Raw genomic sequence first — 72,089 nt, 5'->3', positions numbered from 1 at the left:
AAAAGGTCACATATTGATCAACTGATAAAAAGGTAACCAGCCAGCCGGGCGCTGTGGCACAGTAATCCCAGCAGCTCAGGAGGCCGAAGCAGAAGGATCTCGAGTTCCAAGCCAGCTTCAGCAACTTAGTGAGACCCTGAGCAACTCAGAGAGACCCTGTCTCTAAATAAATATAAAAAAGGCTGGGGATATAGCTCAGTAATAAGCGCCCCTAGGTTCAATCCCCGGTACCAAAAGAAAATAAATATGTAGCCGGAGGATCCCAAGAATTTAACTTTGCATTTTCCTAAGGAGCAGTGTTCAGAATTTGCAAATGTGTTGTTGTACATGCTGTAGAACATAACTACCATGCATAACAAGAAACCGCTGTATTTTGTCTCATGCATGAAATGAAAAGAGAATAGAACCCAGATTATCAATCCTGAAGAAATGAAGAGAGGAGAAAATAGAGAAAGAAATGATACTCTGAGGCTTTATAAGTTATGATGTTAGTGACAGTGAATTAATCTGAACTTTGAGAATCGTCTTTCTTCCTGGTTGCCATTATCTGTAAGTGCTGGGCTCAAGATTGTGGCCCTTGCAGGATTTGGGGAGCCAGTCCTGTCCTCTGGTCTGAGACCTGGAGATGAAGGAAGATAGCATGAAGCTGGCCGTTTCCACACTGGGCTTAGCTCTCCTCTTCCTGACCTCCGACTACCTTTTCTCAACTCTTCAATACCAGAAAGGCTTATCCTGGCTCTGCCAGGAGTTTTTATCCTCAGTCCCCCTGGCTTTAGGTCTCGTTTATCAATAACTCCTTTATATATCAATCAAGCAATGGTTGCTTCTGTCCCCCAACCCCATTGCACTTACTGTATTAGGTGTCTGTTGCTACCTAGCAAATTGCCCTGAACTTAGTTGATTAAAACTATAGCCATCATTTAAAGGTTGAGAGCACCTCATTCAAAAATCCAAAATTCAAAATGCTCCAAAATCTTAAAATTTGAGTACTGATATGACACCACAAATAGAAAATTCCTTACTGTGAAATTCTGTATTATGCATAAAATTATTAAAGTTATTCTATTAAACTACCTTCAGGTTATATGTATAAGGTGTATATAAAGCACAAATGAATTTTTGTGTTTATACTTGGGTCTCATCCCCCAAAATTCTTCTTAGTTAGGTACATAAAAATATTCCAATTTTTAAAAAATCCAAAATCTGAAACAATTCCATTCCCAATCATTTGGGGTAAGGCCTACCCAACCTCTATTTTCTCTCACCATACTTGTGATCAGGTGTTTGAGACAGCTGGGCTGACTCAGGGTCTCCATAGGGCTGCGGTGACCTGGGCTGCAATCTCATTTAAAGGTTTGAGGGGGGCTGGAGGACCCTCCTCCAAGGTGGTTCCCATGGCTGGCAAGCCCATGCTGACTGTTGGCTGACGCCTCAGTTTCTTTCCACATGGGTCTCCCCAGAGAGCTTGAGCATCCTTACAACATGGCATCTCTCTTCCCCAAGGGTGAGCAATCCACTTGAATAGCCCTATTTTATCATGCTAGATGGAGGGGAAACTACAAAGGCTTTTTATGGATCAGCCTCAGACATTCCACACATCAATCTGAGGTCAGCCAATGGATGTGTGAGGGTGTGAACACCAGGTGAGGCTCACTGGGTGCCATCTTGGAAGCTGCCTCCCAAAGAGATACTTGAACTCTCCAACAAACTTTGCAGGGTAGAGACCCATGGTGAAGGTAGCCTCTATTCTGGGGAGCAGGAAACAAAATGGTAAGCATATTTACTCTAATGGAATGTCAATTCTTGTGACATTGGAGAACACAGACAAGAAAATAAATGAAAAGTTATGACGTGAAGTGGGCCAGGGAGTGGGTTGTGGGCCTGAGAAGCTGTGCTCCTATTCACTGTGTTGGCATTCATGCTGGCTACTCCTCTGCAGGAGATGGGATCCCTTCCACTGGATTTATGCATTCTGGATGACTTTGCACCTGCCTTTTGGATCTGTGCCTAATCTACTTATAGTGCCCTTAAAAACAGCAGCTCAGAGTCCATGAGAAATATCATGCTCATGACAGCAGGTGTGAGGCTATGGCTCTCCATCTGTAAAGTTGCTCCCTGACAAGATAGAGCTGCCCAAGTGATATGTCTCAATCTAAATAGGTTTTTAAGTACAAAGGTCAAACAGTCAACTTATTTCTGGAACCGAAGAAATGGACTCCTAATGTCCAGTGAGAAGATTCAGTGGTGTCAGTCGGTTGCAAAACAATACAGGGGGCTTGAAATAAAACACATGGGAGACATGCAGGTGCTTATTAGATATAGAGGGACTCCTCGCCATTCACAAGAATTCATTTCCACAGGTTCAGGGTGGGCTGCTGGTGGGGCTGCTCAGGGCCAGGGCAGACAGAGCCAACCCTGGGAAAACACATAGGATTCCTTTCTAGATCGAACCCCTCACAGTGTGTCATGTGTGGAATGAAGCCTGATTGGCACCCGACTGGCACAAGGGAGTCTTTGTGGGAGGGAATCACTGTCTATGGTTGATCCCAGGCCTCTTATGAGCTGTCCACCATGGTCATGTGGGTGTGTCTTGTCTCTCTTGGACAAGCGCACACGCGTGCGCACACACACACACACACACACTCACACTCACACACACACACCCTCCTTCTAAGTGTCGGGTTTTCTATTCCTTTCTCTTCTGCATCTCACCATGACCTAATCCTTCTCTATTCCACACTTCCACTCATGAGGTACCAATGGTCCTGGGCAACTTCCGTGTTCTCCATTCACTGCTGACATTTATTTATTTATTTATTTATTTGTTCTTTAAGTTAGACATGATAGTAGAGTCTATTTGGACATATTTATATAAACATGGGGTATATCCTATTCTAATTAGGATCCTAGTCTTGTGGATGTACATGTTGCAGAACTTCACTGTGTTGAATTCATATATGAACAAAGGAATGTTATGTCCAGTTCATTCCACTGTGTCTCCTATTCCTATCCCCTCCCTTCCCTTCATTCCCCTTTGTCTAATCCACTGAACTTCTATTCTCCCCCTTTCTTTATTGTGTGTTAGCATCCACATATCAGAGAGAACCTTTGGCTTTTGTTTTTTTGGGGGTTTGGCTTATTTCACTCCAGATCCATCCATTCACCAGTGAATGTCATAAAGTCATTCTTATTTATGGCTGAGTAATATTCCACAACGTATATATAACACATTTTCCTTACCCATTCATCTGTTGAAAGGGCACCCAGGTTGGCTCCATAACTTAGCTATTGTGAGTTGTGCTGCTATACACATTGATGTGGCTGCTTCACTGTAGTGTGCTGACTTTAACTCCTTTGGTGTGTGTGTGTGTGTGTGTGTGTGTGTGTGTGTATACACACACACACACCAAAGGAGTTAAAATTGGGGTGGGATAGCTGGGTCAAATGATGGTTCCAATCTTAATTTTTTGAGGAATCACCATGATTGTACCAATTTGCAGGCCCACCAGCTCATTGCTGCCATTTATTATGGTGGCTTTGGTATATTGCCTTCCCCTTTCACAGGTGAAGATCTGTGACACTAACGTGCCCAGGTCACATGGAGCCGGGATGGGACACCAGCCTTTCCATGTCCCAGCCTCTGCTCTGTGCCCATGACCTTGCCTTCATCTGGGCCAGCAGGCACCACTCCCATGGGACTCCACGTCTTTCCCACCCTCCCCAGCCTCTGCTCGTGAGTGATGATGCTAACAAAGTAGATTAGGGTCGCTTCTCCATCTAATTTGTTGGTGAAAGAGCTAAAACCTAGAAGGCACACTTGAGATCTGTGGTCAGGCCACAACAGCTAATGCAGTGATTTCCAGGTGTGGGTATCTTTGTCCCCAAAGAAGGTTGGGCAATGTCTGGAGATGATTTTTGTTGTCATGACTGGGGAATGGGATTCTATTGGCATCTGGTGGGTAGAGGCCAGGGATATTCCTAAATAACTTGTAAACTCCAGTAAATCACACAGCCCCCTGACACACTCAGAGCCGAGAGTGGCCCAGCCCCAGTGTCAAGAGCAATTGGGTTGAGTGACTCTGCGCTAATTGCAACGAGGGATGCCAAATGAAAATAGACAGAACCAACAGAGGGAGTGGTGAGGTGAATGCAGCTGCCTTACTATGTAAATAAAGGGTGGGGGACATGTTGTGACCACATGTGAAAGGGAAACTTCAACCTCCAGAAGCCCAGTGTAACTTCTGGGCCGCTGGGGCCATCCACGCCTGTGCTGATAGACCACCAGGCACAGACCCTGGAGATGATGGCAGTTAATGTCAAAGTTAGTGGCATTTTTTTGGCACTTTTTTTTGGTACTGGGATTGAACTTAGAGGCACTTTACCACTCAACTATATTCCCAATCCCTCTTTTTAAAAAATATTTTTAGTTATAGATGGACACAATAACTTTGTTTATTTAGTTTTTTTGTTTTTTTAGGTGGTGCTAGGGATTGAACCTAGTGCCTCACGTGTGCTAGGCCAGCACTTTACCACTGAGCCACAACCCCAGGACCCCCGCAGTCCCTTTTTATTTTATTTTCAGACAGGGTCTTGCTAAATTGCTGGGGTTGGCCTCAAACTTGAGATCCTCCTGCCTCAGCCTCTTGAGTGGCTGGGATGACAGGTGTGCACCATTGCACCCAGCTCAGCAGCACTTTTAAGAAAGGTTTTAGCAATAGGATATCATGTGGGCAAAGTCAGGGTGCCGACCGGGACATGGGAGTTTGTGAAATATCAGGTGAAGGAGAATGTGTTGATTTGGAGTAGCCACTGTGGGTGTGCAGACACGGGGAAAGAACTGCGTGTGTGCTTTGTGTCCTGGGGTCACATGGAAGAAGATTGGGGCTGGAGAAGAGTCAGGGAATCAGATGAGGAGGCATTTCCTGCCAGAAGCATCTGGCAGATCCTCATCAGGAAAAGCCAGTTCTTTCCCCCTAAGAAGCTATGAACTCACACAAGAACCAAGTCCCAACCAAGTGGCTGCAGGACAGATACATCTATAAGTTTGGAGCTATTTATCACCAAGGGTCTCTGGATGTGCAGTGACTGGACATTTAGACTGTTATTAGAAAAGCAACATGCATTCATTGTAGAATTCTAAAGAGGAAGGAGCAACATGTTTCTATTGAAGAGTTATTTTGTGGAGAGCTTGCAGACCCTGAAGCATGAGAAAGTCAGTTAAAGTTTTCAGATCTTTGATGCGTACATTTTAGGATAAGAGAAGGCTTACAGGGATGTTATGAAGGAGTAGGTTCTGTGGTTAAGTTAAATATGAGTGGGGAGCAGCCGGATTGGGCACAGGCAGACTCCTGAATCTGGAGCCATCAGGGACCATCTGGACCACCCTCCTTAAGAGCATGATGTCGAACTGAGACCTCAGGTCAGAGAAGGAGAAAGGCAGCCAGGATACAGGTCCATGGCTGGACACGGACAGACTTGACCCATGAAGACAGGCAACGAGGCTATGTGGCTGGACAGGGGAGCAAGCTGAACCTGGAGGTCTCAGGCCAAGGCAAGGAGAACCTTGTAGGAGAAGAGAGTTTGGAATGTGGCATGAGAGGAGAGAGGTCACCTTGCCTGTGAGTAGGGAACAGACAACCAGGAGCACAGGATCAAAAGCAAGGACCAGAGCAGATGCCTTCACCTGAAAGATGGGCGGCTGCTGCTTCTCGGGCAGCCTGGGGAGATGGTGGGAGGCAGAAGTCCCGGGGATGTATTCTCAAGGAAAACTGCTGAGAGAGCCCAGGAGACCAGCTCATCTGGCCTCTTAGAATCCTCGGCTTCTTGGCTGATGGGTGGACCTCAGTGCCCACGTGAGCTGCTGCCTCTTTGGGAGGGGAGCCTGCCCCAGCATTGCCCGATGCTTCTGGTAGGAGCAGGTTCTTTTCTGACCTGAGATGTGCAGAATGGAGGAAAGGGAAGACGCCTGCCAGTCTCTAGGTCTCACCCTGACCAACCAGTTGTAGTTGGTATCATTTCCTAAGTGAGGAGACTGAGGGAGTGATATATTTGGTGAGGTTATAGGCATGAGGAATTGAAAGCCCCTTCTTGGGTCTCGAAAGATTGAATTGCCTCTTAGATATCCAAGCGATGATAGGTAAGCCAACATACAGGTCAGGAGCTCAGTGGAGAGAGATGGGTATCCATTAATCCACCAGTATTTCCTGACCACCCACCATGTACTAGGAGCTGTTAGGACCATGGAGACCTGGCAGTGGACAGAGGCTTCCCTATTCTAACCTTCTAGAGCTGGCCCTCTGTAGGGGGGGAAGAAGATAGACTCAAATGTGACAATCAATGAGGATGTGTTAAAGGGCTGTCACCTTACGGAGATTTGCTATAGGGAAAAATTAAGTAGAGGAGGGAGAGATTCGACCCAGGGAAGCATGGACAGTTATTCCACGTTAAAAATCATTTTTCTATTCCTAAGGGCACATTTAACCTGCATCATGAAAAGGCCCCAATAGAGCAAGGAATTCTGTTTTTAAGGGGCTCACCTGGCACCTGAAAACCATTTCTGCTGAAGAGCTACCTGCACAGGTGTGTGCTGAGGTGTATGGTCTGGTAGGCTGAGGGGCACAGGTATTGGAGGGCCTTGCTGGGGATCATGTGATGTTACCCCCCTGTCCAGTTGTAACGAAAGGTCTTTTTTGTTTCTCAATTTTCTGCTGTTAAAAAAAAAAAAAAACTGGTCATACACATGGAGAAAAATAACGGGCAATGTTGAATTAACAAAAAATACAGAGTGCACTCTAAGTAGCACTGAGAAAATGATCCCCAGGGGAAGTGAACTTGAACTCTGGACTTTCACTGCAAACAGAGGAGAAGGGGTCGGGGAGGTGGTGAGCAGAGTGTGTAAGCATCAGTGACTGGGACCATGGTAGATTTCGTGGGCACGCAGGAAGAAGGCTCATGGCATGTGTGTGGCTGGCTCCCCCTGTCTCAGGACCCAGGCTTGGTGAGAAGGTGGAGCTCCTTGAATCTGCCATAGTGGCTGAGAGTGAGCATGGAAAACAGAGCTGAGAACAGCAGTCTGGCTGTGAGGTTGGGGTGGCTGGTGGCTGGAATGGAGTGACCATCTTGAAGCTCGGGAAAGCGGAGGGTGGAGACCAGGACAGAGTGGGGGGGCCAGCCCTGAGAAGGCAGGAGTGCCGCCATTGCTGCTCTATCGCCGATTCTGTTTGTGCCTTAAGTTTAATAGTCCAGGGATGCCGTCAGCAGTTCCTATAGTGAACAGCTCTCCTGGCCAAGCACCCACCACACAGGACAAGGTCACTCTTCCTTCAGATCACCACCTGGTCACCTCAGAAGGAAGAGGGCCTCTAGGCCAGGATGGGGCTAGTATTGAGCACAGCAGGCTCTTTTTCTCCCCAGGGAAACCAGAGGTGGCCTTCTGCTCAGGAAGGAGGTGGAAATGCAGCATCGGGGTGGAGGTTCCCAGAGTCTGGGAGGGTGGGGCAGGGGCAGGGGTCCCCAGGGACAGGATTACAGTTAGACAGAAGGTTCTACTGCACAGAAGGAGGACTGCTGTCGTTTCCATCTGGAATGTCCCTCAAAGGCTCATGTGTTGAAGACTTCCATCTCATCTGGTGCCACTGTTGGGAGGAGATGGAAACTTCAGGAAGCGGAACTTAGTTGGAGGAAGTGGGGGTCTCTCTCCTTGCTGGCCACCATGGAGCAGCAACCTTTTCTCCACCACGCACATCCACCACAGTGTGCCGCCTCTTTGTAGGCCCATAGTGACAGGGTCAGGTGACCAGGGACTGACACCTCCAAACAAGAAGCCGAAATAAACCTTTCCTCCTCCAGGTTTATTTTCTCAGGTATTGTTGTCACAGCAACAAAAAGCTTATAAACACAGTGACTGTCAACAGCATGTTGTAGATTTTAAAATAAGGGGGTTTTGAAAGTTTTCACCACAAACATATGATAACTGACGTGGATACGCCGATTACCTGGATCTGATCAGTGCACATTTTATACATGTATCAAAACATCACACCATGCCCCGTATATTATTAGAAATGAAATAAACAAAACCAAAATGAGCTATAAAGGACTTGTACCTCAGAGGGCCTCTAGAGGACCCCAAGACCTTGTGACAACCTGCTCTGTCTTCTGTCGATGCACTTGAACCTGAGATTCAGGCCACATCACCAGCAGAGCTGTAGCTATTACTAAGAAACCAGTGAACTTTCAAAGAAAATGAGGTTCTGATTTATATCGATCAAAAGATGGTTGTTAGCATTTCATTTAAAATATTGTTCCTTTAAAAAGTTATTTAGTTGGAGCTCTTAGTGGATTAAAGCTACCTGAGGAGGAACATGGGGACCTGGAGGGGGTATGAGCAGTCAGGGACAGTTACACAGCAAGGGGCATAAGAGGTACTTCTGTGAGGATGGGTGAGAGTGGTCAGGGGTGTGGGGGAGGCCCCAGGGGGCGTGAAGTGGGCCCAGGAAAGGGGGGGTGTCCGTGGCAGCCCTGGTGAGGTCCAGAGAGCCGAGGATGGGATGCCCGGAGTAAGCCTCATGGCAGGGGCACAGGCAGCCTGGAGGGCGCACAGTCTGTGCGCACAGGAGGGAGGCCATGGGAGGAAGTGTACGGTCAGGGTGCGTGGGGTCAGAGGTGAAGGTCAGCAGCTGCAGGTGAAGCCTGTCGTGGTGCAGGGTGAGGACCATGCACACAGCCCTTGGGAGTCACTCCTGGGAGAACACAAGACTGCAGAAGGTCCCCTGTGTCCCTTGCTGGGCACTGCCAGGGGATCCACATGTGGGCAGGCAGCAGAAGAACGCTGTGGCCTCCCCAAGAAGGCGGGAACAGCAGCACAGTAGGACAGCCTGCAGGGTGAAAGGAGGTAGGAGGGATAGTCCAGGCCCTACAGGCCCAGCACCCCTGGCCAAAAAAGTGTGGAGTGTGACAAGAGAGGACTTAGGGGCAGGGCCGAGCCTGCGGCAGACACCATGGCGAGAGAACCAGGGAGGGGAAGAGTCAGAATAGATGTACCTCCCAAAAGACACTCGGTTTCACCAGAGACGTCCCTTCCTTAACAGCATCCTCAACCTAAGAACAAGTTAGACTGTGCTTTAAATTCTTAGAAATTTGTCGGACAAAGAAAAATCAGACATTAACAGTCAAATACTATGAAAAGCAAGCAAAAAAATGTGCATCTTATCACTCTGGACCACACCCCCATCTTTGCAGGGCCACTCAGTGTGAGGATACTGTCCAGAGAAAATTCAGTGACCTGCATCAGGTGGGTGTTCCTGTGCTGTGCAGCCAATTCGAGGACAATTCACATCCGAAGGGGTTGTTTCATATAATCATGTGGCGGCCGTGCTGTGTATCATGTGGGGTGTGTGTGTATATGTGATGTAGTCAGTGGATATGATGTGGCATGTGGTGCAGGCATGTACATGTGATGTAGGGTTTGTATGATGTGTGTATGGTGTGTATATAGTGTGTTATGTGTGTAGTATGTGTGGTATATGTGTATGTGATGTGTATGTATGTGATATGTGGGATGTGATGTGTGTGGTATGTGTGTAATTGTGCTGCATGGAGCATGTTTGGTGATGAGTGGTGTGTATGGTGTTTGTGTTGTATATATGTTGTATGATGTGTGTATGTAAGACACATGTATACATGATGTGTGATTGTGATATGTATGTTGTGTGAATGATGGTTGATGTGTATACGTGTGTGGTATATTGTTTTGTAGGTGTGGTGTGTTGTCTGTTATGTGTGTGAATTTGATGGTTGATGTGTATATGTGTGTGGTATATTGTGTTGTAGGTGTGGTGTGTTGTCTGTTATGTGTGTGAAGTCTGTGATGTGTGTATGTTGTGTGGTGAATATGTGATATGTGGCATGTTTATGGAGTGTGTATGATGTGGGGGTGGTGTATGGGTGATGTGCATGACATGCGTGTTGTGTTTGTGGGTTGTTTGTGGGTTTGGTGTATTTGTTGGATACCTGTGTATGTGATGCAGTGTGTATGTCATATATGTGCGTGTGATGTGTGTGTAGTATGTTGTGTATGCCTGAGGTGTTCGGGGAGTCTGGAGAACATGAAGGGGCCAGTGCTTTCTCCCCAGATGAACAGTGAGGCCATCTGGATAATCTTCCATGACTAGTCCCTTAGTTTAAAATACACGCCTCTGTGGATACCTCCTGGACATCTCATTTACAAAGCTCCATGTTAAAACTGCATCTGCACCAGGTACAGTAGCGAATGCCTGGAATCATAGTGGCTCAGGAGGCTGAGCCAGGAGGGTTGCAGATTCAAAGCCAACCTCAGAAATTTAGCAAGTCCCTAAGCAACTCAGAGACCCGGTCTCTAAAATCCAGTGAAGTGTTGGGGATGCGGCTCAGTGGTTGAGCACCCTTGGATTCAATCCCTGGTATCAATCAATCAATCAATCAATCACCTTTGTCTGCAGCTCCATTTCCCCTCTGCAGTGTGTGCTGGCACCAGGGGGCAGTACCTTCCTGCTCAGATGTCCTTGTAGCTGTGAGCCTGTACTATCTATCACCCATGCATTGGAGGAGCCCTGGTCACCTGGGAAGCCATGTGACAAAGGGAGGTGATGGAGTGGAGTGGAGTGGGGTCGGGGCATACTGTTCCCACGCTCAAGCAAACTGCAGGAGGATGTGGCTTGGGTGCCTCAGGCAGCTGCTGTCTGGTCTCCACCCCAGACCACAGGTGGGGAGGCCTGTGGTGACAGAAGGGGACAGTGTTCCATGGTCACAGATGAGGCCCCCACGGCTCTCTCTGGATTTCAACTCCCCCAGTGGCTATCTGGAGTCATCTCTGTAGTTCAGATAGAGAGGAAAGGAGGGCTGGGGTGTGGCTCAAGCGGTAGCTCACTTGCCTGGCATGCGTGCGGCCTGGGTTTGATCCTCAGCACCACATACAGACAAAGATGTTGTGTCCACCGAGAACTAAAAAAAAAAAAAAAAGGAAATTAAAAAAAAAAGAGAGGAAAGGAGTTCAACAACATCTTCACTGGCAATGCGCCCTGCAAAAATAAAAAATCGTCGCCATCTCCAAAGCAACCCTGGCTTTAAGCTTGTATTGGTCTCTGCTCCTGGGTGCTGCCGTCCACCCACACGGGGAGTGCCTGAGCTTGTTTTGCAATAACAATTCTGTGTACTTCTCTTTTTTAGTAGGTTTCTTCTTAAAATTTTTTGTCCCCCACCAAAAAGAAAAAAAAAAGTGAATTTGGTGACTTTGGCCAAAGGCTGTGATTTGGGGTTAATTATGCAGAGGGCGGGTTGGGAAACTGTAAGTCCTGTGAGCAGAAATGACAGTGCATGATTGCCGCAGTCCGGCTGCGGCAAAATAAGCGGGGGGGGGGGGGGGGGGGGGGGGGGGGGGGGGGTGATGAATAACTTGTGTACGTTGATACAGCAGGAATGGGAGCCATTTATTGTAGGGCAACAGAGCTATTTATACATTTTGCACAGCTTATCTTAATTAGCATAAACTAGATACATCAATCAACCAATAAGGAATCTCCACACTTAATGGCTCGCTTTTGTTACTTCTCAAACCACTCCCTCTGACATTTTGCCAGGCACCATCCAGACTTGTTTACGAACTCTAACATTTCTCTGGCAAAATACCAGGTGTTATTTTTGACTTATTTACGGACCTTAACACATGATGGGAAGTCCAAAGAGGGAAGCACTTCCATTCTGAGCTGGGAGGATCTGTCTCCAGCTGGCAAGAGTTCAGAGGGATTCAGCCCACATTTCTCACAGCTTGAGTTGCTTACTGAAGTCTTCTCATCTTTGTCTTGTCCCCAGGTGTCTCCCTGCCTGGGCCCTGTCACTTCCTGAGGAGATGGCACAGGCATGTCCAACAGCCCAACAGAAAGCACCAACCACCTGCCCTTCTTTTTTGGCAACATCACTCGGGAGGAGGCCGAAGATTACCTGGTCCAGGGGGGCATGGCAGATGGACTCTACCTGCTGCGTCAGAGTCGCAATTACCTGGGTGGCTTTGCCCTGTTGGTGGCTCACTGCAGGAAGGCACACCACTACACCATCAAGAGGGAGATCAATGGCACCTATGCCATCTCGGGTGGTAGGACCCACAGCAGCCCTGCTGACCTCTGCCAGTACCACTCCCAGGAATCCGATGGCCTCATCTGCCTTCTCAGAAAACCCTTCAACCGACCCCTCGGAGTGCAGCCCAAGACAGGGCCCTTCGAGGACCTGAAGGAAAACCTCATCAGGGAATATGTAAAGCAGACATGGAACCTGCAGGTGGGTCTCAGTTGGACCTGCACCCTGTGTTCATGGGAACCTGGGATCCCACACAGATGTCCCCATGACATGCAAACCTAGTGTGCCCAAATGAGCACCCAACTCCTTAACCATTAATTTTAGCCAAAAAGCGACTGACTCTAGGAAGACTACCATTCCTCCTTTATATGCTGAGGCAGGGAAACTTCATGCCCGGGATGTGGCTTTCTGCACTACAGGAGATGATGCCACCAAGTTCATGGAGGGACTTTTCAAAGAGACATTGATATTTACCTAACAGGGTCATGCCATGCATAATGATTGGCCCTTGAATTTACAGATTCTTAATATCTCTCTCTGAATGTTCTGTCTCACACACACATAGGTGCACCACCCTTTCTTTGGCCACCTGGCATTGCCCACTGGGCATGATAATTTATTTAACTAGTATCCACTGATGAACCCTTTTATCAATTATAAATACTGCTGCTAATGATATCACTCTATGCCAATACTAAGCTGGATTGCAATATCTCTGGTATAAAGCCCAAGAGGCCAGGTTTGCCACGGCAGAGGATGCTTGTGTTTAATTTGGACACGTGCACAAAATTTTGCCTCTGGAAAGTTGGCAAAGGTGTCCACATTCTTACCTACCCTCCTTGCTCTTCTCAGCTACACATTTGGGGTGGTTTTATTTTTATTTTTACTTCTTGGGTTTTTCTTGATTAATGCAAATTCAAACACTGGCTTCTTCGTTAGTAACTCTTGAAAAGATTGGTTTCTTTCCCACTAAGAAAGACAAAGTATTTGATTGACTAAGCACTCGTTCCAGTTTTCCACCTTTGGTTTCCATCTCGCTTTGCTCACAGGGGCAAGAGTTTTCCCCTGTGCTTTCTGTGATGACGCTTCCTACAGGTACAGGGTCAGTGAGGTGCCCAGTGTAACTAGGTAAAGGGGACCGGACACCTCAGGTGCCTTCCTTGTTCACCTCTTAGGGCTTCTTGACCTAAGACCTTCTTGGAATAACCAGGTTCTATCATAGAACTGTCTACCTAGTGGATGATTTGGTTTTCTGGGCCTCGGTGTTTATACCAGGTGGTATTCAACATTTTGTCTGGTTTTGAAAAGGCCAAACTCTTTCTTCCAAAACATCTTTCTTATTTATACACTTGAAGGTATTTAAGTCACCTTCAAGATCCTACAGTTTGTTTTTTTCTGAATGAACAAATGATTGTATGGATGGAATCTGATCCTCCTTGGCCACATTAGAGCTCACCAAACATCAGACATGGTTTGTGTGTTTTTTTTTCCATTTCTACCTGGTGTGGCTCATTCTCTCTCCCTGGTCACACAGGGCCAGGCTCTGGAACAAGCCATCATCAGTCAGAAGCCCCAGCTGGAGAAGCTGATCGCCACCACGGCCCATGAAAAGATGCCCTGGTTCCACGGGAACATCTCTCGGGATGAATCTGAGCAGATTGTCCTGATAGGATCAAAGACAAATGGAAAATTTTTGTAAGTATTATGTGTTTTCCCCTCTCCTTCTACCTCTGGGCTTGCTTGGATAGTTAAGGGGAACTCAGCTTCCCTGTGAGTAGACTCCATGTGACCCCAGGAAGGGGTCACATATTTTCATCTGATGACGCATGTGCTGACCTGTCCTAAGGACACTTCATATTAAACTATTTACGGTGACCCAGTGTGTTTTGCCTAGTGTGTCCCTGAAGTGCACACCCTTCTTGGGTATAGAGGGACTCCATGTTTAAAGAAAATGGCATTCAGCCACAGACAGTTGAATAATCCTTATCCAAAATGCTTGGGGCCAGAAGTGCCTTGGATTTTTGATATTTTTTTTTCTAATTTTGGAAATATCTTGGGAAATACACATTGTGTAAGGTTGTATAAGAGAATCTCAGATGGTATTTTCGGTGCACCCATTTTGACCCACTACATAAGACCAGGTGTGAAATTTTGCATTTCTGGTAATATGTTCAAGCTCCCAAGTTTCAGATTTTGGAACATTTCAGATTTTCAGCTCAGAGAGGATCAACCTGAATTCCACTTTTCATGGCAAATATGGGGAGCACAGACAATGTCTGTGATCATGGAACAGAAAGGCAAACACAAATTTGTTCCTTCAGATCCTCCCACCCCCAACCTCAGACTGTACTTCTATTTTTTTCTTAGAACTAAGTGCTAACAGGGTAGACTTTTTCTTTTTTGGTTTCAAAAGATTCCTGGGAGTAGTCTATATAAACAGTGATTATAGCTATTTAATCAGAATGGGTTTGCGGACTTCATTTTATAATCTCAAACATCAGAAGGTATGAATCCTGGGTTCTGTTACTCGTGGTCTTTATTGGGTCAGTGTAAACCTGAATTTGAGAAGGGCCTTGGAGGAGCGGGCCAGCTGGGTGGAGTCATGGTCCAGAAAGGTTGAGAGCTGTTTTGGGGTGAAAGCACCTGTCTCCCAAGGTGCTCTGGCAAGATGAAAGGGCAGATGGTTGCTAGCAGAGAGAAGGCTCATGTGCATTTGTCACAACTCAGTGTTCCCAACAGAGATGCTTCCTGGGGACCACAGAGGACCCCATTCTTGCCTCAGAAACTGAACCAGAAACAGTGAGGTAATCTAGTGGTCAGGCACATTGATGAATACCGGGCAGACTCTGTCAACTTTTGCTAGAAACAGAAGTGTATTCTCTGAGTATCCACCTATTTAAAGAATTTTTCTCATAGTTCTGATTTTTTAAAATGATTTTAAACACAAACTTAAAAAATAAAAAAGTACCCCAGGTTGAGATGCATGATGTCAGATTGTGACTTTCAGGGTGATGCAGCCCCAGCTGCTAGCACTGATGGTGTGCAGAAGAAAAGGTGTTTGCCCTCCGTGTAGACACCTAGAAGCTCATTTTCTCAGTTTGGACTTTTTCCATTTCCTCAGCAATAATTTCCAACACACATGGCACAGGACTGCATTCTTCATGTATTGAGTGCCCGAGGGACAAGACCCAGAGACAAGGCCTTCTGGCTCTTTGCTAAGAGGACCTGTTCTTAGACTCTTTGGGAAATAACCATGGAGCAGATTTTATTTCTCAAAGTTACCTGTTGCTGAAAAAAGTGTTCACACCCTACATGGGCCCGAGTCCTGTTCTCACCTTCTTTCTTCAAGGCCATGTATGAACTTCATGCAGAAGACAGGGGACCCAATGTGCATCCTTGTCTGTCTGCTGCACAGACTGACATCCCATGCACCCTCGTGGTCCTGGGGCTCACAGTTAACATAGGAGTGTCTCAGAACCACTGTGCATCTGCATCAGCCAATATTAGAGCTCATGAGGTGCAGGGCCCCGTGGAGAGGGCTTTTCTCTCTCCACTAACTTTTAGTGTTCCTTCTCCAACATCCACATTTTCATAGTCCCCCCATGTCGCGACCCCTCGCTGGCAAGGGAAAAAACGACACAGGATTCTTCCTTCAGCAGTTTACTCAGGACCTTTGAATCATAATGAAAAGACAGGAACAAGAGAAGAAATAGCGCGCGGTCGGTCTGCCCTAGCTTAAGTACCCAGCCCTGCCAATGAACCAGCACTACGTGGAAGAGTCTAATAGGTGCAGTGCAGTGGAAGCAGGCCAGAGCCCAGCCCACAGCCTAACAATGAGTTATTTACTACTAACTCTGTAACCGCTGAGTCATCAGAAGCAGGAAGCCAGCGCCATTTTCAGGGTGCGGTCGCCTGCTCCCAACACCCCCAGTCAACTCTATAACTGGGTTCTTTTTTTTTTTTGGTGGGAGAGGGGTACCAGGGATTGAACCAGAGGCTCTTAACCATTGAGCCATGTTCCCAGCCCTTTTTCACATTTTATTTTGAGACAGAATCTTGCTGAGTTGTTTAGGGCCTTGCTAAATTGCTGAGGCTGGCTCTGAACTTGCCATCCTCCTACCCTCCTGCCTCAGCCTCCCGAGTGATTAGGATTCCAGGTGTGTGCCAGCACAGCCAGCTATGGACTGGGTTCCTGCTCTGCCTTACACGGTGATCTCCAATCTCTTGGATGCTACCTTGCTTGTTGCCCACACCCCAGCCCCCACTCCTTCCTGGCGCTGCCAAACATGCTGGGTTGCCCACCATCAGCACCCTTCAGTTCAGGCCTTGTGTCAGAGAGGTTACTATCCAGAGGCAGGAGCCCATGGTGGAGCTGGAGAGTCCCCACTTCACAACCAAGGTTCCAATGCCAATGGTAGGACCTCGGACTACGGGATGACCTTCCTGAGGCTCAGCTTGTCTGGGTCTGGGGTCAGTGGCGATGTTGCCTACTGTTGCCTTGCAGATTCAAGGAAACACATGCCAAGCTCACAGCAGGGCATGGACTCTGGGTCCATACCAGTCTGCGTTTTTCTCTCTCCACTAACTTTTAGTGTTTATTCTCCAACATTAGAACCAGGAAATTCTCTTCACTAGGAACCTTCATGGTTATTTGTTACAGATAAAATATAAAGAGGCATCCTAGAAACCTTTACTAATGAAGGTTTTATTTTATGACAGTGAGTCCTCCTGCAATACCTAAATGGGGTACTTGGTGGAGACCAAGACATTTCTGCAAGACAGTGGTGTACAGTGCTTGAGTGTCTGAATATGGGCTCGTGTACTTTTGTAGACTGTGAAGTTTTTAGCATCCTGATTTTGGCCCAGATCCTCCTTGCGTCTGGCATGGAGCAGGGTCTATGTCAACAAATGTGATGATTCTCCCAAGTTCAGGTTGCCCCCAGGCTGGTCCAGATTCCTTCATCTTGACAAGTGTCCGCTGGTGTTTATTTCGTGGGAAGTAGAGCTAACAGACTCCAGTGACTCTTATGAGCCAGCAGCAGATCTTGAGGCTGCACATGTGCCATGAGTACTCCTGTCTTCAGTCTATGACAGGCGTCTGTCCTACCTGCCCCTGCGGGGGTGCACCACGATTGCAGGAGATCCCAAGCCTGGTTTTGAGTGATTCAGATCTGACCTGTCCTAAGATGTTCTTTCCTTCCAACAAATAGCCATGGCACAGGGTGTTTGAAGTCACAACTGGATTCCAGTCATGGCTGGGCATCCTCACTTAGAAAAGGCGGGTGTCTCCAAGCTGTTGGTTTCTTTCTCCTAGTCCTTCCCAAGCCTTTATTTAGATTTTCCCAAAGAATGTGGCTGGTATCTCCTCTCCTGTTATTATATCTGCTCATCTACCCATGAACCAACATTACTGGAGTCTGTAGTTCTGTAAAGCACCAAATACTGGGTGCCCTGAGAGGTTCTGCCGTGGGAGAACTCAGCCCTGCAAGTATCTGCCTTTGTGGAGCCAGCTTCTTAGTGAGAGACACTGAACAGTTAGAAGTGCCCTCTACGGTCATCACTCCACATCCGTGGGGCAATTTGTTCCAGGATCTCTTTAAGATACCAAAATCCACCAGTGCATGAGTCTCTTGTATAAAATGGTAAACTATCTGCACATAACTTCCCAGATAGTCTAAATCCTCTTTACATAGCTTGTAATACCTAATGTAATGTGAATCTTGTGGAAAGAGTTGTTAATCTATGTTATTTAGGAAATAATGACAAGTACAAAGTCTGTGCATGCTCAGTCAGACTGATTTTTTTTTTTAAATAATTCAGTTTCCCAGTTGGTTGAACGAGTATTGGATGTGGAACCTGTGAATATGGAGAGCTGATAGTCTGTTGAGGGCACTTAACTAGGGTCCTGTTTTATGCCAGGTGGTGAGGGAGGGCCTCATTGCAAAGGAGAGACCTGTGGCCATATGGATGCATCCCACCTGAGCTCTTGTGAGTGCCTCGAGGCAGGGGTGTGCTTGAGGGCTGGGCCCCCATGGGAGGCCAGCTAGATGGTGCAGAGGGAGAAGGGTAGGGGTGGAGGAGGAGGGATAACCTGGAAGGTCTCAGGCTTTGGTAAGCTCTGTTCCAGGTAAGTTGGTGGGGCCACCTTTGGGATAGTTAGGGCCAGATGCACCAGGTGTTCAGGGTGGTCTTTCTGCCTCTCATATCCTCAACAGGCTCTGAAGAGAAAGGGGGCCCACCCTTCAGAGCCAGGCCGTGAGTATTCATGCATGCTGGAACAGTGGGGCAGAGTTTATTTTTTACTGTGACCTTGGGGTCTCTGCCTTCTCATGCCTGAGCACAGGAACTGTGTTCAATGCTTGTGGGAAGACAGGGTGGCATGTGCCAAGCTCTGCTGCAGAGTCCTCAGGGCACAGTGCAGAATGTCCCTGGTGCCCCATGTTCTGTGTCTGGGCTTCCAGCTCCCTGGTGATAGGACAAGCTTCACATTCCCTTTGAGTCCCTCTCCCTTCGTGTGGTGCTCAGGATGATGGCTCTGTATAAGGTGGGCAGGGCCCACACCCTTCTCCATTTGAGTTTGTGGTTAGGGGTCACATCTCATTTCTGTCCTTGTTCTCAGGGCAATGTGGCAACAAGACAGAAGGCAGAATTTGAGGGCAAGGACTGCCCTTGAGTGTACTTGGAGACAGGGCCCTGTAGAGAATTTGGGGTTTCTGAAACTTGCTTTTGTTAAGATCCAGTGACTCCCTCCAAGTAGCAATCCATCCTTCAGGCGAGCGCACAACCGCTTGAGCCACATCCCCAGCCCACAATCCATCCTTCAATGAAGCAAAGGTGATCCAGCAGCTGCTGATGACCAGACATCACCCATGAGGTGCTGCTTTGCAGCACAGATGGATAACTAAATACAGCCAGCTTCCCATTTATGTGGGTTCCACATTCATGGATCTGAATTTTTTGTTTTAAGGCACAGATAGAGGTTTATTAGGAAGGTAGATGCACATTCAAGGGAGAAGGTAGGCTGTCTCAAAAGTAAGAAGCCCTGCCTTGGATTGGGGGGGGTCAATATTTATAGAAGGGCTACATCAGGGGCTGGATGGGAGGTGGATCCAGGGTGTTGCCGTACAATATCATGCCAGTTTTCCTGTGCGCTTGTGTATTTCCCTCAGTTTTCAAGATCACAAACCAAGAACATGGGCCAAAGTTTGCAAGTGTGTTTTCTGCATCTCAGTGACTTAACTCTGCATTTCAATGGCTTGAGGGTGTTTCCCTTAAGATTCCATAGTTCTGTCTCCTTATTCTAAATCCCTCTCTATTTCCTCCCCTGAGACTCTGATCCCTTAATCTTTCCGTTAGTGAGGGGTGAAGATCCATCTTCTATGGCCGCTTCAGGCTAGCAAGGGGTGATGACCCTGCCTAGCCAGGGATCAAAAGTCCCGTCCTGACTGTTCTAAAGGAGATAGACACTGGTCTCAGTTGCAGGGAGGGGTTGATAATCTTGTGTTGCCATCTCTTAACATGGAATTGTTGTAATCTGGAAGATACAAGCTTTATTGGATTAAAAAGACCTGGACTGAGCAAGAGGAGCAGAAGTAGAGTTACCAGAGGTCCTAGCAGTGAAAACAGCCAAGTGAGGTTATGAAAATAAGCGCTGATAATTTTATCCGAAATATTTTTAAATTGGTACCTGTACTGAGCATACAAAGACTTTTTTTCTTTCTTGTCATTCTTTCCTAAATAATATAGACTAACAATTTTTACATAGCTTTTACGTTGGGTATTATAAGTAGAGATGATTAAAGTTTACAGTAGGATGTGTGTAAGTTCTGTTCCCTTTAACATAACTTGAGCAGCTTATGGATCTGATCCTTATGGGGTCCAGGAATTAATCCCCCCTGGATGCCAGGTGACTACAGCCACAGTGTGGTCTCGCCAGTGTTTAATGGAAGTCTGGAGAAGGCTCTGAACCCAAACTAAGGAAATGACCTGGACACTGTGGTGCCCAACTGTAATCCCAGCAGCTCAAGAGACTGAGGCAGGAGGATCGCAAGTTTAAAACCAGCCTCGGCAATTTAGGAAGACCCTGTCTCAAAATAAAACACACAAAGGGCTTAGTGGTTAAGTGCCTCTGGGTTCAATCCCCAAGACCCCCCTCCTCCCCTCCCCCCCAAAAAAGAGGAAATGAGCCAAACCTCAAAGAACAAATACACAGAGAACAAAAACTGCTAAGTAAATTCTTTTGTCCTGATGTTTCTGATGCCTGTCCACCCATTTCCCTGACTTGCCTGTTCCGGGTAAGGTTCCCACACAGGTCTCCCACACAGGTCCATTCCTAGCCCAGGGTGACCCCAGCTAAGTCTCCCCAAACCAACCCTCCTTCCCTCAGACCTCCCTCTGATGAACCTCAGGGCTCCCTAATCTAGAAACAGGATCTAAGTTTTGTGATTCCTGAAGGAAAGTGAGGAACGAGGGATGGGTAAGTGAGAGATGAAAGATAGAGACCAGGCCGAGATACACAGCACAGTTTATTTGTCAGAGGTGACAAAGGCCATCTCTCTATAGACAGAGAGAGGCAAAACTGGCTGGGGGCTTGGGACTTTTATGGGGCAGACTCAGGGATCAGAGCAGGGTGGGCCCTAATGCCAGCTGTTAAGGGTGGGATTGGTGTAAGGGAGTGGTGAGTCTTTCTCAGAAACACCCTCGGGCAGGAAAGCAAAATTTTTCTTAAAATGGTGGCTGTCACTGAAGATGGCTGTTGAGATACTAAGCAGGGACCTTACAGTGTGAAGATGCTGGGCATGTGTAGAAGCCTACCAAACAGACTGAATTTGACTCACGAATGAACATAGGGAGCTAGCTCCCAACGACTCCCTATGGGGTACTGTTGAGTGACCTGCTAGAAGTCCCATTTAGAGAATCACCCGAGTAGTCGCAGGTGAAGCTGTGAGAGTTCATTCTAGAAGTTTGGGGTTACTTTATGGTTCAACATAGCAAGACCCCTGTTTGGGGGAAACTTGTGTCCTTGAAGCCCTCTTTAGAGGTGACACTGATCACCTTGTCTCAGGTGGGCACAGAAAGATACAGAGCCCGTCCCTCACTGCCTCAGTCCTTCCCCCCTCTTGCCTATCTACTAGCTACCAAGGGCTACTTTGATCAATGCTCCTTACTATATCTTGTCTCCGGAGGTTAAGGGTGGAGTGGTCTTCAGGGACAGGGAAAGAGGCTCTTGGATGCCGAATGGCCTCATTTCCCTGATATTGCACACTGTGAACTCCAAGCATGCCCCTGTCACTTTGTCTCTGCCTGTGACTCCCCGTAAGCCACCTATGACCTTGTGCTGTGCAGGCCTGTGACTGACCTGTGCGGGGTACTCAGTGTCTGTCCACCACCTGAATTAGTGAATTTTTGTGGATCTGTTCTGCTTCCCTAGCTCATGTTTGCTCCTTGTGATCTGAAATGCTGTAGCACATGTTGTTCCACATGGGGACAGGTCCCTGTGAGACTATGTGGGGAAGGAATGAAACACGATTCTTGGCTCTCTCTGATCTCCTCCAGCTTGCTATTTTGAGAAGTTAGTCACAGCTCAGGTGGCTACAAAGTGAATTTGTTAGAAAAAGGAAACAAAAAGTTTATTTCCTTTAAATTATGTATCCCTCCCCCCAGGGAAGAATCCAGGATTGGTGGAGTCCAGAGCCTGCAAAATTTGGAGACCCTCTTTAAAAAAATACAAAATTAAGAGCAAAGTAACCATAATCAATTACTGCCTTTTTAAAAAAGCTGGTAAATACTATTAGCAAACAAATTTAGAAAAATAACATGATTTTCCATGAGCTGCCTGATACATCTCTAAAATCCCCTTTATTTTCTACAAGGTTTGTATCACATGGTATTTTGACTGCCTCCCCATTCACAGAAACTGAGTAATATTGCTCTCTCTAGAAATAGATATCAGTCCTTTCTGTAAGTTCACAACTCATTATTAGTCACAATTTGTATATTTTTTGGGTCCTTGTTAACTCTGAGAACGGAAGTTGGCCACAGAGTAATCTTTCTGGGATAGAACTAAAATCTATTAGGAGGCCCCTCAGCTGGCCTGAGTATGGATGGGGGAAGGTGTTATGGTTTAGATCCCCTTCCTCTCTCCCTCTCCGTTCCTGACCCCACCATGATCTGAGAGCTCTCCCCACTGGGGCCTCTGGCCATGACGCTCTGCCTAATCTCAGACCCAAAGAAATGGAACTGGCAGAGATGGAAACCTTGAGCCAAAATCAACTTTTCATGCTCTGAGTTGATCTTGTTAGATACAAAGAGCAAGGGCTTCTTGGAGTGATTTTAACTAGTGCACCCAAGATCTGTCACGGGAGAGGAGCACTTATAAGGTGCAAAAGAGATGCAAAGCTTGCAGAGATGCAAAGCTGACTAACACAGACAGGGCACTCTGAGCCCACACAGAGCCAGAGACACTGGAGCCCAGGGTCTGAGATGGCCACCGCAGCCTGCCCAGGTCAGGATGGGCCAAGGGAGGGAAGGGTGGGAAACCAAGAGGGGGGAAGTCCACTGTTTCATTGCAGTGACCAAAAGGCCTGACAAGAACAATTTTAGAGGAGGAAAGGTTAATCTGAGGCTCAGGGCTTCGAGGTCTCCGTCCATGGATGGCCACCTTCGTGGCTGTGGATCCAAGGTGAGGCAGAACATCATGGTGGAGGAGTGTGGTGGAAGAAAGCAGGTCAGGATATGGTTGTCAAGAAGCAAAGAGAGAGAAGAGATGAGACTGCAGACAGAGATAAAATGTCAATTTCAAAGACCCGCCCACTGACCCACCTCCTCCAGCACACCCTACATACCTACAGTTACCACCCAGTTGATCCATTCCAGCAGATTAAGACACTGATTAGGTTAAGGCTGTCATAACCTGGTCAGTTCACCTCGGAAATATCTTGCATGGTCACACCCATGAGCTTTGGTGGACACCTCACATCTGCACCAAGATGCTAGGCAATTCTGAAAAACAGGGATTTGAGAGGCAACCATGTGGAGCAGTTCTCAAGGAAGATGTGGCCTGTGGGCTTACCTTGTGGGTCAGGAAAGCGTTCCTGGCCCCTTTGCTCTGGCCTTGGTTATTGTACGTGATCCGGTGGGACACCTTATACGTGCTCCTCTCCCGTGACAGATCTTGGGTGCACTAGTTAAAATCACTCCAAGAAGCCCTTGCTCTTTGTATGTAGGGGGGAAAAAGTTGTTCAGAAGGCCCTCTGAGCAGAGAGCAAGGAGGAGTGCAGTTGGCCCTTCAGAGGCCATGGTGGACTCCCCCCTATCCAGTTCCCTTGGACAATCACAGCACCTGTGTGGCCTTTTCTTATGTGTTCTGTATATGAATTCACATGCCCTCCTGCCCTTCCACCCCAGCCCCTTTCATGAAGGAATGAACACTTAGTCCCTGAGTCATCCTTTTTATATCAGTCATTTTCCAGGGGGAGTATGATGCACTCAGTTATTTTTCCCCTTCTCTTTCCTCCTTTCCACACCAAACCCTTAGACTCCTCCTGTACACACACGCACACACACACACACACACACATTCACTCACTAACTCATTCAGGCCTCTCAGGTTTGGGGCTCCGTGGGAGGCCCTGCAGGATATGATCAACAGGAATAGATGGTTTAGAGGGCTGAACAAATCTTTGTACATTGCCAGCCAGAGACTAGAATATTCAGTGATTTGGGCCTAAAGAAAGGGCTGTGTCCACACATAATTTGGGGTGTGCAAATCAGAGCCTGGAAGTTCTTGTTCAGGATCAGACCTGGGAAGACCTGGCTTGGGGACACCAGAAGTGACATCATCACCCTGAATACCAGAACTTCAGAATTTAACTCCTGTCACTGATCCCTGCACCCTCCCTGCCCCCTGCCTCAACCACATGACCCAGAAGACAGGTAGATACCGTGTTTCAGAAATAGCATCACCGATGCCCTTCTGTGAATGGTCACCTGATATAAGGCAGCCATAAAAAATTTATTCACTCTGCAGCCAGTTCCTCAGCTTGTGAGAATACACACTTTTGTATTATTCCCTCTGCCCAAGGAACAAATCTAAATTAGGGTTAAGGATAAAGATGGATGCGATACCTTAAGTTGGGCTTCACAGAACATATACAAGGGCCAGAGGAGATGATATACTGAGCAGCAGCTTTCACATCTGTGTGTGTGTGTGTGTGTGTGTACACTAGGAGTTGTGCCTGCTGGGTCCCCACTCCCTGCATTGTTAATTCACTAAGATTAGGTTAATATTTAGTTAAGATTAATGGTTGACATTTCTAGCAAGTTTGCCCATGTTGCTGATTCTGCTGGTCTGGGGACCTCGTTTAAGCCTATTTGAGATGTGTGATAGCTGTAAAGGCTGAATCAAGCACAGTGAGTGTGTGAGGTTTCCATAATTCACTGGAGGGTCTGTGCCCATATTTATAGGTGAGAATATTCCTGTATCACACCCCAAATGCTGCCATATTTGTCTGGTGAGACAGTGTTAACCTTAAAACTGTTTGTACTTGTAGAAACTTGAGTGGGACCGTGTAAAACACAGGTTATGAGTCAGGCAAGCCTGACACCTAGGAGCCTGATACCTTGAATCAACAATTCAGAAGTTTTAAATTACATGGTGTTCTGTGTCCTTGATTGGAATCTTCTGTTGTCCTATCCTGTCCCTCCTGAGATCTGAGTCATTCTTTTGTCCTGTGTATCCACACTGTATACACTACCCACCTGTTATTCATTTAGCAGCCATCTCAATTATCAGATAAACTGTTGTGATATAGCAATGCTTCTATTCAGTTAATCCTTATTTTATTTAATAATGACCCAAGAGTAAGAGTAGTGAAGCTGGCAATGTGAATACGCCAAAGGTAACCTGTAAAGTGCTAAGTATATATAGTGAAGTACTTAATGTGATGCTTGGTGTACCCAGAGCTCAGTACCATCCACAAGGTCAGGTACCCACTGGGAGTCTTAGACAGCGCTGCCTTCATATAAGGGATGACTACTGTCAGGTTTTAACTTGAATCATTTGCAGATGAACAAATTAATATATATATATATATAAAGCTGAGCCAGTGGTTCTCATGTATCTATCTTTTCTCTCATCAGTTCTAAAGAACTCTTAGCTATTGTTTTCCCCTATAAATTGCCTTCTTTCATGCCTATCATTTCTTGCTTCATAGGCTCCTATTTAACATATGTTAGACCTTCTAAATTTATCCTTCATAATTCTTTCTTATTCTCTATCACTTTTCTCTATATGCTCCACTGGGTAATGTCACTGAATTTATTTTCCAATTCACTAATTTTTGCTTGGTCTCTTTTTAATCTGCTGTTATACTCACTCATTGATTTTTCCTTATCATTTCCTTATCATTTCTAGCAGTTGTAGCTTTTCAAATATTTCTGGGAATTTTTGAGAGAATCACATTAGTAATTTTTATTATCCCATCTTTTATTTCTCTAAACATTTCATACATAGTTTATATTCCATATCCGATTTTTTCAAATGCTGAAAGTAACAGGGTGGGGAGATTAATCTCTGTCTCTTCCTCTCTCTTTTTAATCTATGGCCCTTTTCTCATAATTTGTGTTCCCTTGTTTTTGGGGTGATCATTTCTGCTCTCATAATTCGATTGCTATGCATCCGTGGGAATCCTGGGTGTCCTATATTGGGATTGCTTTCCTCCAGAGTTGAAGAGGTTTTGCCCTGTTCATGTGGACTTCATATCCAGTGCCTGCCTGGTTGCTGGATTAAGAGGTCACTCCCTGCTCACTACAACACCAGTATTAGTGTTTGCCCTAAACCCACTGTTTTGCTCTTATTTGATACTCACCTTTTCCCTTCTCACATTTCAACTCAATTTTAGTTCTATTTTTTGAAAGTGAGCTATGCATTTTACAGAAGCCTTCTCCTTGTTCATTATGGGTGGGACTGTTTGACTGCTGTGAGCCTCCGATGCCATGATGAAAACCAAGTTCAGTCAGAGCTCTCATCTGTGGCCGTGATTGATTAAAGTGGACCATTTTATACGATGTGTGTGGCTTTGCAGTCATAGGCCAGCAGAAGAGCATCCCAGCCTGTCTGAAGGTAAATGAATGTTCAAAGGCAGTTGAGGGCGGTGCCCGCATCAGCTCAATGGTGCTGACACAAGTTTCAATGACGCTGAAAGAGAGGAAGCATGAACTTACTCCACCCTCATAGACTCCAACAGAGAGGTGCTTGTGATAAAATGTTTTAAAAGGCAGAAGTGCTAAAAGCAACTTGGCATGGTCCCCGACGTGGATTGCGTTCTGGACTGATCTTATTTTCCGTGTTGTATGGCCTGTGCATGCTGTGCCTAAACACTGCGATGGCACAGAGCCAAAGTCCCTACAAGTTGCCTTTTTATTTTATTTATATTTATTTATTGTGCCTTTTGGGGGATCAATAGCCTTGTCATCTCTTTTGAGTGGCATGACACTCTTCAGGATGTCATGGCCTCCCGCATTCCCTCCTCCCTCTCCCCCGAGCCCTGCTTTCTGGAGAAGCCACTGAGTGAGAACTGAGCACCCTCTGCCTCGAAGCCGCAGTTAATGTCCCTCCTGCCTACACAGCCGATGCCAGGTGCCCTTCGTCCCCTCTGGAATGACGTCTTGCCCAGTGATGCTCTACTCTGCCCTGAGAGGGACAAAAATGTCAAGGGAGAACAGGAACACTGAGTGGGCGGGGATGTACCTGGCTGCTCAGTTCTGTCATTATCCTAGAAGCCTCAGAGAGGCTGCCTGGAGCAAGTGTCCACCACTTCCCAGGTCCTCAGCTGGCCCTCTGTGCCCAGCATCACGACCATGCATTTCTTTCACCCAGGAGGGCACAAGAGGGTGAAGAAGAGTGTCAGCACTTCCAGGCAGTGCCCAGCCTGGGAACAATAGTCTCCTGTCTCGCCTCTGCATGGCACAGGTTCGAGGCCTCCCAGCCCAGGCCTGGGCCTGTCCCCCCTAGGAGGGGAGCCACACCAAGGAGGACAAGGACTGGCCTAGGGTCTGTAAGCACAACTTCTCAGCATAACCTTGAGATCAAGCCTTGAAACCCCCAAGCTTTCTAAGGGCAAACCACAGATCTGTTAGCTTCTTCTAAAGGAATCTTTGGGAAAAACAATTCCAAATAAATAGTCCAAGGTTTTGGTGAACAGCCCGAGGCCTGTTGGACCTGACAGGAACACAAGGACTTGTGCTGGCTCTTTCAGTAATCCTGGTGCTGCCCACACCACTTGCCAAGGGGAGTTTGCTCAGGAACACGAGGTGGCCCAGAAGAGGAGCCAGGAGGCAGGTTCCAAAGCCATTTGTCTCATATTTTAAATTCCGTGTAGTCCAGCCCAGGACCTGCCTGCAGCCAGCAGCTGGCTCCCGGTTGCTGGCCCGTTAATGTTGCCAAAGCCTTCTGGTCTCCACCAGCTCCAGATGCTGGGCTTGTGGGTTCCCTTCTCGGTGCTCACTTCCTGCTAGCTGCCCGGGGCACTGCTCAGGCTGTGTGTCCACAGCAGCTGCCACACCTGTCAGCTACCTGTCTCAGGGAACATGCAGGGGCTGCCAGGTAGAGAGTAGGAATCTGCAGGACCCATTCCCTTGAGGAGCTTGAGAAAGTGGGGGTCTTGCAGAAAACATGTGTTCAAAAGCAAGGGGTGGTCTCCGATTCCTCTTTGATCCAGTGCTCTTATTATGCTGGTTTTATTGTGAGATATAAAACACCTGAGAGTGTCAGACTCTATAGAGGGGCAGCTTAGTGAGTAGGTATCAAGTCAACACCACCCAGGTCAAGAAATAAAATCCAGCCCGAGTTCCAGATGACTCGACCCTCTCCCTCCACACAATCCTCTTGGGAGGGACCACTTACTGGACATTTTGGTGGTTTTTGGTTTTGTTTTTACTTTTACTGCCCAGGCATCCATTTCTGTATAAATCAGTTTGCTTTGGGGGGACTTCATGTTCTTGGAGTAAGTTTTCTGTCTGTGAGACTTACTGATGCTTCATATGGCTGCCACTTGTCATTTTATTGCTTTGGTATATTGTATGAATAGATTGCTTATACAATTTGTTTACTTTATGGTGAGTGAAAATCCAGACTGCATACAGGTGTCGATGAGCCCAGACAGAGCTGTTATCACATTCCAGCCCAACTTTTTTTTTTTTTTTTTTGCAGTACTGGGTACTGAACCCAGGGGCGCTTTATCACCGAGCCACATCTCCAGCCCTTTTGACTTTTTATTTTGAGAATTGCTGAGGCAGACTTGAACTTGTGATTCTCCTGCCTCAAGCCTCCCAAATTGCTAGGATTCCAGGCGTGGGCTACCGAGCCTGATCCATAACACTTTCTCAGGTGCACCATACTCGTGTTTTTTTTAATACCTGGAGATAGAATTGTTGATCCATGAAAGTGTGGATTGCGAGACAGCCCAAAGAGTTTTCCAAAGTGGTTGACCCAGTGCATGCTCCACCAGCAGAATGCTGCCCCCCCATTTTTAACAACATCAGAAGTTATCAGTCTTTGGGGGTTTTGCCGGGAGGAACAGTCTTGTGGTATTTCCGTGGTGGCCTTAAGTTTGCATCTGCCAGATTTCTTATGAGGTTGATTGCATGCTCACCCTGGGCAGTCTGTGATCTCCTGTGTCTATTTGGGGATTTGTTGTTTAAAGAAGCAGGGTCTCACTGTGTGGCACAGGCTGACCTTGAACTCCTAGGCTCAAGCCATCTCCCTGCCTCAGCCTCCTGAGCCACTGGGATTGCAGGCGGGCACCACCACACCCAGCTAAATCAAGAAGAATTTTGATGTGACCTCTGGTCATCCTTCTCCCAAGACCAACTTTTATATGTATATGCATAATGCTTAATTATTTGGTATTTATATTATTTATACATCCACAAAATTCTGTGAGCCACTGATGTTTATAAGATAAACAAAGCAAGCATAAATCACCCCACATTATAAACTGGCTTCTCTATAGAGTAGACTCAGTTTTCGTCCATCTAAAACTATGTTTCACTGTGTGCTTTTTTGTGGGGTGGGGGGGGGTTCGTTTACCAGGAGCCCACTGTGGCTTTAAGTGACCCATGACTGTGAAACAGGAATTCAATCTTGAGATGCTGGTGTTTCTGTGGGTTTGGGCTGTTTTCACAGAGGGGGAGGTTTCAGTAGAGTCACCAACCAGAGCCAGGGAGGGTCTGGGTGTGTATCTTCCCCCTGGTCTGTGCCCTGAGCAGTGGAGCATAGAGGAATGCAGCCGGCCACTGTGCCTGGCTAAGCACCACTCGAGAAGAAATTCATGTTTCAAGTTCCAACCCCCCACGCCAGGGTTTGGTTTTCAAGTCCTGGGCTTGATTTTGGAGATAGAGTATGTGGTGGGAGAAAGGGAAGTGTGGCCACGTCCTGTTTCAGAGCTTATCTTACTCTCATGGTGACTGTGGCCGTGACCTCTTGCAACCCAGAAGAGGCAGCAGAAATCCCCCCGTTCACTGACATTCTCCACGGCAGCTGGGCCACAGTTGAGCTCTCCCCTGAGCATGTCCCCTTGGGCATGTGGCTTCATGCTTTCTGACCTCTGCTTCCTCATGTGAGCAAATGCCAGGGCTGGAGAAGCTTCCTGGGGCCTTTGTGACTCACTCTTGATCAGACCTCATGATCTGGAGGGCCTGAACAGGGCCAAGAGGGCTGCATCTGGTGGTACCTGAGATGCTCAGAAGACTCTCGTGGTGCATGAGAGGGTGTCCTCATCTGTTTGTCATCAGATCCCAAGTCTCAGTCCCCTGGGACACCAGGTGGCACTGAAGGTTACCCATGATGACAATGACAATGGATTCTCAGGGACCATCAACAGCCCTGGTGCTGCCAGCCACTCACTCCCCGGTGGATGGCACGTTCTTCCCTGAAGGACTTCACCTGACTCAGCTATTTAAACATTTTGAATCCCCCCTGCCCCTGCATCAGGAAAAGGGGAAGGAGTAAAGAAGGCCCTGAGGATCAGAAGCTTCACATCTCTAGATTTGTGCCCCAGAAAATTCCTGGTTAGAGTGCCCACCCTGCACCCCTCCCCACCAGACCCCTCCCACCTGCATCCCTGGCAAGGCTGTGGGTCTTGCCATCTAGGGTTGATCCAAACCAAGACCCTGGTCCAAAAGGAGATGAGCCCACCCCGCTCCACAGACCCTCAGAACCCCGCAAGGTCCCATGTGCTAGTCACCCTGAGCCGTGTTTGCTGTCCTCTGAGCCTTAGGCTTACCCTCCAGGGCTGCTGGGGCCCTGCTAGACCTGAGCCCTGGTCCTGAACCCACCAGCCTCTTCTTGCAGAGCATCCCTGAGCTAGAAGTTGAAGCTTCCTGGGCCCTCGAGGTTTGGGACAGCCCACAGGCTGTGTCACCAGCTGAAAGTTCCTGAGAACATCTGCTGGCCAGGTCTCTGGCCCGGACTCTGCTTCCCAGGCTCCTGTCTCAGGACTGGCTGGAGTGGGGATGACCCAGTGTCTTCTCTTCCAGGATCAGGGCCCGAGACAATAATGGCTCCTACGCCCTGTGCCTGCTGCACGAAGGGAAGGTGCTGCACTATCGCATTGACAAGGACAAGACAGGGAAGCTCTCCATCCCCGACGGAAAGAAGTTCCACACACTCTGGCAGGTACACGTCGTCCTCTCCCTCCTCATGGCTGGCTCTAAGGAATAAGAGGGGACAGGCTGCTGTCCATCCACAGTGTGGCCCCCAGACCAGCAGAGCCCCTGGAGCATGTTAGGAATGCACACAGGGGTCCCTGCCCACCTCCTCAATCAGAGCCTGCTTCCTGATCTCCAGGGGACTTGCATGTTTGAGAAGCCAGGGCCTAAGGACCATTGTGCCAGATAAACAAAGGTCCAGAAGGTTCTGCCCCTTACCATTCAGGCCTGGGCTCTGAGTTGAACAGGCAGCCTGGCTTTGGGGAATTGGAAAATGCTTCCTTCTAAGATATTCTAACTAGAACCCAGAATAGTCTTTCAGACAAATAGACACAAAATACAGACGCAGATAGGCAGGGAGCCAGGCTCAGGGGCCGGGACTCAGAGCTGTGAGATGCAGGAGTAGATATCGAATTCAGGTGCCATCTGCACTGCAGGTACAGCCTCTGTCTCTCCCTTGAGCAGCTAAGACCCCTGGTGAAATTAAGTCTGCATTCCTGGGCTCCAGGGTGCTGCTTGTCTAGGAATGTTGCAGCCCTGGTCTAGAAATGGTTTCCTCTTGGCCCTGTTCTACTCACAATGGGGGTCATTACCTGAGCATTCAGGAACATCTGAAAGTGTTCCCCTGCTTTTCACAACTCTGCAGGGAGCCACACGTTGCTCTCCGATTTAGATCACACCTACTTTCTTTCTTTTTTTTTTATTATTGGTCTTTCAAAATATTACATAGTTCTTAATACATCATATTACATGGTTTGGTTCAAGTGGGTTATGAACTCCCAATTTTACCCCGTATACAGATTGCTGAATCACATCAGTTACCCTTCCATTGATTGACATATTGCCTTTCTAGTGTCTGATGTATTCTGCTGTCTGTCCTATTTTCTATTATCCCCCCTCCCCTCCCCTCCCCTTTTCTCTCTCTACCCCTTCTACTGTAAATCATTACTTCCATTTGTATTATCTTGTCTTACGCCTCCTTTCCTCTTATATGTCATTTTGTAAAACCCTGGGGATCGCCTTCCATTTCCATGCGATTCCCCTTCTCACTCCCTTTCCCTCCCACCTCTCATCCCTGTTTAATGTAGATCTTCTTCTCAAGCTCTTCATCCCTACCCTGTCCTTGTTGACTCCCCTTATATCAAAGGAGTCATTTGGTATTTGTTTTTTAAAGATTGACTAGCTTCACTTAGCATAATCTGCTCTAATGCCATCCATTTCCCTCCAAATTCTATGATTTTGTCATTTTTTAATGCAGAGTAGTACTCCATAGTGTATAAATGCCACATTTTTTTGTATCCATTCATCTATTGAAGGGCATCTAGGCTGATTCCACAGTCTTGCTATCGTGAATTGAGCTGCTATGAACATCGATGTAGCAGTGTCCCTGTAGCATGCTCTTATTAGGTCTTTAGGGAATAGACCGAGAAGGGGAATAGCTGGGTCAAATGGTGGTTCCATTCCCAGCTTTCCAAGAAATCTCCATACTGCTTTCGAAATTGGCTGCACCAGTTTGCAGTCCCACCAGCAATGAACAAGAGTGCCCTTTTCCCCGAATCCTCTCCAGCACTTATTGTTGTTTGACTTCCTAATGGCTGCCAACCTTACCGGAGTGAGATGGTATCTTAGGGTGGTTTTGATTTGCATTTCTCTGACTACTAGCGATGGTGAGCATTTTTTCATGTATTTATTGATTGATTGTATGTCCTCCTCTGAGAAGTGTCTGTTCAGGTCCTTGGCCCATTTATTGTTTGGGTTATTTGTTATCTTATTGTCTAATTTTTTGAGTTCTTTGTATATTCTGGTTATTAGGGCTCTATCTGAAGTGTGTGGAGTAAAGATTTGTTCCCAGGATGTAGGCTCCCTGTTTATCTCTCTTATTGTATCTTTTGCTGAGAAAAAACTTTTTAGTTTGAGTAAGTCCCATTTGTTGATTCTAGTTGTTAACTCTTGCGCTATGGGTGTCCTATTGAGGAATTTGGGGCCCGATCCCACAGCATGTAGATCATAACCAACTTTTTCTTCTATCAGATACCGTGTCTCTGATTTAATATCAAGCTCCTTGATCCATTTTGAGTTAACTTTTGTGCATGGCGAGAGATAGGGATTCAGATTCATTTTGATGCAAATGGATTTCCAGTTTTCCCAGCACCATTTGTTGAAGATGCTATCCTTCCTCCATTGCATGCTTTTAGCCCCTTTATCAAATATAAGATAGTTGTAGTTTTGTGGATTGGTTACTGTGTCCTCTATTCTGTACCATTGGTCCACCCGCCTGTTTTGGTACCAGTACCATGCTGTTTTTGTTACTATTGCTCTGTAGTATAGTTTGAAGTCTGGTATCGCTATAGCGCCTGATTCACACTTCCTGCTTAGTATTGTTTTTGCTATTCTGGGTCTTTTATTATTCCATATGAATTTCATGATTCTTTTATCTATTTCTACAATAAATGCTGTTGGGATTTTGATTGGCATTGCATTGAACTTATAGAGAACTTTTGGTAATATCGCCATTTTGATGATGTTAGTTCTGCCTATCCATGAGCAGGGTATATTTTTCCATCTTCTCAGGTCTTCTTCTATATCTTTCTTTAAGGTTCTGTAATTTTCATTGTATAAATCTTTCACCTCTTTTGTTAGGTTGATTCCCAAGTATTTTATTTTTTTGGGGGATATTGTGAATGGAGTAGTTGTCCTCATTTCCTTTTCAGAGGATTTGTCGCTGATATACAGGAATGCCTTTGATTTATGTGTGTTGATCTTATATCCTGCCACTTTGCTGAATTCATTTATTAGCTCTAATAGCTTCTTTGTAGACCCTTTTGGGTCTGCTAGGTATGGAATCATATCATCTGCAAATAGTGATAATTTAAGTTCTTCTTTTCCTATTTTTATGCCTTTAATTTCTTTCGTTTGTCTAATTGCTCTGGCCAGTGTTTCGAGGACTATGTTGAACAGAAGTGGTGAGAGAGGGCATCCCTGTCTTGTACCAGATCTTAGAGGGAATGCCTTCAATTTTTCTCCATTCAGAATGATGCTGGCCTGTGGCTTATCATAGATTGCTTTTACAATGTTGAGGTATGATCCAGTTATCCCTAGTTTTTCTAGAGTTTTGAACATAAAGGGATGCTGTACTTTGTCGAATGCTTTTTCTGCATCAATCGAGATGATCATATGGTTCTTAATTTTAAGTCTATTGATGTGGTGAATAACATTTATTGACTTCCGTATATTGAACCAGCCTTGCATCCCAGGGATGAATCCTACTTGATCATGGTGTATAATTTTTTTGATATGTATTTGAATCCGATTCACCAGAATTTTATTGAGGATTTTTGCGTCAATGTTCATTAGAGATATTGGTCTGTAGTTTTCTTTCTTTGAAGTGTCTTTGTCTGGTTTCGGAATCAGGGTGATGTTGGCCTCGTAGAATGAATTTGGAAGTTCTCCCTCTTTTTCTATTTCCTGAAATAGCTTGAAAAGTATTGGTGTTAGTTCCTCTTTAAAGGTTTTGTAAAACTCTGCTGTATACCCATCCGGTCCTGGGCTTTTCTTAGTTGGTAATCTTTTGATGGTTTCTTCTATTTCCTCTATTGTTATTGGTCTGTTTAGATTGTCTTTATCCTCCTGCCTCAATCTGGGCAGATTATATGACTTAAGAAAATTATCTATGCCTTCACTATCTTCTATTTTATTGGAGTATAATGATTCAAAATAATTTCTGATTATCTTCTGTATTTCTGAAGTGTCTGTTGTGATATTGCCTTTTTCATCCCGTATGCTAGTAATTTGGGTTCTCTCTCTTCTTCTCTTCGTTAGCATGGCTAAGGGTCTGTCAATTTTATTTATTTTTTCAAAGAACCAACTTTTAGTTTTGTCAATTTTTTCAATTGTTTCTTTTGTTTCAATTTCATTAATTTCAGCTCTGATTTTAATTATTTCTTGCCTTCTACTTCTTTTGCTGTTGTTTTGCTCTTCTTTTTCTAGGATTTTGAGATGAAGTATGAGATCATTTATTTGTTGGTTTTTTCTTTTTTTGAGGAATGAACTCCAAGCAATGAATTTTCCTCTTAGAACTGCTTTCAATGTGTCCCATAGATTCCGATATGTTGTGTCTGTGTTTTCATTTAACTCTAGGAAGTTTTTAATTTCCTCCTTGATGTCTTCTAAAACCCATTGATCATTCAGCAACCTATTGTTCATTCTCCAAGTGATGCTTGATTTTTCCTTCCTTCCTTTATCATTGATTTTCAGTTTCATTCCATTGTGGTCAGATAAGATGCATGGTATTATCTCTACCCCTTTATATTGTCTAAGAGTTGCCCTGTGACATAATATATGGTCTATTTTTGAGAAGGTTCCATGAGCTGCTGAGAAAAAAGTGTAACTACTTGATGTTGGGTGGTATAGTCTATATATGTCAATTAGGTCTAGGTTGTTAATTGTGTTATTGAACCTACTTTCGATGACAGGGAGGACCTGACAGTGATGGTCCTTTGTGCACCATGTTCCCAGGGCATCTGCAATCCGTAGAGAGTCCAGAGACAGACAGAGACAGCCAGCCATCTCTGCCCACAGAAAAACCACCTTGAACTTTCCTGGGTGAGGGACATACTTGTGGTGAGTTCACAAGCCCCCACCCAGGCCCAGCCAGGAACCCACATGTAGTCAATCAGTGTCCAGGAAAGCACTCAACCCCAAACCCTGCCGTTTTTAAAAACTGAGACCACAGATCCTCATTTCCTTTAGAGTTTCTTCCCGGATGTGATTTCATTCTTAATGCTATAATCAGAAAACAAGATACTCCTTTTTTGAGTAGTAGTTATTATAATTAGTCACACATGTCACTCATAACATGGGCATTGGCTTTTGGTAATGGGGCTCATCAGTATGTGTCTCCCTGGTGATCACAGGCTTTGCTTTATTTTAACGGTATTGATTTGAAAGAGTATTAATCTTACCTGTACCCGGAGCTCCAAGCACATTAGGGAGATTAATACAGAATGTTGCCTTCTGGTATTCTTTTCCCATCATGGTCTTTTGCCTCCTGCAAGAATTATTTAAAGGCACCTGGAGGGGCTGGGGCTGTAGGTCAGGGCTAAAGCAGTTCCTAGAGTGCATGAGGCCCAGTACCATCCCCAGCATTGCAAAAAGAAAAACACAACTAAATATAAATAAATAAAGGCATCAGGAGTCTTTTCTGCTAGTCTAATACTTAGATCCCAGGCCTGTCACTTATATATAGCCACTTATTCAACTTCTCAATGACAGTTTTACTGGTGTGGTTTTTCACTCACAGTTTCAAAGGTTGTGCCTCACTCTAGAGTTCTAGGAGCTGTGAGATGCAGCTCAACATTGGTAATTGTTGGAATGTTCCTTTCTAAGACACTTTGCTGTTTTCATTGGGTATATCATAACATTCTGCCCGCACTGAGTACTTCTTAGTGTGTATTTTCTAGCCAGTTATGTCTTCCATTTTTTATGACCATGATTACTTTGGTTTTCCTTGACAGCATTGGAAAGTACCTGTGTGCCCTACTCCAACCCCAAGACCCCAGGATTATTTGACTGAGAGTCAGTAATTATGACCCTGCTCTATTTTCACATTATTTACTTTAGCTCAGGGGTCTGCAAACCTCTAGACCAAATCTGTTCCATGGCCTGTTTCTGTGCAGGCCCTAAAGACAGAATTTTTTAAAATGTTTTTAAAGGATTGTTTTAGAAATAAAGAACTTGGTGATACTGATATTAAGGGGTCCCCCAAAGCCTGAAGTATCACTATCTGGCCATTTACACAGAAGGTTTGAGGACATCCCTGGTTGGGTGCCCACCTCCCTAGACACCTGTAGAGATTTAAGTGTATTCTGAGTTCTTTTAAGTCTGACAGGTGGTCAGTGTTTCTCTGTCCCTATTTTTCCATTTCTTGCCCTGGTATTTACCACACTTTCTCCCTTTGTTCTCTTTCAGCTGGTGGAACATTATTCTTACAAGCCAGATGGTTTGTTAAGAGTTCTTACAGTTCCATGTCAAAAAATTGGCACACAGATGGGTGACTTCCCTGGACCCAGGGATATCTGACTTTCAGATATGAGTCTAATCAACCATGTCTCAGATTTGGTTTATTCCAGGCTCCTATTGGATGAGGCCTGGTTCTTATTGAGTGATTAGACGTGCCGTCAGAGTGCGCCCATTTTAAAAACCATGGATTTAAAAGACAGCCAGTCCCTTTAACTTAAAAAAAAATTCATTCATTTTAGTTGCATAAGTGTGAAAGCTAGTGAAAGAGGATAAAAAGAAATGGATGCAGAGGTCTGTAGTCTTCTCAAGAATCAGTGTGGTGCAGACACATTGATGGTGTGGGGTGGAGGAGGGGACAACGGCGGGGGGTATGTGTACAGAGGAAGCCTTCCACACTCTTTCTAACCAGGAGATGTTACTTCTGTAGCTCATTAACAAGGACCAACTGCTCATCCTGTGGTAAGTGTCACTAGACATACCTCTGGCAGCAAAGCAAATGTTTATTAGCACAAGTGCAAAGCAGAGTTTAGCTAATAAGAGTAGTGTTCATTGTTTTGATTGTACTTCACAACATACCCCTTGATGAACTGGGATTTCTGTTGAGTGTTGGTACAACCAACCTATTTTCAGTGCTAGGATAGACAAGTTTTCCTAAGTTCTTGGTTGGGTTAAATTCTCTCTATTTATTATCTATTTATTTATTTATTTTTGGTACCAGAGATGGAACCAGGACACTTAACCATTGAACCAGAATCCTAACCCTTTTCAAAACTATTTTGTATTTTTTTAAAGAGAGAGAGAGAGAATTTTTTAATATTTATTACTTAGTTTTCGGTGGACACAACATCTTTATTTTATTTTTATGTGGTGCTGAGGATCCAACCCAGCACCCTATGCATGCCAGGGGAGCGCGCTACCACTTGAGCCACATCCCCAGCCCCACTATTTTGTATTTTGAAACAGGGTCTTGCTAAGTTGCTTAGGGCCTCACTGAATTCCTGAGGCTGGCTTTAAAATTGTGATCCTCCTGCCTCAGCCTCCCAAGCTGCTGGGATTGTAGGCATATAGCACATACCCAGCTAAATTCTCCCTATTTTCTAAAAGTATCTAAAATAAGGAAGAAACCCCCATGTCAAATCAGAAATAGGCCCTCTGTCAGATTTGAGAAATGGAAACATTTCATTCAAGTTCAGCCTTGAACTCTGGATTAACACATATGCAGGGCCATATGTGTAATCCATAGGGCCACATGTTGAGCAGGGTGACTTGGCAGGTAGATAAGATGTCTCCCAAGTGATAAATTGATATCAGGGAATTAGATCTTTCCGAGTAAACTGGTTCAACAAAAGCTTAGAGGAAGGAGAACTGGGAGGTGGATGATTGGTGAGATTTCAAAAGAAGTTCCTGGAGAAGGAGGGAGACTGTGAGTCTGGCCCAGAGCTCTTGTCCTGGCTCATGTCCACGGGGGGTGAGAACGAGGCTACTGTTCCTCTCCATCAGAGTTTTCCCAGTGTGTGCCTGAAGCCTCTGAAGGGAAACCCTGCCTTTCTTCTCCTTCTAGACTGCTAGGAGCTGACTTATATTCAAGGCAGGAATTGATTTTCTCATTCCTTTGGGGTACATCAGTGTGGACTTTCTGTGACCTCTAATGCCACCAGGCAAGTGGGCCTTCTGTACCTCACTTTGTGCCTGATACCCCACCCCTCACCCCCAAAAGCCAGATCCAAAGAAAGCCACATCGATATGTATGTTCTGCCAGGGGCGATTGCCACTTGGGATCTGAGTCTTTGTTGCAACCAAGGAGGCTGCTCAGGGGTGGAAAAGATTTCCCTAATATTTTTCTAGTTCCTTCTGCTCAAGTAGTAACCTCTACAGGAAGCATTTCAAGTGGCCAAGAGTCAACCTCACCCGCAGGGTAGGGAGGGACTCAGCCGAGCTCCGTTACAGAAGCAAGTTCAGGTAGGATGTCATGTATGCTGTCCTGAATTTATTTTCTGACACTAAATTTACTGTTCCTCTTTGCCATTATGGTTTCTAGAGTTGGTCAGCGGGTGGAATAATCTCAAGAATCAAATCATACTACTTACCAAAGCGGGACGGCAGAAAGGTGCTAAACCGTGACCCCCCTGCCCCCTGCTTGCTGTCCCTGAGCCACGGTAGGACTGGCCTGGCTCAGCCGGCGCTCAGCCTGCCCTCCCTGTCCACTGCCCGTGTAGCTGTGCTTCGGTGCTTTGCCGTGTGCAGCCCTCGTTTGTACCCGCAGCTCGCGACACCCACACCCCATGTGCACCGTGCTTTCCGTGTGGGTCCTCAGCTGCTTTGTTATAAAGTCCATCCATGTCCACCTGCTGACGCTGCTCGAGTGCATCTTCAAAGTCATTGCAGTGAGAGTGATCAGTGGTAGCTAATATTCCTATCAGAAGAGCTTTTCAAAGACAGCCAATTTTTGCCTTGCCAGAATCACTCGGGGCGGTGTTATGTGATTGACTGTCAGTTGCATCTGTTGGGAACAGGTTTGGTAGGTGCACTGCATATAAAGACCACAGGTTGTATGCAGAGGGTGTGCCCCCCTCCCATTTCATGGCTGCTAGGAGGTTCCAGCGCAGAATTAGAGTCCATTATCCTAATTCATTAGACTTGAACCTTAGTTAATGAATTAGAATTGTGATGCATATTAACTCATTATCTAGTATTCATTCAATTCTTTCTATGTTGTCACAGTTCCAATACAGAACTTTAAATATAACAGAAAAGAGATGGAATAGGAGGGCTAGAAAAACAATTTTTCTTTTTGGGGCAGTTGACATCGAATTGATTTGTGAGTTTGGCTGTGTGACTGGATTTTTGAGGAGGGAAGTCATTTTTAATGATTTTATTTATAACTAATCATACATATGTGCATGAACTCTGGATTAACACATATGCACAATTGAACTTGAACTCTGGATTAACACATATGCACAATTCACAGGGCCATGTGTGTGTGTGTGTGTGTGTGTGTGTGTGTGTGGCATGGACTGCTTTTTCTTCCTATCGACTTTTGTCTTCAGTGGGAGTAAAGTTCATTCTTGCCATTTTTACATTCATCAGCACTATCCCAAACATTTTGGCATTTAATCGAATATTAAACTCATGGAAGAGATTGATTAAGCTAATTATTAAAATCAACATAAATAAAAAGCATAAGCACACTGCGATCCTATTCAATAGTAATTTTCCAAGTTGACAGCCATACTCAGATGCCCTTCATCTTGTTGACCACAGAACAGAGAAGTATTTGAGGGGAACGGCCCCTCACACCCCTGGGGGGAATACTCAGTCTGCCTTGGTGTTGGCGGGCAGAACCCTGCACAGCTCCACCCCTGTCCGCTCACCATGGGCAACACTCCCCTGGTGTGAGAGGCCCTGCTGGTTGGCCAAGATGGCTACAGTCCAGCAGGAGTCGTGTCCAGTGGGAAACAGGCAACGAGGTGTCTCCTAAGCCTAGGAACTTCAAGACCTGCCCGAGGGAGGGTGCTCTTCAGGCATGAGTCTCCTTTTCAAAGTCATGATGTTGATCCAGTTGAAGTCAGTGACCACCGTCCTGTGGCAGCCACACTCACAAAGTGCATTCGTTGTCAGGGGGACATCACGTGTCCAGGGCTTCATAGAGCCCAGGGCAGGCCCTGCCCGGGACAGGCTGCCTTCCCCCAGCTCCAGGCCCAGGTCCCCTCACGTCCTTGGCCACCTCCCTGACACAAGATTTGCCAGATGGCCAAGGGAAGGGGCATGGTCCACGTCTCCAAGCCCCACCCCTTTTCATTCATCATTCCACTTATCCTGGCCTAAGGCCTACGTGCTACCTTACAGTCCCCAGCTGATGCGTCATCCCAGAAAGGAACATTTTCACCATGTACCTTGACCACAGCATCCTGTGTTTACCTTAATTCTATGGCTTACAGGCAGATGGCTCGGGGTTTGACCAGGGAAGCATGACCAATAGGAGATATATGTACACACACAGAGAGCACACATGTGACATACATGTACACACATATTCACACATGCATACATGTGCACACATATACCTATCTGTATGCATATATGGTATGTACACACACTAACTACATAGATTTATACATGTATGCACATGTATATGTGTTATATATAACATGGGCTCCACATGTATAGTAATGTATAGTAATATGCATGTCCATACACACTCATACATATATCAGTGTACACACAGATGTATTACATGAACTTACCTTACAAAATCATGGGGGCAGGCTTAGCAAGTCCAATATCCATGGGGCAGGTTATTAGGAAAGGAAAGTCAGAAGCAGGTTGGAACCTCAGAGGCATGTCCAAAGCTGTTTTCCCCTGGCAAAATCAGTCAGTCTCTCTATGCTACCCTTTCTCTTTCTTGGGAAACCTATATTCTCTTCCTAGGGACCCTCAACTGATTATGTCAGGCTCACCCACGATAATCTTCTTAACATAAATTAACTGTTTAGGTGTGGTGATTAAGTCTGCAGAACTCTTTCACTACAGTGCTGAGACTATTGTTTGATTCAATGACTATAGCTCAGGGTAACCAAGTTGTCATTTCAAAAACCCATCACCATGAAAAACCAATAAAACAGTCCTGTGAGACGACAAACCTCTGTCATTTTCTAAGTAGTCTTAAGCCAGCTAGGGTCCCTCACAATAGCTAAGGAAATACCTAGAAAATAAGATTTAGTATACCTTTTTAGACTACAGAGAATGTCTAAAGAAAGTTTAAGAATCTATAAATACGACTACATAAAAATAAAGCAATATACACATGATAAGAGCCATAACTTTGCCAAAAGAGAAATGTAAAAACTGGGAATAAGTATTATAAATAGTATCAATGACATGTATAGAATATTTATTTCCTTAATATATAAAGAGATTCTATAAATCAATAAGGGAAGTATTCAACTATCTAAGAGGATAATGGGCAGGGAATTTCAGTCAGTAATTGAGAGTAAAGTAAACATATATAGTTTTTAATATATTAACTGTTGCTCAAGTTTATAATAAGAGAAATGCAAGTTAAAACTATGGCATACAGTTAAAACTATGGTTATACAGTTATGGTAGCAGGCTAAGCAAATCCAATGTCCAGGAGGCAGGTTGTCAGTAAGGGAGGATCACGAGTAGGACGGAACCTCATGATCCTGTCCAAAACTGTTGCCTGTATGAAACTGAGACTGGTCCAAATCTAAAGGCTTAGTATGTTGTGTCTCAAGGGTGTAGTGAATTACACTACACTTTATTAGAGAAAAAATGAAATGACACAATCTACAAGAAAGGCAATTTTGTGACATCTATGGAAATTAGAAGTACATAAAACAATCGTATCACAGATGTATATATATGAAAATGCTCATTCTAATGCTGAAAATTGTCAAATTCCTGTAATAATTTAAATGTCTTTCAATGGGAAATAAATGTTATCAGTTAAGTAAAATTGCTACTGTGAGAGAAGCTGAAATCTAGAATTATTTCCAAAATACAATGTTAACTGCTAAAAAGCAAAGTCATAGATAAATAGATAGATAGACAGATAGATAGTATTGACATAGTGTGAAATATTCTAGAAGAATACAGAAAATGCTGGTAATGCTTCAAGTTTTCATAGATGCCAAAAATATCAGTAGATAATTGGTAAGGGAGCAGGATTATATTATTTAAAATAGGGATTAAATATTTTAATGATTCATCAGGAATAATCTAAAAGAATTCATACTTATGTTCTCAAAAATGGATGAGGAACTTTCCATTGTTTAACCATTCATGATTAAAGAATCGTGACAATTATGTCAAGTAGCCCATCTGTTATACTCAGGAGTAAACAACTTTTAACTTGTTAATTTGCTTAACATTAACAATTGTTTTTAACAATTCAGATAAAAAATATGTGTTGGAACTTAAAGTAACTCTAGCATCTATACAGCTAATGAAAAGTATGCTTTGATTTTCAAATGATTAGAGAATTTGAAATTTTCATAATAAAAACAAGAGTCAGATGCATTTTAAACTTGTCTTTAAAAATTAGTATCACGTTTGTATTTACTTATTTTTAATTTATTTTTTAGTTATAGGTGGACACAATGTCTTTATTTTACTTTATTTGGTGCTGAGGATCAAACCCAGTATCTCATGCCTGCTAGGCGAGCGCTCTACCTCTGAGCCACAACCCCAGCCCATGTGTTTATATTTATATAACTGAATTTAACTAAAGAATATAAGTCCTGGGAGTCCTTACATAGAATCATATCCTTCTTGTCATTAGTCCTGGAATTCTGTTTGTCTTTTTTAACGTAAGCACAAAACTGTATCCATCCTCTAACCCCAATATTATTCATAATTATAATGCACTAATAAAAACATTGATAAAAATGTATCCTATTAAGAAAAATGAGCAGAATTTGACCATCAGCCTTAAAGACCCGAAGGTGGCTTTTCAGTTTTGCATTTCAAAGACACATTTCCTAAGATGATTAGACTGAGATGTGTCCCCAAATTTCTCATTAAAAACCCACTTTTTTTTCCTGTTTTACTCAACACATACATGGGTAATTGAGATATTTAAAAACATTTCTCTAAATACTCATTTCATAGGGCCCCACAGAGAGAACAGGAAGACAGAAATTCTCCAGGCACATCTTTTGACTTGGCAGTGCCAAGCCAGCAGGCTACATCACCGAGAAAGGGTGTCCATGTGGTTTTAGAGGGACAGATTTTACACCTTTACTGTCACATAAGAGAAGATTCCTTGTGCAGATCACGTGTGCTTTTGTGCATCTGAAACAACCCTAATACTGACCCACAACCTGGAATGACTGTGGTCATTCCACTGAAGATTACTGGTAGCCACGCATGGTTTACTGCAGCCAGTAGCTCCGAAGTTGACTGGCTGCCATCATGATTATATTCTCACCTATATGACTACAGCTGCCTCACTTGAAAACACCTTTCAAGAACCTGACAGTAAAAATCAGGATCTAGATAATAAACCGGAGGACACTTACGGTACTGGGAAACCAGGAAACTCGGAAGTAGCTTATCTCTCTGTGCCATAAGAGCATTCTTTTTTTTTTCCCTACTCTTGTTCACTTCCAAATTCCAAGCACTTTAATAAAAAAAAAATTGTCAAAAATATTTTCTATTTGCAGTTAAACCTAAACTATATAATATCAGGGACCATAACTTATAATCAAACATGACTTTTAAATTATTTCTATGGAATAGGCTATCATCACCTGAATTGATGAGATTTAAAAATTTCCAGTTTCTCTTTGGAAAGTCAGAAGCTCAGGTAGCTGGTGCCACCTAGTGGTGCCCAACAGCTGTGTTCTCTGTTTTGAGTGTTGGCAAAACTGGGTAAAAGGAACTGTCTGCATTTCCTTTAAGCCTTGTTGTTCTCTATGGAGAAAAGATGATAGTATTGATCAGGGCAGAGTAGATTCCCCAAACAAAAAGCAGAAGGAAGATGGCGAGGAATAGTAATGCTCACCAGCCATATGTTTTTTCACTAAAATTAACATTTCATTAAATGTTACGCAATAATAAATACCTTCATAATTCATCATTATGCCTTTGTTTTTACTCCGTACAGAGGCCTCAAATTGTTCTCGTCAGCTGTGTTTTGACTTCCAAGGTTTAAGCTATTGTTGTTTTTCTACCAGATGGCTTATTGACCCCTTAGGGAAAGGTGGAACTTGGATTTGTATCATCTTCATCATAAAATGGACATTGCTTTCTTACCTGACTCAGTGGGAACCCCCCATTTCTGCCACAGAATGTTCTGTCAAGTGCGGTGCCATCTTTTGTTCCAAACTGATCAGGCTCCAGAAAGCAAGGGGTGCTGAGGATGAAGGCATCCAGATAGGAGAGAGCTGACGTGGTTAATGGAGGGACTCGGGGCTCTCTGTGGCTGAACCCTGAGACCTCCTTGTCACAGGGTGGTCTGTGTGGGGCAGCATAGAATCAAGCCCTGAGCCACCTTTGCTGAAAATATGGAGCCCAAATTTTCAGAGGAGAGCCCCAGTCTATTTCCTTGTCCATAATAAGCCCCCAAAGACAAGGAGTATGTAACACACGGCCGATCTGAGTCTGAGGTACTCACGTCCAGGACTTTAGATTCCCTGGGTCAATCAATACTAATTCCTACTTAGTGCTTATACACTGTATTCTTTCCAGTATTTTTTTAAACAACTTCACCTCTGTTTTAAGATTGTTTCTGCAGGATTTCTATGTTAGGTATTTGCACTGTGATTTAGTTGTAACAAGTCTTTTTGAAGTCCCCTTGCTCTGGAGAACATTCTACTGGGGGGAGGTCGAAGCCTCAGGATAGTGTCCTGAGTGAGCAGAAGACAGTAGTTCTTAAGGCAAGGATTCATGGTCCCTTCCTCCCTGGTGGCCTATCATGGGGTATCCTTTAACTCGTTGTCTGTTCAAGTTTTGCCTTGGGATCTAGAATTTTCCTATAGGGAAAATCAAAGTAAATTCAAAATTATAGTAAATGTTAACCTGAAAAACAACTTTTAAAAAAGTATTCCAGCTTAGAGTTTGTTTGAGGGAGGGAACTCAGCAAGAAGGATGGAGAACAGGGTAATTGTATTATAAATTGGACGTGAAATCATATACAATGTTTAAAAGAGGCAGATTGTCATTTGGAATAATCTGTACCTACTCCCCTCTATTAAAGTCTGGAGAGAAAACTCTTTTTAGCATCAATATTAGGTTACACTTGGCACCTCCCATTTATAAGGAGTAATTTTCTTTTATCCACCCGCCCACCCATCCATCCATTCACGTGCTTGTTTAACACATTTTTATTGAGCACCTATCATGTATATGGCAGACACTCATGCAGGCAATGAATAGTATACCTCGGGAAACTTTTGTCATTTTTGATATGTCATAGTTCTTTTAAACAGTTCAATAAGAATGCTGAGATGATCATGAGAACATAGATCTGATGATATCCCTCTGACAGATAAGACCTCATGTCCTTTAGCCTCACCACTGTGGGAGGCCATGCCCTCAGCAGGAGAGGAGGACATCAGGATGCACCGAGATGCACAGCCAGGTGGCCCTGTGGTACATTATGACTGCATTGTTACACGTTGGTTTCTGAGCCTATAACTAATAAGGCAGATGAGGATTTAGTATGTCCTGTAAGATAAGTGACGGTGTAATGTTAAGCTTAAGTGTCTCTCTGTTTCTTTAAATTTCTCCCAAATCTGGTGTTATCTCATTTCTTCCTGGCCAGTGTTTGGGATAAATAAAGTTGCTACTCAGTTCATATCAATGGGGAGTAGGGAGGGATTTGGATTGTGGATTTTCTGTGAACTAAATTTAGTAGCAATCACATTAATTTTTTTTTTTTTAAAGAGAGAGAGAGAGAATTTTTAATATTAATTTTTTAGTTTCCGGTGGACACAATACCTTTTTTATTTGTATGTGGTGCTGAGGATCCAACCCAGCGCCCCATGCATGCCAGGCAAGCTTGCTACTGCTTGAGCCACATCCCCAGCCCAATCACCTTGATTTATCTTAAAGGTGAAGATGGGTCAGGAAATTCAGGATAAATGTGTTCAAGAAGGAGAGTCCTTAGGAATATAAGGAGTATATTTTTCCCCCATTTATTTCATGATGCAAATTGATGTTAATCAAATGCATATTATTCAAGTTTGTAATGACCCGCAAAGCTTTGCTTTAGATGGGCTTCTGTTACCTTCCTTCAGGTAATCAAAAAACATTCCTCATCTCACAGGATCCATAGCTTTGCGATGGCCCGGGTTGGTGGCAGCCAGACTTTGGGACCTGTAGCTTCCTGGCTAGGGCTATCTGCCAGCATCGACTCAGATGGTGCTAGATGTCCCCTGCGGCCACAGAAGCAGGTGGCAATAAAATGTACCTGCACGCTTTGGACTTAGGAAGTAGATGGTAGCAGCTGGTGGGTATTGAATTTTCCTTTTAAAATAACTTCCATGTAAAATAAGATCAGAGAGACAGAGTTAGAGCAGGAAAATGAATCCAAGGGGAGCATGAATACCCTCAGCATCTTTTGGTAGGTGGGAAACTGATGTGAAAAGCCACAGAAGTGGGGAGGGAATTCTTGATGAACGGAGGGGATGGTCTCCCCACACCCTCTGAGACCCCAGCCGGACCTGAGCTGCATGTACTCCTTCCACAATCCAAACAGTCGCTGGAAGAATGAGATAACCCTTTTTATTTTCCTTTTCGTTCTTCTGAATTCTTTCCTTTGTCTTCCCTGCATAAGTTCAACTGTGATTATTGGAAAATAAAAAATACTCAGACCTACCTGAGTGTGTGTCAGTGAAAAAAGTGATAGGGGGTCATCTGTGTGCTTCAGGCTCCCCATCCCCCAGGACCCTGCCAGAGAGCGCTGTGTCCTTCAACCCTTATGAGCCAGAACGAGGACACTGGGCTGTGGAGAGAGGTGAGAAACACAATTTTATTCTCTGGACATTCACAGAGCAAAGTGTATGGGCACTTGTAAGTGGGTAGAGTTGGCTCCAAAGTTCAGCGCATGGTCTGTAATTGTGAGACAATTGTCCCGTGGTAGCAGCGATGTCATGTGTCTGTGAGCAGGACGGGCCTGTTGAATGAGATAGTGTGCTACCATCAAGACCCTCTCCATAAACTGGCTGTGTGGACAACATCCATGAGTCTTCTTCCGAATGTCTCCCCATGGAATTTGGCATCTACTCTATTTGCAGTTCTGAGAGGGTCATGTTCTTGGAAAGCCCTGTGTGTCCACTGTTAGTTTTGAAGAAGGTCCAGTCAGAGGTGTGGGGATGGAAGAGACGTGTGGGTCGCTCGTATTCCAGGTGTGTGGAGGGAAACTAACTCTGTGAGGCCGTGAGGAGACACAGTTCCTGAAGATACCCCCATCATGGCATGGCCTCAGAAGTGGGGCCTTTGGAGGGTTTCCTTGGGTCTTCTAGGTATCTATCTCCAAGTTTCTCTTTTTGTTAATGAACTTGGAGTCTGTTTAATGCTATAAAACACCTTAAGGCAGTGCTTTAGAATAATGAGAACCAGTTATATCTCATTTAATTAACTTCTGTAGGTCGGGATTTGGACCTGCCCCATGGGGTAGACTCAGGCTGGACCCTGCAGGTGGTCCAGGGCAAGGCCAGGGCAGCCTGTCTCTGTCTCCCCCGTGTACTAACTAGAGGTCCTCTTGGTTTGGTCCCTGTGACTGGGCTACTGTGGACTGTCTCACAACACGGTGGCCTCAGAACACCTTGCATGTCACCTCAAGACTTCAGGAATGAGGTTTCCCACAGACGAGGAAGAAGTCGTATGTCCTTGGAAGTCACACGCATCACTTCTCCTGCGCTCCACTGGTTGACGCAGCTGTAAAGGCCACCAAGGAGCGGTGACCTAGGCTGCACCTCTCAGCAGGAAGGATGTCCCATCACTATCAGACCTAATTTAAAGCCACCACAGCCCACTGTTCCATCTGGGGTTGAGGACCCTTTCCTGATGCCTCCCGGCCCTGCCTTCAGTTCTCTGTCACACCCTACGTTCCCACGGCGACCAAAGGGGTGACCCTCACAGGGAATCCCACCTCAGGGTTGTGTTTCCGGACTGTGTTGCAGGTCCCCAGATAGAAGCCATGCCCATGGACACAGAGGTGTACGAGAGCCCCTATGCGGACCCCGAGGAGATCAATCAGGCCCAAGGAGGTCTCCCTGGACCGAAACCTGCTCACTCTAGAGGACAAGGAACTGGGCTCTGATAACTTCAGGATGGTGAAAAAGGGCTACTACCAAATGAAGAAGTAAGTAGCGGTGCTCCATTATGCTATCATCCTCCCCCCATGAGCAAACATTCTAGAAACTTCTAAGAATACATCTATGATATTCGTTTAGTCCTGAACTTAAGATCCAGCCTGACATGGCTGAGTTCTTTATACATTATAAAGTTTGTTTATTTCTGGTATTCTTATAATGAGAGCATCCATTATGTGTACTAACTATGGGTGTAGGAACTATTTCAGTTTTAGTACATACGCCTTATAGAAAATCGGGGAATGGAAACAAGCACATGCGTGAGAACAGCATATTCATACCCAAACACGACCACTCTTAACTACACTTAGTTATGTGTATTTTTTTGAAGTTTAATATGCACCTGTATACACACATGAATTATCTTATTTAAATAAAACAACAGTATGGTGTTCTCACTTATTTGGGGGAATTTTATAATGTGTCTCAATTTTCTTACCTAGAAAATTCTTAATTCCAAATACCATTAGGACAATTTGTTTTTTTTTTTCTTTCTGGTATAATTGAAAATCACAATGTACCATAAATCAGTTAAAATTCCTACATTACTAAAATGACTTTGCATCTTACTTGATCTTTAGAAGGAATCACACATAGAATGTCCCATAAAAATACTGATTTCTAAAGTCCTTTGAGACAAACCCTCTCTTCAGATAGGTAAAAACACTAATACAGGTTTGATAGGGTTTATTGTTTCATTCTATTTGCGATGGAAGAAATTTTGGTAAAAGTGATGTTTTCTTGAGTAGGTAATTTGCATGATTCAAAGATCAAAAATATAGATGAGGACTAGGGCTGAAGCTTGCCTAGCATATGAGAGGCCCTGGGTTTATCCCCAGCAATGTAAATGAAAAACGAAAAACATATAGGCAAAAGCACACACAGAAACCCTTGCTTCTGAGGCTGCCCCTCCATATGTGTATGTATATTCATGTGCATTTACCATATGTGTGTACATATGCATAGCATATGTGTATGGGGTATATATATGTGTGTATATATATATATATATACACATTGTCCACGATGCTTATTTTTATATATGTATATAATCACGATCTTTTTTTTTTAAACTGAATATTAATTCTCATGTATTTAGGCACACATTTTTTCAACTTGTTATAGTTGGCCATATTTAAATTCCTTGCTTAATTAAGTATTAACATAGACATAGGTACATAATTTCCACTAGAGGGTGTGGGGAGGGAAGAGGCTCTCTAGGTTAATTTGGGGCAAATAACATCTTCACCATACTGAGTCTTCTAGTCAGTAAGCACAGCCATCCTTCCCTGAATAATGAATAATCACAGTTTTGTTTCCTCCTGTCCAATCCTTGTGTTTGTGTGTGTCTTATGTATTAATCAGGAACTGTAAAGCAATGCTTGATAAAAGGGGACAGTAGCCTGGCCACTGATCCAACAGAGAAAACTTCCTATATTTTACCATTAGGAATAATGTTAGCTATAGGTTTTAGCTGCTCTCTATCAGAATAAAGAAGTGTTCTCTTATTCCTGCACTTCTCAGAGTTTTCTCTAAGAATGAATGTATGCCTAATTTTGCTGAACACTGTCCCTCCACTGAGATCACCATATGGCCTGTCTCCTTTATTGTGTTTATATGGTGGATGACACTGATTGGCTTTCGAAGGTTAAACGCACCTTGAATTCCTGGAATAAACTCTCCTTGTTCGTTATTTGTTCATTATATATTTTCATAAGTTACTGAACTTAGTGTATTAATATTTCTCTTAGAATTTTTACATCTGTGTTCATGAAGGATCTCAGTCAATTTGTTTTCTTTTCTTGTAATTATCTGATTTTTGGCATCAGAGTAATGCTGGCCTCTAATATTTTTCTGGAAGAGTTTGTTGTTTCTTCCTTAAACATTTGCAAGAGTTGAAAGATTTTCACTTCTTAATTTTGACCCCTGCCTCACACCATACAGAAAACCAGTTCCCAATGGGTGGTAGACCCAAATGTGAAAAGCAAAATAATCAGCTGTGTAGAGAAGGCATAAAGGAGTAACTCCATGTCCTCAGGAGGGTCCAGGGAGTTTTCTGGGGTGCTGTAATGTTCTGAACCTATCTGTGTGAAAGCAACCACCATGGTCAACTACTGACATTCACCGAAGTTACAAGTGCTTTTCTCTCTAGTGTGTCAGAATGAGTCTCCGGTTCTTTTTTTGATCTATTTTATTGGATAGTTCTCTTTTTATTCTTCAGTTTGGGGGCTCAACAAGATACTTCCCATACTCCTGGGAATTGTATCACAGAGAGGTGCAGTTTTTCAAATCACGTACAATTAAGTTCTATTATTTTATTGAGGTCTCACTATATTAGAATATTTTCAGGAGTTCAACATGATCTAGATGGTGCTTTTTGTTATAATATTAAAAAAAATCTTAATTTTTGCAAACTAAGTTGAAGCTTGCTTAAAATTAACAAATTTCAGATGGAAAAAAAAAGTATTTTTTTCCAACTGTGAGATTTAGCAATGTATGTTTCATAATTCTGCACTGAGAAATTTGTTTTCCATTGTTATTAAAGGAATCTTATGATCACATAATCTTGATTGGTAAATCACAAGATGTTACAGAAATCCATGTATGTTATGGTTGGTTTTATGTAGATGCTCTTTAAATATTTTACAATTTAGGGGTTTTGCTTGGTTTGGGGCATTCTTTAGCATGGTCCCCTACCATTATTTGTAAGTAATGTGGTGTTACTCTCTTCATCTATAAAATAAAAGAGCATGGTTAGAAGACTATGCATTCATCACATGGCATTATAAGATGCGCTCTGTTACAGATTTTTTGGTTTTGTTTTTTGTACCAGAGTTTGAACCCAGGGGCTCTCAACCACTGGGCTACATCCCCAGACCTTTTTTAACATTTTATTCTGAGACAGGGTCTTGCTAAGTTGCTTAGGGTCTCACTAAGTTGCTGAAGCTGGCTTTGAACTTGCAGTCTTCCTGCCTCAACCTCCCAAGCCACTGGGATGACAGGCATGAGCCACCATGCCTGGCTGTTGTAGGTATTTGCATAACATCACTCTGCATAGGAATCATGCTTCATGGAAGGTAGTTTTGTAGACAGGAGTCATTCTGGAAAGTTCCCTACAGGTTATGCCCTGTTTTTCAGAGTGGTGAAAACAGTGGCTGTGAAAATCCTGAAAAATGAGGCCAATGACCCGGCCCTGAAGAATGAACTATTAGCAGAAGCAAATGTCATGCAGCAGCTCGACAACCCCTACATCGTGCGCATGATCGGCATCTGTGAAGCCGAGTCCTGGATGCTGGTCATGGAGATGGCAGAGCTTGGTCCGCTCAACAAGTATCTGCAGCTGAACAGGTATGGCAATGGGCCCAGAGGCCAAGATGCTGTGCCTGGAGGGACAGGGCCCCTGCTGACCCCAGAACAGCCTGAGTTCTATGGGAAACCTCGCCCTTTGCACCTTCCCACGGTAGTCGATGCTCAGAAACCTCGAGAGAGGAGGCACAGTCTCTGGGTCCAGCTACTTAGAGATAATCTGTAATCCACCCATTTTTGTTCTCCTTTACTCATTCTCTACCCACACTTCCGGTTTAGCAATAGAATCAGCCCCTCAGATGATTTGGACAAGAAGTCTGCCCTCGCTGGGCAGAATATGACCACACCTTTAAGCTACCTTCCTTGCAATTCAAAGCATGCTGTGAAAATCAAACCTATTGAATATCAGGAAAATGGAGTTCCATCTGGAAGTGCTGTTATGTTAACAAGGTTACCTCTGCTGCCTCTGTATAAGATTAGGGAATGAAGGGTCTCATCTTCGGTGTGCAGGAGGAGTGAGGGTAACTATCCATGGTTCCTAACAGCAGCCTTGTGGTTTTCAGGCACATCAAGGATAAGAACATCATAGAGCTGGTTCATCAGGTTTCCATGGGAATGAAATATTTGGAGGAGTGCAATTTTGTGCACAGAGATCTGGCTGCAAGAAACGTATTGCTGGTCACTCAACATTATGGGAAGATCAGCGACTTTGGGCTTTCCAAAGCACTGCAAGCAGATGAAAACTACTACAAGGTAGGAATGAGTCCCTGATGTTCAGAACAGCAGGTTGTCAAAAGCCCAGAGGTAAATCAACCTCTTCTTTATTTTATTACAGTAGGATTTTAAGAAGAAGATTCCCTAGTAACCATGCCAAAATTTTCTTATCAAACTCTGATTCTAGGGGGCTGGGGTTGTAGCTCATTGGTAGAGCACTTGCCTAGCACATGTGAGGCCCTGGGTTTGATCCTCAGCACCACATAAAAAAATGAATAAACCAATAAAGATATTGTGTCCGTCTCAACTAAAAAATATTCTTTTAAAAAAACTTTGATTCTATTTTTTTAAATGGAAATACTCAAATATGTCACACCTTGAGATTTACTCAAATTAGTCTCTTTCGAATTATGTTCCATGAAACAATACTCAATAATTTGTTTTGAAAAAGAAGGATGGAGTTCCTTCACTAAATTAACTTTGAAAACTATGGACTGGACAGGTTGATTCTTGTTAGGTTTCCCTAAGCCCTTTTATTTAACTGACACTGATGCTCAGAAGAGGGTTTTCCTCTGTTGTTTTTCTCAAACCTGATTCATGGTGTATCTAATAACATCTAATGGAACACTGTTCCAGAGCATCTGGTATGGATCTATTTCAAAACAGCCTTTAACGTACACATATCTACACATATGTCAAAGAAAGCAGATGAGAAATATCATATAAATCCATCATCTCCACCCAAATCATCATCTATGTCCAGATCAGGGCCCATGTCTTCCCACTAAATATGTGGAAATTGTTGGTATCCATTAGAATTAAAGTGTAAGAAATAAAAATAATAAAATCCTGGAAATCAAAAATCAAGGTAATTATGTGAGAGTAGAAAAGAAATATACCCTTTGGTTTGTTAAGGCAGAAATTATGCAGAATTGAGGATGGACTCTCAGGAAAACATAAAGTGATGACCAGGCCTAAGTATATGTTTGTACTTCCTAAAAAATCAATTTCACAATGACCATTCCTGCTTGTCAAGGTGACTTCACTCCTGACTGTCACTCTTCTGCATGCCCTCAGATGAACTGATAACTAAAAGAAAGGAACAAGTCCCATCTTCACAGGAATGCAGTCACAGCATATTCAGAGGGTCTGTGTTGACCAACTGGAAAGTGTAACAGGATTTGTCACCAAGTTATTGGGACAAGTGTCACAGAAGGATTGACTCTTTGGGTTCCTAGAAATGTCCAGGGTTCTCATAAATAGAGAAGGCGCCCTGAACGGTCAATGAGTGAGTGGCAGAACACAGGGGACGGGGTGGCTCCAGACACAGGTTAGGGGGTTGCTTTGGAATCTTCCCTGAGCTGCACCACCTGCAGTAATCAGAAAAGTCCCCCTAGAGGACAATGCCCACCCATTCACCCTTTTTCTGAGAGGCAGTACGTGACTCCAGGAGGTGGCAAGGGGGTGGAGGATGTCAGTTATCTTGGGAATAGAAGCAGGCACTGGTTGAACTTGCCTGCCCTAGGGAGAGTATTTGTGACTAGCACCTGCTCCCACACAGCCCCCTCCTTGTGCCATTGCTCATAAACCAGCTGCCCACTGGGGTGCAGGTAGGACCTGAGCAACCTGAGACAGGTGTCAGCAGGAGCCCATCTGAAGGCCCAGGGGAAACAGCAAAGTAAAGTGCAGTCTGGAAGGAAGGGCACCAGGACATATGGCAGAAGGAAGAGCCTTGTAAAGCAGGCATCAAGTTGGAATGCCATGGCTAATAGAAGAGAGGACAGCCAGTTGGGAACAAGTATTAAAGGAAGACATGGAGAAATACACATCAGAATATGAATGCTGTCCTCAGTATCTACTGCTGCTGCATGAAAGACCACTGCAAACTCAGTGCAGGGAAAGACCAACCAGCACCCATTTACTGATACTAAACTGGTTGGGCTCAGTGGGGACAGGGTGTTTCTGCCCCGCCCAGTGACTCAGTTTACTAAAGGAGCTGGGGATCCATCTCCATTGTGCTCATTTGTACAGCTAGAGACTGACTGACCACAGCCTGTGGCCTGAGACCTCCACTGGGCTGTGGGCCAGCACGCTTCTGTGTAGTGCCTCCTTGTGGCCCTTGGGCTTCCTTGCAGCATGGCGGCTACAGGAAGCAGGGTCATTTTTCCCTGCTTCTCTTGGTCACTGCAGCCATAGCTCACCCAGATTCAAGGGACAGGATGGACAGATTCCCATGATGGGGAATGTTGACAGGTTTTCTATTTTGTTTTCCCTGCAGAGTCTGTTCCTTGTAAGTTGCTTTTCTTTTCTGTTTTGATTCATTCTCTTTTAATCTTTGAAGCTTTCTGCAAAGATCTAGTAACCTGCTTGTGCTTGGATGGGTCCCTTGAGAGGAAGAGCAACATACAACTGGTGGTCGATTTTAAAACTTCCACAGATATTAGATATTAACGTACAGTTGAGGAGCAAACCAGCAGATCTCTGAGAATCAGAGAAGGAGAAAAAGGAGGATACTCAGAAGTAAGGACCCTGTTAGAAGCAGTGAGAAAGGACCCAACACCACTGAAAAGATAGAGATAGGGAGGCTTTTTAAGAAAATTTATATTTATTCTAATAATCGAGTTCAGGAGGCCATAAAGCTGGCAAAATAAAACATAAAAGAATCAAGAGTTAAGTCAGATCACAGAGAAATAATAGGAATGGAGGCACATGAGCTCCCCAGTGCCTGGGGAGCCACACATGGCAGCCTGCTCCGGGTGGTGTCACAGCTGTATTCACAGTGCCCTAGAGCCACAGCTCCCCACAAGGGCAAACATAAACACTCAGTGTTGTGCACTCTAGCAGGATCGGATCTGTAACAGCAAATCCCTGGAAACCACCTTGTGTCCTCTCAGTAGGAATCTGGCTCTGTGAGTCCTGAGAGCTTCTTAGGAAGCACACACTGCAACTTTCAGAAGTAACATTATTTTGCACGTGTCAATCTAGAGCTGTGTCCAAGATGCATGGTTAAGTAGGGAAATTAAAAGTAAGGTACAGAATACACATGCCCTAGTTTTATTACCAAAAAATACATATTACCCGCTTATGCTTGTATCTAGCTTGTTCTTGAAAGATACACCAGATCCTATCAAAGTTGCTTGTATCCATAGAGAAGCTGGAGCTAGTAATGGAGAGAGGCTGACTTTTCAGCATGTTTAGGATGTGTTAAAGGTTTACCTTGTTATTGGTTCAAAATTCAAAATGAACTTGAATTAGCACACCTGACTATATGGTTCACAACATTGAAAATCAGAAAATGTAAAAATAATGTATCACATGATTAAGACAGCAGTATAGTTGGTTGTGTAATTTTGAGAAGTCTAAGGGTATCCTACCATCTCCATAGTGACATCCCCAGATTGCTACTGCTGACCTACATCAGTGAAATGAAATCAATTTTCACTGAGATCATGTCCCTCTCACCACCCCAGGGAGATTTTGTTCATATGAAAGGGAACATCAGGGAGAGATAACAAGACTCAACAGTGTACCATACTAATCCCAAACCCTCCAGGGCTTCCCTATGCACAGTTTTGATCTTCTTAATACTACTGGATTTTTTTTTAATTAGGAAGTTTAAAGCATTTAATTTCCATTTTTTAAATGGCACAGCAAATAGCCTATGCTAAAATAATTAGCATTGGCTTAAAACTACAGACCAACACATAGTTTTAGTTAAATATGCTTGTGAGCAGCCCAGTGTTGGCATGCAACCTTGACCTGACACTCAGGCTTGGCTGGTCCATTGCCAACTTCATGTTCCGTGAAGCCGTGTGCAGCCAAGAGGTGAAAGAAAAAGACAAGAAAAGAGAAAAAGGAGTGAGCAGTTTGACAGTTTGACCCAACCAATTCTTAAAAATATATATTTAAATCTAAAATTAGTGCTTAAAGTTTTAAGATTTCATAGGATTTTAAAATTCATTTCAGAGCTAAGGACATGGTAGAGTGCTTACCTGGCATTCATGAAGGCCTATGGTCAATCCCCAATATCACCAAAAAAAATTGTCTTTTCATTCCAAATATACACACATGTACACACACATGCACAGAGCATTGTGTGAGTCATACTCTTCTCCATTTTAAAAATTGTGTTAAAATGCATATAACATAAAATTTACCACTTAACCATTTTTAAGTGCATTGTTTGGTCATGTGCTCATGTTGTACAACTTACCTTCAGAACTCTCTACATCTAAAAACTGAAACTGTATCCATTAAACTACTTCCCACTCTCCCCTGTACATCTCCTGAATATGACTTCTCTAGATCCTTCTGAGTAAGCAGGATCATACCATATTTGCGGTGTGGCGACTGTCCTATTTTGTTTAATGTGATGCTCGTCGGTTTCTCCTGTGCTGTAGCAGGCATCAGAATCTCCTTCCTTTTAATAGATGAATGTCTGTGCAGATGACATTTGGTTAATCCACCTGTCTGCTGATGGTCACTTGGCTTGTGTCCAGGTTTCCACTAATGGGGATAAAACCCTGGTTCACATGGCTTTTCTCTCCATCTGCTTTGTGTTCAGGCACAGACCCACGGGAAGTGGCCCGTGAAGTGGTATGCCCCCGAATGCATCAAATACTACAAGTTCTCCAGCAAAAGCGACATGTGGAGCTTCGGTTTGCTAATGTGGGAAATCTTCTCCTATGGGCAGAAGCCCTATCGAGTGAGTCATCCATGTCTACACACTTCCTTCCTAAACTATGTGGCTTATAGAAAGGATAAGCGCCAGATTATCTGCCCAAGAACCTGACAATCATGAACTCTGGGCACCCTGAGTCTCTTCTTACCTTTTGACAGTGGTTATTAACATGATCTCAGTTTACACGGACCTGAAAGGAATGGTGTATTTTCTTCATGGTGTGTCACACATATAGATATGCATAAAATATCCAGACCATGTTTCACTAGAGCTAAAATATAAACAATGACTATTGACAGAAACAAATTTACAGTTTGTTTACACTTCTCAGATTTTTTAATCAAAGTGTAATATCAAAAAGTATACAGATCCTAAAATTCAGCTCAATGAGTTTTCACAAATGAAGCACACATGAAATCAGCCCCCAGATGAGGAAATAGAGCAGAAATCCAGAATATCCTCATGTTCTAATCAGCTTTTTGTGGTTGTTGTTTTGTTTTTGTCGCTGTGATTAAAATACCTGAAAAGAACAACATAGAGGAGGGAAATTTTATTTGGGGCTCACCATTTCTGAGGTTTCAGTACATAGATAGCTGACTCCATAGCTCTGAGCCCAAGGTGATGCAGAACATCATGGCAGAAGAGCATGATGAAAGAAAGCAGCTCAGAACATGGGAATCAGGGAGCAAAGAGAAAGAGAGTTCTGCTCACCAGGGACAAAATATAAACCTCAAAGGCACACCCTCAGTGACCTATCTCCTAGGTACACCCTTCCTGCCTACAGTTACACCTAAGCAATCCCTATTGGTGAATTAACCCATTGAGTAGGTTAGGACTCTCATAACCTAATCATTGCACCTCTGACAGTTCTTGCATTGTCTCACACATGAGCTTTTGGGGGGTACATTGTATCTAATCCATAACACCCCATTCCCTGTTCTCCACATATAGCTCTTCCCCCAATCTGTGTACCGGATCTAACTTCTAACCTCATAAATGATATGCCCCTGGCTTGTGACTTATATAACTGACAACACAGCCCATACTCTTTGGTGTCTTGGGCAGTGAGGTGGTTATTTGGGTTTGTTGGTTAACACTGTGTTTCAAAAGCTCCTGTGTATTTTGCATGTCTTAGGGGATGAAAGGAAGTGAAGTTACCGCCATGCTGGAGAAAGGAGAGCGGATAGGGTGCCCTCAAGGGTGTCCCAGAGAGATGTACGACCTGATGAACCTGTGCTGGACCTACGAGTGAGTACCCAATACTGCTAGCACCTTACCCAAGAGCTATGGAGGATGATGGCATCACTTGGCATGAACAGGAAGCACAAATTCTACCTTGTCATGCATCAAGATATGCCCTTTCCTAAACAACAATAGGGGAGGGCCAGGAACTGTCCTCTTTAAGATACAGTCAGATGTCCCTTAGTGACATGGACATGTTCTAGGAATGCATTGCTGGGTGACTTTTGTCTTTGTGCTAATGACATAGAATGTGTTTACACATACAGATGTCTACAGTGTCACTAGGAGGTATGATCTTATGGACCACTAGGTGGCGTAAGGGATCCTTGCTTCTGCAATCTTGGCTGCCCCATCTGAGAGCACCCCTGGTTCTACAATATATTAGGAGATTCTCCTGATCACAGATGGGTTCAGTGTCAGGGGTCCAGCAGAGCATGGCTCAGGGTCATCACATAACATTCGCAGGCTACCTAGCACAGGCAGAGTCAAAAGTCAATCCCTAATTCTGGGTGCAATGCATTTTCCTTCCCTGATTACCTCCCACACAGCCCCTGAGCAGAATTCAGGTGCATTCAAAAAGCTTGAATGGCACCCGGGAGCCACAGGGCATGTTCTCTAAGAGCAATCTGTGGACCCAGAGGCCATGGTTTGAAGGGCTATTAGTTTCTCAGGAACTGCTGTTGAAATGTTTGCTATTCCAAAGATATTGGCAGTACCATTTATTTTGATGCCATTTGACAAAACTACTCATCTTGGTTTTGCAGAAACCGCTCTTATAATAGAGACTCTTGGTTCTTGGGCATGTTCTGTGGTTGTTCCCGTGTGTCTAGACTGAACGAGGTGGAACTGCAGCTGTCTTGGGTCAAAATGGTTAAATGAGGACAGTTGTATACCGCTTAACCTCAAGTTCTAGTTTACCTACTGGGCAACTTTAACCACTTGCATTATAGTGAAAAGTATTGCAAAATGAGAAAAATAACTTCTTAGCAAGGATAGTCTCAAGGTTGTAAGAAACACAGTCATCCCTCAATGTCAGGGGTTCCCCATTCACAGGTACAGCCAACTGCAGATCAGATTTCTATAGATGGAAAATATCATGTCTGCACTGAACATGTACAGACTTCTTAATCTTATTGTTATTCCTTAAACAATAAAGTCCAACTATTCCCATAGTAAATACAATTTACATCCTATTAGATAGTGTAAGTAATTTAGAGGCAATTTAAAACATACAGGAGGACATGCCTAGGTTATATGCAAATACTATACTATTTTGTAGAAGGGATTCAAGCATCCTTGGACTTTGGTGTCCTTGGGGGTCCTGGAACCAATTCCATGTGGTCAGACTGTACTCCTAAGGGTTCCATGACCTCTGCTCCTGTTACGGAAAGCAGAGATAGCTGTAAATGTTTTTTTTTTAAACAAATTCTTATTAGTCTTTTTATTCTTTGCTAATAAAACTTGAAACTTCCATTTGATCCAATAAAACTTTTAATAATCTTTCTTTAGAAATCCATTTTTATATGTTCTAAGTAAAATAATTACTGAATAGTGAAAAATATATTCTCAATTCCACTATTCCTTTTTTTATTGGTTGTTCAAAACATTACAAAGCTCATGACATATCATCTTCCATACATTTGATTCAAGTGGGTTATGAACTCCAATTTTTTACTCTGTGGCGCAACGGGTTAGTGCGTTCCACTGTTAACCTGAAGGCTTGTGGTTCGAGCCTACCCAGGGACGTCAGCGAGCTCTGTAAATGTCTTTTTAGAGATCAAGATTGCAAAAAACCTTAACCCGTAGTTTGCTTACTTCAGCACCTCATTGGCTCAAAGAAAGGCCTTGCCCTGTTAAGATTTGCAATAGAGAATGCTTGGGTCTTTGTCTCAGCCATGAAAAGAGGGAAATTTTGCTGGTCCTGGTGATGCTCTCCTGTCATCCCAGCAGCTAGGAGGCTGAGGCAGGAGAGGGCAAGTTCAAAGCCAGCCTCAGCAACTTAACAAGGATCTAACTACACAACTTATCGAGATCTGCCTTTGAAAGGGTAGGAGGGAGGCTGGGGATGTGATTCAGTGATTAAGCACCCCTGGGTTCAATCCTGGGCACCAAATAAATGGGGGAAGTTTCAGTAAGAACCCATATAACATCCCCTATCAGAAAACTGATACATGTTCAGCAGGAATGTGGGGAGGAGAGTTGCAGCTATGTCCATGTTTTTGGACTTAAGAAAATCGAGTCAGACACTACCTATCTGCAGCACATTCACCTGAGAGGTATCTTCAGACTTGTTGCTGGCATCACCAGGAAATTCCAAGAACTTAGGGTATAAAAGATTCTGAGTTCTAGTAAAAATTTTTCTCTAACTTCAAAGTGGACATGAATCCCCCGGGGATCTTGTAAAAACGTAGATTTGGGTTCCACAGGTTTGGAGTGGAATCAGATGGGATCTATTTCTCACGGGCTGGGGATCACCCAGTGATGGGCGCAAAGACCGTAGGGGACCACCAGGGGGCACAGCTGCTTGAAATCTGGGCCTGCGAAGGCCCCAGTTTGGAAAATGCTTTTCACAGGCACCTTGACCCCCACCTGGTCTCTTCCCCTTCCAGGGTGGACAAAAGGCCCGGGTTTGTAGCAGTGGAGCTGCGGCTGCGCAATTACTACTATGACGTGGTGAACTAACAGCCCCGTGCCTGCCCACCGCTGCCTTCAGTCAAGGAGCCATCTCAGGAGCATGTATTCATAGGCATCCATTTCCAGCCCTTCCATCTCCAGCTGTTGGGGGAGAGAGCCGCCCCCGGGGGGACATGCTGGTGACTTCGTAAGCAAAACCTGTCCTAGGACTCACCAACCACCAAGCCAACGGGGTCCCACAAGAAGACAGAGGACATGTGGACTGGAGGGGCTGCCAGACTGGTTCGTGTCCTTTGTCTGGGTGGATTTTGTGCCGACGGATTCTAGGATGTTTCTAATTCCTTTCGTGTCATTCCCGTTCTTGGGGTCTTTGGGGTTGCAGAAAGCCCTGGAGACCTGAGGGCAGGGCCCCATGGCTCCAACCCAGTTAGCACTGACTTCGGAAATGAAGGAAGGGGAGGGAAGGGCAGAGGAAGCCGACTTCCCCTAAAACAGGACTCTGACAGCCCAAGACGGATCCTTGGCCAGAGAAAAGCTGTCCAGATGAGAAAGTGCTTGCTGTGAAGCCAAAAAAAAAAAAAAAAAAAAAAAAAAAAAAAAAAAAAAAAAAAAAAAAAAGTTCAGCCAGAACAATTTCTAAGCATGGAGCCAATTAATAAAATGACACACCAATCACTAACAATAATAAGCCTAGGTATGGCTTTTGCTCTCTGTTATGGGATAGAAGCATCATCTAGATGAGAAATGAGGACTGTGGGGGTACATCAGCTGAGGTTACATCTTCTGAAGTCCTCTCCCCTGCAGGTGGTCTTAAAAATTGTTCTTCTGTGCTTTTATGGAGACTAGTGAATGAAGTTCTGCGTGGAAATTGCATAGTGATGTCAGGCTGCCCTCATCCCGTGTCCCATCAGAGGCAGCAGAGTGATCAGGCTGCTATCTACTGTGCATGGGCCAAGCTTCAAGATGAAGTTTACCCTCTACAGAGGAGCTGCAGCCAGAATTCCATCTTTTATTTTTTTAAAAAATCCTGTTTTCTGTTGCTATAATTGAACAGCTGAGACTGAGAAATTTATAAAGAAAAAATTATCTCTCACACTTCTAGAGGCTGAGAAGCCCAATTGTCAAGGTGCTAGCACATGGCAGGAGGCTTCTTGCTGCATCATAACACAGCAAAGGCATCACATGAAGAGAGAGCCATGCCAGTTGGAGTCACTCTTATGAAGCCACTAATCCCATATAATCCCCATCCTCTTGGCCCATTCTAATCCCAATCACCTCTCAAGGTCCCACCTCCAAATACCATTAACATGTGAATTTGGGGATTAAATTTCCAGTACATGAACTTCGGGGGACATAGTCACACCAGAGCAGAGGACAACGTGGTGGCCAAAGCCATCAAAAGAGGAGTTTCTAAAAGAGAGTATCAGTCATATAAAACCAAAGACTTTGATCCTCACCACAGATAGGCCTTATTTGTGACTAAGTGTGACCTTAGGTTAAAGATGTAAGACCTGAGAATTCTGTTAGTCTTTGAATCCTGGACATAATGTTTGATCTTCTATAAATCATCACCCACTAATACCAGTCTTGTGGCCCTTGAAAGTTAAAAAGTTATTTATCCGGTATTTCAATGTCTATAGATATGCATAATCTTGACACATCTTCACATCTAAGGCATTTTAAAGCATAAACATAGCCATGGAGGGCAGAGGAAGCCCTGTTCCTAACTTGAGGTATGAAGGAAAGTAGCCATCAATACCTTTGCTTAGCCAAAAAAAAAAAAAAAAAGACATGAGCTGTTGTGTTAGGAAATTTTTAGGAACCAGCCTCACTTTTTGGAATTGTGCTACCTGACCATTCATTCATTTCATTGAAGAGAGGATCCCCATGTGTTGAACTCACTGAGCAGATCCTCAGAGCACATTTACAGTCTCTGAAATTACAAAGATCAGTGAGGAAGGTCTCTGTTGGTCAAGCCATTGATAGATTTGGATCATGAGGGAGGGTTGGATGTGCTGGATTTGGTAAAGTGATGAGTACTTCAGAGATGGACACTCTGCCATTGAACTCTTGAGTCACTTCACCCTAAGTGTGTCTTTAATAAAGGCCACCTGCTCCTAGGAACATGGATGCCCATGTGTAGCAAACAGGTGCTGTACTTGTTGTCTTTTTTTCTAGTGTGAATTTCTGGCATCTTTGGCTATACCCCTCCCAGGAGTCCAGGGCTGACACTTATCTAGAATGTGCCTGGGGAACTGGGATGCAGGAGCCTTGATCCCTGTAGAAGGTCATGTATGTGTTCCTCTGTCCTGAGATTATCCAGTGCCTCTCCCCTGGGAGAACATGTTCCTATGTGCACAAGGTCCACTGTGGCCAACCAGTGAAGTTAAATCTGTGTCCTACCATCAGGGATAATTTTCCTTTCCCCTGGGGTCACAAATAGAGAAAGGCAACCTCATTGAAGAATTTAGACTGTGAAAAGGGTTAAATTTGGAAAGTGGGGGAAAGATCTCCAAGTCCTTCTAGAACTTCTATCCTGAGCTGTATGTCTGTCCTTTCTTCATGAACTGTGGATCTGCTCAGTGGGGACTTGACAGCCCACACCAAACCAAGGAGAACCAGAAATCACCAACGATGCCAAAGCAAGAGTGTAGAGCATGAGCTTCATCTTTCTCTATGAAGACAGCCTCAGAGTATTGGGTAGAAGAGTCCTGATCTCCTATTATAAAGGACATCTCTCTCTCTCTCTCACACACACACACACACACATGCAAAATACATACATATACAAATAGACTGCATTTACATACATGCATTCACTTGCATTTACAAAGCCTGCATACACATGCACATGTATATGTGTGTGCCCATGTATGTGCAATGTACACAGTATGCACATGTGTTGCATGAACACATATGAATGTATGCAGCATGCACAAGCAAATGAGTGCACATACATTCACATGCACATACTCAGACTCTCACATATATGCAGATGTGGAGGCAGATGCATGGCACATATGGCACAAGTATCATATAAACATAGGCATCACACTCCAAATGCTTGATGCATCTGTGTGCACATATACACAGCGCAGCCATATGTGAGCCATGGAATCCAGGCATGTCACAGGAACATGCACACATCCTCATCACACACACTGAACCTGGCTTCAAATAACCACTTAAAAATCAGTGGGGCACCCATCCTGCCCAGGGACACAGACCCGCATCTGTGTTGAGACACTCCTCTGCTTTTCTGGGTCAAGTATTGGTGGGACCCCATGCCATAATCTTCTTCTATGGCCCACTGGGGTCCTCTGCTCCTGTCCAGTCCAGGGAGAGGTTAGGAGGGAATGATGGTGTTGGTGGCCCAGACCTTCTTGGAAACGGGAGATGGGAATGACACAGAGTGGCGATGGCCCTGGGGCTGCTCTTGAATGCAGAATGTGTGGACAGAGCACCTCCATCGCTGGCCTGGGCAGGTCAGGTAAACTGAGCCTCTGAGCGCCACAGTGGAGGCAAGGTGTGCCTACTCTGGCACACGCAGATGCCAGGCCCAGTGACCTCAGATGCCAGTGGCTGCCATGGTGTGTGCCCACGCCATTGGCTACCTGCTGGCAGGAATTGTGTGGACACTGGCCTAGGGCTTTGAGCCTCCACCCCAGGGGAGCAGGGGGGCCCTTGCCACGAGGTGGTCATTTCTCCTGACAGCGAAGGATGGCTTCAGAGCTCACTTAAGCTCAAGCACAGAGGCTCTGGACTCATGCTCCCCTTCTGGAGATGGGGTGGGGGCTTCAGAACAGGTTGGTAAGTGTGTTCTCATTTGGGGAAGGAAGAAAGCGATTTGAAAGCACCAAAGCAAGTTTGGGGGTTTTGAATTCTCCTTTTTTCCTTCTGGGTGAACATAGCCTTGTTCTTCCTTTGCCTGGGCATTGGCTTTGGCCTCAGGCTGGAAATTCGTCCCTGCTCCAGGGAAAGCCCATCTTACTGAATCCTTGTTTGTGTGAGTCTGGGGTTCTGTCTCCAGGGCCTCCCTGCTCATTCCGTCTCTATGCCCTGACTCTGCAGCCTATCACAAAGTGTCTGCCAGGGACTGTGGATCTGGGGGGCAGAGGTAGGCCATGCAAGTGTTTCCTTGATTCAATGACTTTGAACATGCCATAGAGAATATTCCCAGTGAAGCACTGCAGCTCCCACGGGCCTACAGAAAGCTCTGAGGAGTGAGGACTGTGACCAAGGCCATTTCATGAACTGTTTTCTAGCTCACCATTTTCCAGCCTTTGTCCTCGGAGCCACTCGTATGCTGCATGCCCATCAGCATGATGGACAGAGGGCTTCTGGTGCACTAGGAGGTAGAACCGTAAGGACACAGTGAGTGAAAATCCAGTCCTTTCCTGTCGGTTCTCAGATGGTGGTGACACAAGGTGTCAGCTTTCTGTTGCTTGACTAAATACCTCAGAAAAACCACTTAGAAGGAGCAAAGGCTTATTTGGCTCACAGCTTCAGAAGTCTCAGTCCATGGTTGCTTGGCCTTGTGGCCTTTGGGGCTGGGGTAAGGGAGGGCATCATGCTGGGAGCATGTGACAGAGGAAATTCCTCACCTCAAACACCTGGATACAAAGACAGAGAGAGGCAGGGGCTGAGGCCCCAGTGTCCCCTCCAAGGACATGCCCCCAATCACCCAACTTTCTCCCACTAGATCCCATCTCCTGAAGGTGCCACCACCTCCCAGGCGGGGACCAAGCCTCCAACCCATGGTCCTTGGGGGACACTTCTGATCCCAATTATAGCACATCATATATCTTCCCTCTCTCCCCTTCTCTCTCTCTCTCTCTCTCTCTCTCTCTCTCTCTCTCTCTCTCCTCCCTCCCTACCCGTAAGACTCATAATCAATGATTAATTCAAGGATAAAGAAACAGTACCATTTGGACACAGAAAGGGGCCCCAGGGGACCTGAACTTTAAAGGCCACTTACTATTTTGCGATTTTGAAAAATTAAGCTATGGGAAGAGAGAACAGTTTTCCAAAGCTGCCACTACCAAATCCAAGAAGGATCTACCAGGATGCCCAGCACATCCTGAGCTAACCATCCAACCCTTCCTGCACTGACCACAGGCCTGTCCCCACCGGTCACTGTCCTGTATGGGTCATTAGACAAGCAAGTGAAGAAGCCCACACAATGTTTGGCTGGGGACATTTCCAGCAGTTATTATTTTTTTTTTAAGCTAAGCATGATTGCACCGAAGCCATGAGTCACAAGCCTTTGCAGCTTCTCCATCTTGGAGGACTTTCAATGACTCAGTTTTCCACACCTGTCATCAAGCTGGGGAACAAGGAGTGGAAAATGTAGGCTGTTCATCAACAACTCTTCCTCATTCAGAAAAAATAAATAAATAAAGAGCCGATGTCTGGTGCTGTTTCTTCTGCCCAACTCATATCAGGTGACATAAATTTCCATAAACCACAAGGTTGACGAAGCTGGTTGGAACACAGCATGACAAAGACCTCACGGCCTTGAACAGCTGTTGAAATTCTTCTGCCCCTGACATAGGACAGAGGAAAGGCCTCCGCCTCAGGAGGTGGGCAAAAGGTAAGGAAATGGCCAAACCGTCACTTATCAAATCACTTTGCTAAATCAGAGTTGGCTGTGCCAGAAAGAAAGTGAATTCCATGGGAGTCGGTGAGCCGACTGCACAGGGAACTAATTTTTAATTTCAGAACGAAGCCAGAGGTTCTATAAGGACATCTAAGAAGCGGGGGGCTCCTCTGGCTTCACAACCTGCTGGGCGTGCTCCCAGGGGTGCCAGGCAGCCCTCTGCACAGTGGCATGCAGGTGGCCAACTCAGAGCAGCTCAGCATTTCGTGATGTTTTTAAGCATGCCGTAATAGCATTCACATTTGCACAATATTTTACAGCTCATGAAGCCCATTTAGGTGTATCTTATATTTTAAATCTAGAAACAACCATCTTTCTGGGATAACTGTTGTTATTAACTCCTGGTTTTGCAAAAGAAAAGTCACAGCTTAAAAAATAATAGCAAGTAGGGGGGGAAAGAGGGCAACCCAGATTTCTGCTCCTCAGGCCTGGTGAGCCATTAGAATAAGTCAGAGCCTTGAATGTTGGTGCTCAGGCCTTGTCCCTGAGAAGCCAGCATAATTTTTTTTTAGGTCAGGGTCCAGTAGCCCAGGCATTGACAGGCTCACATGGCCATCATTTGTCAGGGCCCGAACTTCGAGGACCTGGAGGGAGCCACATGGGACCCTGGTTCATGGAGTTGAGGGTCAGAGGCAGATCTGAGTTCTGATGTTTCTGCCTTAGACTGAGGCCAAGTGCTATGAACCTGGTGAATCAAGTGCTAGGTCATTGAATGCTCACCAGAGTTGCCCTTGAAGGTGCCCCAGAATTCCAAACTGGCTAAGTGATGAGTAACCTAGACTTGTCTCCACTGATAGAAAAGCCCAACACTGTTGATTCTGCCATTAAATCTGATCACCTTTCTGTAGTTCCAACATTCCATGTGAGAACAGGCAATCAATAGTAGGGAAAGGTCAGGCCCATTACCCGTCATATTGGCTCAGCACATTGGGGAACAGAGCTGGGACCTTGGCCTTATTCATCACTCCTCTGTTGGCAGAGTTGAGCACACAGGGGTCTGGGGTGTCAGGTTGGACCTGAGCAGGGCATCAGGAGGCCATGGTCAGCCTGGGATGATGTTCCAGAAGAATCTCAGGTGGACAGTAGTTCAGACCTTTCATGGGAAAGATTCTAGGAGATTCCAGCTCAAATGCCGTAACAGTGGCAGAAGGGGGGGAGCTGTGATTGGACGTAGGTGGTGGGGAGAAGAGACAGAAGTCCCCAAAATGGGCGGAATCTCCTGCTGGGGACATGCTCCATGGGCTGCAGCAGAGGCATCCTTGGGCAGCTTCCTGAATGTTCAACCAAAAGCAACACTCAGGTAGTTTTAGCCTGAAGCACTCACTCAAAAAAAAATGCCCATATGTTTCCAGGGATAGGCCCAATATGGCATGTGCCCATCACATGTGACCTTCATGTCTCAAAGCCAGGCAGTCAATCAAGTGGGTGGTGGGCTTTGATGCCCTGGATGGTTGGCAGGGACTTAGCTCCACATGGAAGCAACTGTTTCTACACACATACATGCCACAAGTCTGCGTGTTCTCCAACTCACCTTTCATTTTCTCTTAAAAGTCCCCGTGGCTGAGCTGGGGATGTAGCTCAGTGGTAGAGCACTGGCCTAGCATGCATGAGGACCTGAGTTCCAGCCCCAGCCAGTTAAAATTAAAAAGTGCCAGTGGCTAATTCCAATACTAGACATGGGGAAGTTGGAGGGAGAAAAGATGGCAGGTGGAATTTATTACTTTTGGAAACTTTATTCGAAAAATGTGACTGTCTGATGAGGTCCTCTTCATGCTAGGAGCCTATGCAAACACCAGACCCTGAGGATTATATGGTAGTAGCTCTCCATGGAATCCATTGTGCCAATCAGCGGTATGATGGAGAAAAACTGGGTGTCAGAGAGAGTGGGTTTTACATGGGAAGGGTATAGAAGAAGAAGGAGAAGAAAAAGAGAAAGGGAGGAATGGAGAGAGGAAGAGGGGGAAGGAGTGATAGAGAAAAGGAAGAAGGGGAGGGAGCTGTAATTGGACAAAGGTGGTGTCCAGAAGAGATAGAAGTGCCCAAAATGAGAGGAATCGCATGCTGGGGACATGCTCCATGGGCTGCAGCAGAAGCACCATAGTCTCTGTGGATTGTGGTTGAGCTGTGTGGTCATGTGACTATGTGGATATGTGACCCGGGAAGGGGCAGCTGAGAGCCCTCATCTGAACATCTGCAGCTGTCAGTCAGTCAGGGCACAACAGAGCTGCTGGGGATGAGCCCAAGCTGTCCCTGAGGTTCTCCCAGTCCTAAAGGGGCATTCGGGGTCCCAGGGTCCTCAGTTCCGCCAGCAAGATGTTCACCCACTTTGCAGCATCACGTCATAGGTCAGGCTTCCTGGGGGAGGCTGGGAGTCCTGACGGAGTTGGGGTTGTCCAGATGTGTCCAAGTGGGTATATATCACTCACCCAGGACAGTCCTTCTGGACTGTGTTGATTCTAGAACCCTCATAGGGTTATCTGAGGCTGCCATTCAACTTTTTCCATGCAGTCCTGACAGAGTGAATGCAGGGGCCCTCCCTAATGAATCCCTGCCAGACACTCTTCCCAGAGTCTGCTGCCCAGAGGACCAGCCTACCACAAGGGTCTCTCCAGCCCTTTGGAGGTGAACCTAATGCAGCAGCACCTACTGTGTGCTGTACCCTGTGTGTTTTGGTGCATGCCACGTAAGTGTCTCAGTAGGAATCGACTGCTCTGGGGTCAGGGGGCATGAACCCTAATTGACACTGATAGCTACAGCCCAGTGTCCCTGGGATGCTAACATTAGTCTGTGAAGGCTCCTGGCCCCTCCCCTCCTACTCCTTAATTCAAAAACCCAAGTCTCGTCCCCACTGAGCCCAAGCCAGCAGCAGGCAGGGAGTGGGCAGGGTAACAGGCAGCATATATCAATCAGTTTCTGCTCACAGTCGAGTCCCTACGCCCAGTGCAGCTCCTAGTTCAAAGTTCTGTGGTATATAAATGGAGGTGGGGGCATGGGTGGCCAGGGAAGGCTGTCCCCGCACCCTGGTCCTGGGAATGGCAGCTCTGTGAGGCCACTTAGGGATGAACAGTGCGGCTTCCGCCCTCCTGTTCCCACCTGCATGGCCCCCACCTCCAGAGTGGCTGGCCCAGCACCATAGCTCCTGCTGTCCCCTCCCTCTGCTCCCACCGCTCAGTGGAGTGAGGCTGGGAAACGCTGACCTGCAGAAGCGCCTGGCTGGGGTAATTTCTAGACTTCCCTCTCCCTCTCATTCCTTAGCTAGAATTTTAAAATTCAAAGCAAATTTTATTGAATTAAAAAAAAAAAACAAATATTACACTTCTCATCATGTGTCCAGAGCCATGTGCACCTCCGGTGTAACCTCCAAGGTGACCGTGGGCAAGGTCCCCAGTGGTTCCATGTGGAAAATAAAAAGCCTCCATGACCCAAGTTGGGGGGCAGGGGGTGGGGCAGCAGGAGACCCTTCTCAAGGCAGGAAGGAGATGGGCTTCGTCGGTGCTACTCTTCAGGTGCCCACTAGGTGGCAGCCGACACTTGGGCGAGAGCAGGTCCCACGGCTCAGGAGCAGGAAATGAAGCAATGAAGCTGAGATCTCTTTGGTGGCCTTTTTTTTTTTTTTTTTTACAAAACAGTAAAAGACAGCAACTGCATGCACTATTGAGAAATCACATTCCAATATTCCAATAAGTGGAGAAATGAAGTATTGAGTTACATGCAAAGTAAGAGGTTGGCACATGATTGCTGTATTCAGGGAAACAGTTTCTAATCTTTGATAAGAAAGTATTGGCCCGTGAAGGGATTTAAATGGGTGCCCTCACTCTTTTAAAGATGCACTGGACACATTTGCATGTCTGCTAGTTTAACGTTAAGATGTGGTCATTTGGAGGTCTGGTCACCAGAGATGGGAGGCAGAAGGGAAGTTATCCAGGCTGATTGGCCTTCAGACCACGGGAATGCTCAGCTCTCTTAACAGGAGCATGAACACTCCAGGCTTTGATTAAGGGAAAGTGTGAAAACAAAGTCATGACCTCATGCATTACTTAATGGAGATGAGTTGGAGGATTCAGCCACACAGAAAGAGAGTCCAAGGAATCCCTAGACGAGTGTGGGTTGAGAGCATGGATCCTGTAACCACTTTCCCAGAGCTCCCCTTCACCTCCACCAGGAACTCCCAGAGCTACCCCAGGCCATGGCAGGTCAGCTCATGCATCTCCTTGATTTCTAGATGTGAGTCAAAGCCAAGGAGGAGCCACATTCTGGACACATCCAAGAAAACCCTTGAGAAATGGCATGAAGTTTGGCACTTCTAGGTGAAAGGCATCTATTTCCACACACGTATTCCCTTGCCTCCTCCCAGGTAACTGACAGTCAGGCCTAAGCACAGTGCCAGTCAGGGGACAGGGGTTTTCTTAGGCACAGCTGTGAGGCCCAGCATGTCTTTCAACATTTCAAGCAACCACCAGGGCTGTGCTGGGCCGTTTCCCACACTTGCCCTCGGAGACTCCACTCTGACTCCACTGAATTTGGATAATGCTCCACATCAGTGCCCATGCATGGGCTGTTTCTCTGACTGTCGGGTTTGGATCCAGGGGTGGGCACGGGAGCTGCTCCACACAGCTGCCCTAGTGATGCACTCGCAGAATTCCTCCTGTCCTCCTGACCATGTGCTCTGCTGGCCTTGAAGGCTTAGCTCCACAGGGAGGGCGCTTCCACCAGGAGACACAACAATGGCCCTGAAGACTAGAAGTTAGGGTGATACTAGGCCATTTGGATCCCTCATGCCTCTGAGTCTGCAGGCTAAGCAGGGAGTTACAGTGTTGTTTTGGGGGGTTGATCCAACTACCAATGAAAAATTAACCTAGAACCCATGATAGAAGTCTGGAAGGGTAGGTCTGGAGATTCCCTAAGGCATCTCCCAGTAGCACCATGCTCTGGGATTAAGGTCCATGACAGTGAATGGCCCAGACTCCCAGGAAGGAAAGTGTAGGTCACTCCCCAGGCACAGAGAATCACCACGGGCTGAGGTGCTTGCAGACAGCACAGGGAACACAGGTAGTGGAAGAAGGTGTTAGGAACATCAGCGATGACAAGAGACCATTCTCAGAACTGGGGACTGCAGGGGTCATGAGCATCTCCTATTTTGTTTAGAGTACCACACTGATGTGCATATAACTTGTAG

The 72,089-nt window shown here is 45.1% G+C and overlaps 1 pseudogene; it reads left to right on the top strand.

Moving 5' to 3' along the window:
* The first annotated feature begins 11,895 nt into the window (after nt 1-11,895).
* On the top strand, nt 11,896-61,302 carry LOC144251300 (tyrosine-protein kinase SYK-like; annotated as a pseudogene).
* Nucleotides 61,303-72,089: the final 10,787 nt, after the last annotated feature.

The sequence above is a fragment of the Urocitellus parryii genome (genome assembly GCF_045843805.1).
Source record: "Urocitellus parryii isolate mUroPar1 chromosome 13 unlocalized genomic scaffold, mUroPar1.hap1 SUPER_13_unloc_1, whole genome shotgun sequence".
Taxonomy (NCBI): domain Eukaryota; kingdom Metazoa; phylum Chordata; class Mammalia; order Rodentia; family Sciuridae; genus Urocitellus; species Urocitellus parryii.
Note: the sequence above shows the minus strand (reverse complement) of the source record. Positions and strands in the feature narration are given on the sequence as shown.